At 48.1% G+C, this 72,089-nt stretch overlaps 2 pseudogenes; both read right to left on the bottom strand.

The window, feature by feature from the left end:
* Positions 1 to 3,684: 3,684 nt before the first annotated feature.
* Positions 3,685 to 4,268, bottom strand: LOC123171266 (putative cyclin-dependent kinase F-2; annotated as a pseudogene).
* A 1,977-nt stretch (positions 4,269 to 6,245) lies between these two features.
* On the bottom strand, positions 6,246 to 28,788 carry LOC123165408 (DNA repair protein REV1-like; annotated as a pseudogene).
* Between the last annotated feature and the right edge of the window lie 43,301 nt (positions 28,789 to 72,089).

Genomic DNA, 72,089 nt, shown 5'->3' on the forward strand with positions numbered 1-72,089 from the left:
GTGGATACATAAACAAATACTGTGTCCCTAGTATGCCTCTACTAGACTAGCTCGTTGATCAAAATATGGTTAAGGTTTCCTAACTATAGACATGTGTTGTCATTTGATAATGGGATCACATCATTAGGAGAATGATGTGATGGATAAGATCCATCCGTTAGCTTAGCATATGATCATTCAGTTTATTGCTACTGCTTTCTTAATGTCAAATACATATTCCTTCGACCATGAGATCATGCAACTCCCAGATACCGGAGGAATACCTTGTGTGCTATCAAACGTCACAACATAACTGGCTGATCATAAAGATGCTCTATAGGTATCTCTGAAGGTGTCTGTTGAGTTGGCATGGATCGATATTGGGATTTGTCACTTCGTGTATCGGAGAGGTATCTCTGGGCCCTCTCGGTAATTCAACATCACAAGAAGCTTGCAAGCAAAGTGACTAAGGAGTTAGTTACATGATGATGTATTACGGAACGAGTAAAGAGACTTGCCAGTAACGAGATTGAGCTAGGTATGGAGATACCGACGATCGAATCTCGGGCAAGTAACATACCGACAGACAAAGGGAACTACGTATGTTGTCATAAAGGTTCGACCGATAAAGATCTTCGTAGAATATGTAGGAACCAATATGGGCATACATGTCCCGCTATTGGTTATTAACCGAAGAAGCGTCTCGGTCATGTCTACATCATTCTCGAACCCGTAGGGTCCACGCGTGTAACGTTCGTTGACGATATAGTATTATATGAGTTATGTATGTTGGTGACCGAATGTTGTTCGGAGTCCCGGATGAGATCACGGACATGACGAGGAGGTCCGAAATGGTCCGGAGGTAAAGATTGATATATGGGATAATAGTGTTTGGTCTCTGGAAGGGTTCCGGAATTCACCGGAAGGGTTTTCAGATGTTTCCCGAAATGTTCTTGTGCGAGAACACTTTATTTGGGCCATGGGGTAAAGCCCACGGGGCTTTTGGTAAGTGCAAAAGGCAGTTTTGCAGAGGCCAAGGGCCAGACGGCGGGAACCTTGGCGTCTGGTCCTGGAGTCCGAGAAGGACTCTTGCCTTTCGGGCAAAACCGACTTTGAGGAAGCTTTTACTCCAAGTTTCGACCCCAGGGCTCAACATATAAATAGAGGGGCAGGGCTATCACCCAAGACACATCAAGATTCACCAAGCCGTGTGCCGGCAACCTCGCCCCCTCTAGTTTATCCTCTGTCATAGTTTTCGTTGTGCTTGGCGAAGCCCTGCGGAGATTGTTCTTCACCACCACCGTCACCATGCCGTCGTCCTGCCGGAACTCATCTACTACTTCGCCTCTCTTGCTGGATCGAGAAGGCGAGGATGTCATCGAGTTGAACGTGTGCTGAATGCGGAGGTGTTGTATGTTTGGTACTTGATCGGGACGGATCGTGAAGGTGTACGACTACATCAACCGCGTTGATAAACGCTTCCGCTTAGCAATGGGTATGAAGATGCTCTTCCCCTCTCATAGATATGCATCTCCATGGATAGATCTTGCGTGTGCGTAGAATTTTTTTCCCATGCAATGTTTCCCAAAATAGAGTGCTTAAATTCTTGGCTAACAAAGTAACAATGGTTTTGCGATCAATCATTCTTGCATCTGTCACTATATATTTGTTGGGAAACGTAGTGGAAAACGAAAAAAAATCATCCTACAATCAGGATTCCAGGAACACTATGAAGATGCATCAGAGGTTTGGATCTGATCATTAACAACTTCGAGTTGCAGCGGAAGAAGAGTTGGTGTAGATTGTTGATGAAGTCCCTCGAACCGTTCATGAACGATCCCTTGAAGACCGAAAGCACGACCTCTCTACGGATTGTAGGCGTACAAGCTTCACGATCCAGCAACGCTTCGCCATCTAGAGCTAATCGTCGCTAGAGAATTAGAGGGAGAAGAAGAGAACCGCACAGGTTTTTGCTATTATGAGGATTAGAGAGATCTAGGTCTAGCTCTATTAGATCTACTCTAGGTTAGAACTAGAACTAGAGAACTAGAGGAGGCTCCAAAACTTGTGTAATCCAAGGGGCAAAATCGTCTAGTATATATAGGTAGGGGAGAGTGGAGGGGGTGCCCCAAGGGGGAGGATACCCCTCCCCTTGTTCCAAATCGGCCTTTCTAGGCCTCCGAAAAGGATAAGGGGCGCCACCTTTGTTATTCGACCCTAGGGCCCAATAACTCTGCACAGTAGGCCTTTTAGTATTTTCTTTAGCCCGTTAATACTAAATATATTCTAAAAGCCTCCTAATCAATATTATAACCTTTTATCATTTATTTAACATCTTCAGAAACATTTTCCACCTATATATCAATTCCCAATATTACCCGATAAACCCCGAAATGCTTCCGGTTTCTCTCGAAACCATTTCAAATATTCCTGAAACTATTTCGTGAATATATTCTCATGACTCATACTCCACTTAACACTTAAAAGATTGTGATTCTCTTAAGCGTGTCACCATGTAGGTTCGGTAAGTCATAGACATGAACGAAACTCCCTTTCGTTCAGTGATCAATAGCGGAACCGTGGACATCCATATTGATCCCTATGAATACAAAAATGATATTCGAGTGAACCTTTGGTTATCATATGCTATTCCCTTTGCTTATACTTTACAAAAACCGTGGTGAGATATATAGGTATCCTCTTGAGTCATTCTCATGCTCATTATACCGGTCTCCACATTACCGATTTTGTTCTGCGGGCTGGGAGTCGCGGGCACCATCACCTAACGGCTCCCAGCAGGGGCAGGTGCTGGCTGTGTCGAGCATCGCTGCTCGTGTTGCCGCCTCACGGACGGCGTTGAGACGCTGCAGAGTATGAGCTGACCACCCAGGACGTCGGGGACACTGTTGAGGAGGAGCTCCCGCCTGGTCCATCCACGATCGCCGGAGCGCAATACGGAGCACGAGCTTCTCCTCGTCCGGGTCAAAGGGGCTCGACAAGTTGGCGTTGGCCAGCCCCACCCAGTTGATCTCGTCGGAGCCGGAGGTGGCCATGGCGGAGGGGACGGAGGAGAGATTGGGTGGAAGGGAAGGGGACAAAGGGGAGCGGAGAGGGCGAGAGGACTAAAGCAGAGTGGGTTTGACTAGGGTTCTTCATCCGGATGTGGTTTTTGTGGGGACGGTGGTGGGGTTAACGTGGGTCATAGCGGGCCGGTCTGACATGGCGGCGGTGTCTAGGCGCGTCTGGGCTTCTCATATCCACCCCAGATATGGGTCGGATATGGGGACTGCCGGTCAGTCCCGGCGTTGTGCCGGATTTGCGAAGCGGGGTTGGGTGATAATTTTTTTTTTAATTGATAGAAAGAGTTTGCTAAATCACAGGACACTAGTATTGGTTATCACGGTACTATATTATAAACCATGTATTCCACTGGTGTCCCAATTTTGTGTCTACATTGCGTCCGCCAGATATCCTTGAGCAATGGAAGCAAATGCTGTCAACGGGAACAGCGGTTCTGTAGAGGTCACGGGTGCCGTTGGCCTTGTTTGCTGTGCAATGCAACAGCAAGAAACGGTTGATGTTGGACGTTTTGAGTGGAAATGTCCCTGGAACAACCAGCATTTTATTTCCGGATGCTTTTGTTGAACAAGCAGCATTTTATTTCCGGATGCTCTCCCAACAAAGGCTAATTGTTTTCTATGTTGATCACCGATCGTACATTGGAGGAATGGAAATGCACTCCCAAGTGATCAGGTAGAATGGTGGTCGAGCACGCATCCTACGCGGCTGGAGCTGGGACGTCGGCGGTGCCATGGCCGCAGGCAGACGCTCGCCGGGGTCGCAGGCGAGGAGCCCCTCTAAAACCTCGAACCCGCCGCGCGACAGGCGCTCCTCCGGGAACAGCTCGCGCAGCCGGCTGCCGCTTCGGCGGGTTAGCAGCTTCTGCCCCGCGGCGGCGAGCGGCGTGGATGCCATGCACGTGCTGTCGAGCACGCGGAAGATTCTCCGGAGCTGGTCGGTCGCGCTGTCACCAGGGAACAATGGCTCGCCGGCGAGCAGCTCCGCCATGACGCAGCCGAGCGACCAGGCGTCCACGAGCTCGTCGTAGTCCGGCTTCCCAGGAGCATCTCGGGGGCCATGTACCAGAGCGTGCCGGCCTGGCCGCGCGGTGTCGTGGCGCTCACTATGGAAATAGACAGCCCGAGATCACATATCTTCACCACGCCCTCGCCGCCGACGAGGATGTTCCCGGGCTTGATGTCCCTGTGGACGATGCCGCGCTCGTACATTCTCCCGGCGCCGCCCAGTATCTGCCGCAGCGATCACGCAGAACGCGGCTGAGGCTCGGGCCGACGTGCTCCAGGACGAGGCTGCACTGCCCGGTGCGGGGGTCCCGTGCGATGCCGACGACGGAGGGGTGGCCGCGATGTAGCACGCCTCACGCAGCAGGTCGCGGTGGAGCGCGTGGGCACGGCGTCCTCTTGCCGCTGCCGTCGTCGGGTGAGCGGATGAGGCATTTCAGGACGACGTCCACGCCGGTGACGCGGTGGCGCGCCTTGACGACGACGCCAAAGCCGCCCTTCCCGAGCACGCGAGTCAGCTTCGTCTCTTGCGGGAGCCGGCGGCGTGGTCGTCGATCATGGCGCCAATGGCGGCTTCGGCAGCGGCGACTCGCGAGACGGTGGCCATGGGGTGGCCGTGAATGTACAGGGCAAGTTTTCGTGGAGCGCGTTTGCCGCTGTTCAATCGGATTCCGGCCGACTGGAGTGAAACGCGCTTCCGAATTCGATCGGGAGCACCGAGTGGAGTACGGTCACCGCCTCGCCGGGAGATATAAGCTCCATTGGGGGCCTCGTGGTAGGTATTCCCAATTTCCCCATCCAATCCTCCCCACTCCCCCATCCAATCCAAAATCGATCACCGGAGCTCGCGGAAAAGCCGCCGCCGCCATGGCCGCGCAGATGCTCCGCCGGTGGAACAGCTTCTACGGCGCCTTCGACCCCTTGGACGCCGCCATCGAGGCCGCCGACCCAGACCAATTTTCCCGCCACGTGTTCCAGCGCGCGAGGGGGGACCTGCTGGTAGGGCTCTGCAACGCCGCCGACGAGGACCAGGCGGAGCGTATCTGCGGGATTCTCGACGACCTCATGGCAGAGTCTCTCGAGACGCTCAGGGTGGTCCCATCAACTCCGGGGGTGCCCATCCCCACGAAACTCGCCGAGTCTGTGCGCGCGCTGCGGGAGCACGACTCGGAGCGCGTCCGCCTCCTCGCGCGCGGCATCGTGAGCGGGTGGGAGGCCTCCGTCCAGGAGGACGTCGCCGAGGTCACAGCAGCCATGCCCATGAAGAAGAAGGTGGAGAACGTGCCGCAGCCCAAGGCGACCGTCGGCCAGCAGCAGCAGCAGCAGCAGCGTGGCTCCGCCGACCCTGACGCGGAGACGAAGCGACCTCCCAAGATCGTCAGCGAGCCGTTGCCCAAGAAGATGGCTGAAATCATCAAAAAGGCATCCGATCCTGCCGCCGGCTTCGTCGACGGTGACCGTGCCCGGCTCTGCTCGGAGGAGAAGATGGAAGCCGCGAAGCGCAAGCTCCGCCAAGGTTACCAGGAAGCAGCGGGCGCCAAACGGAGGCGCAAGACGCAGTTGGTGCAGGCGCCCAAGATGATGCAGCCAATCAGGAGGTGCACCAGCTCCATGGTCAAGAAGACCTTCGCGGTCAGGACGCAGCTTCACGTGTGTAGCTCTGGTCAAGAAGACAGTTGATCCAGAACCAGTTCTGGTCACTTTTTAGGTCACTTTTATGTATATCTTTCTTTCTCGAAGACTCGAAATGGCATACTGTAGTTGTAAGTAGCACTACTGCAATGCAGTTGCTCGTAGCTCGAAAGCATGTTCTGTACGTGATCGAAAGAAGTTGATGAATTCAAAGCGAGATTTAGTGTTAAAAATCTGCTGAAATCTGCAAAGAACTGAAAGAAATTGATCCTCGTGTTGGGAAAGGTGTGTTTGGGTCGAATTTTATAATTCTGAACGCACCTAAGCAATCAACAAATCTCCCCTTTTGCAATTTTGAGTTTCTCATGTTCTGAATTTTATAATTTTGAGTTCAGACTTGCAGAGGCCGGGGTCTGGGTTCTTCCTCTTTTTCGAAAAAAATGTTCAGACTTGCAGTCCAAGTTGCAATTGGAATTCAACCAAAATTGACAAAATTCTCTTCTTGCTGTTTCTTGATATAAAACTACATATGTACGACATAACCGTGGTATACATTCAGAAAAAGATGAATCTTTTCTGAGGTTTGCAAGTAGGATTGTGCTCAACACCGATTGCATACAAAGCAGGACATGCGTATATCAGCTCGTGCCATCTTTCATGTAGAAGTAATATTTACAGTTCTCACAAAAAAGGTAATATTTACAGGTGTACATGATTCCCCATTTATACATGGCGTGGCGAGAAAGTTCGCATTCCAACCCCTGATTCAGTATTTCGGTTCATATCCGCAGAACAAGAGAGCAGTCATCACACTCCATGGTCGCCACTGATAAACAAGGGCACAGACCCCCACGCACCTCTGTCCATCCTTTCTATCACCAAACGGCCCGCAATACCTGAACTTCAAACTAGAGACGCGGTGTCCCACCATAATGTTGAGTGATGGAGTCCTATAAAAGGACCAAACAGTTACTGGGATGGGCTTTCACTCGATCAGTTTGACAAGTTTGTGGACAAAAATGTGCAGAATCTGAATTGCCGAGTTGATGCGTCTACTTGCATCCAACTTGCAAATTTGTGTGCATGCAGCACAAATTACTCATATTTCAAAATGTAGTGGACCTTTAAAGCTTAAATAGAAACAACTAAAAACTTTATAATCAGAACGAAGATGGAAGGTGGACAACTGTCTGGTTCCATCTAAAAACTAAGGTAGTTTATTCCTCATGTTTGTGAAAGTCAAAAGTGATAAAGCAAAGGACCAGAAGCCAGCCATAACAAATACAGTGGTAAATCCTAACAATGTCGTCCACAACCAAAATGATGATAATTGAACATGTAAATTTTACCTGCAGTAAGGAATAATGCTATTGTGCAATTCCAGAAAAAGCTCAGATGCTGACAAGAACCTACAATGGAAAAGTTCAGTGGTTAAGAATAAGAACCTGGTTTCATGAATAACCTTCCTCATCGTGAGGGAGACTAACTACTACATTTATACCGATCCATGTTCACTAAGTATGCACATCTTGGTTTGCAACAATTTCCCAACAAATTCACATCTAATAATGGTTAAATGACTGCATGATTTACCCGTTTTTTCTCGAACAGTACACTTTACCTTTTCAAAAGAAGGAAACATTTGTACAGCTCTTCAATATCAGAATCAACTTTCAGGTGTATATACTCTGTAAGAAGAACAGAGAGTCGGGAGAGTGTGTCGTTCCATTCTTCGCTACCTGAGGTAGGACACAGAGGGAGGAGGGAAGCAACATGCTCTAAAATTGAAGATAGAGGTTGACTGGAGATAGAATTTGCGTGTTGCTCTGCAATGGCATTCAATAGTAGGGAACTGCTAACTCTGAACTGTTTGGCCCATTTCTGAGAACTTCCTGGCAGAACACAAATCACTGGATTCTTTGGATCATCAGTTCCTCCATTCTTCAGAGATTTATTTTCAGTAACGTTTGAAGTGCGGCATGTAGGGTCTATTGGCCTATGTGATGGAAGCACATTGAACAAATCAGCCTTGACATCCTCCGGTAATTCCTGCAAAACTGTGAAGTCTGCCTGGCTTAGAGAATTAGGCATGAAATCAAGCCGTGTGACACTCTCTGTATCAATCAATTCATCGGCTCTTGAGCACGAAGCATGGGCAGTTTGAACCTCCTGGTCTGATGCCCCCTATGGGAGTAATGGCAACAATTAGGATACTTGAGGAATGGTTCAAAATAGGAATGACAAAGTAGCAGATTTGACTAGTGCTTCCACTCTGTTTCCAATTTTATGTTTACTGATCATCACCTTAATATTATTCCGTTTCTCCAAATGCATGGAGTCAGTGCGCTCTCCTTATTGGTGCAACCTTGCATTACAAACAGGTATGGAGTTCTGGTTAACGGCAGGTAAAACACGAGATTTTGAATTGCTTTCCTTGCCTTCATCGCCCTTTATCGTGCCCAGAAAACCATGCAATTCTCCCTTATACATGTCATTCATTTCAGATATTATCTCTGGAGGAAGGTTCTTGAGGACCTCCAAATCAAGTTCAGATAATGGTGGCAACTCAGCGGCATGAACTCTGGTAAACCTACCACTTGTAAGCTTCACCTTTGACGAGTGGGATGCAACACCTGTAAGTGATGGTCTGGAGCTTCCCAAATTTCGCATCTCACTGGTAGAGGCTCCTACAAGATCTCTGACAAGTCAAAATCTTTTAAACAAATCCACGGGACGGAAAATTTGCAAATTCAACGCTAAACATGTAAAGCAACATCAAAATAATGCATTTGCTACACGATGGAAAATGACACCTTGATATAATAAAAATTCAAAGAAAAAAAGACCAATACCTGCACCATCAGTCTTCCCAAGAAAGCAGGTTCTCTCACTGCATTGTTTCTTGAGCTTCTCAGATGATGAACCAAGCCATGATTTAAGCATATTCCCTTGTTGTGCTTCACTAAAAAATAAAAACCGTAAGGACATAAGCATTCATAAAATCAGGTAAGCAGCAGGGAAAGAAGAACATGAAGTGCAATTATCATTTTAGCAGAAAATGTATGAGCATTGCAACCTGGAGATAGTATATGAACTGAGACGTACTCGGGCAAGCTATTATAAGGGTGGTGGAAGAAGCAAATGTTATTGACTTACTGTATCAATGTGCTGGAAAGAAACCATTTAATATTACTTATCTTAAAACCAATACTACACGAGAGTACCTTCAGAAAACAATGTGACATAAACACACCTTTTTGGTGTTCTTCTAATGCACAACAACACGCACTTAGAAGCATTGTTAGAGAAAAAGGTTGTTACATAAACAATGCAGCAATATGTATGTATACCATGCCCAAAAGGGTGTTAAGAAATTGAATAGTTAGAAGATACCTCCGCGACCTAAATCTGCATGCTCAAGCTTTGACATTTTTAGTCCAACTCCCCGCACTTCCTTCACATCTAGAATATGGCCTTATAGAACTTAGTATTCAACAAAGTAACCGCAGAAAAGAGGCTACTTGAACAGACTTATATGGCAGTCTACAGCGGTGTATATAAGATATGAGAACAATTTATCGAACTTACCAACATGCAAGGCTGCAAACAATTGTCTTGCAATTCTCTGAAGTGTGACTAAATTGTCAGTTGCACCTGTCATCTTTGAAACAACAAAGAAGAAAGAAAGGTCAAATAGCAGTGATAAAAAAATCACATGATGCATTAAAAATACAAAATAAAATAACAGGCACATATGCACTAAGAACTGAAACTCATTTTACAGGATAAATAATACCGAAGAAGGCTTTCGCCCCACTTTATAGATAAAGCAAACCGCCACAAAGCACCCATACAATGAGAAGTTCACAGCGCACACACCCAAGTCTCAGGACAAGTACACAAGGTTTTGCTGAGGGCACAGCTCAACAAGCCCAAAGAAAAATAAAAAGACAGAAGAGAGGCCGAGGACTCCTATCCGGCTTGGGGGGAGGAGGCGGAGGCGGCGGCGATAGACGGACAGCCATCGAGCGGAGGTCGGCGATGAAGGCGGAGATGGCGTCCCGGTCCTGGGGGCGGCTAAGCGGCCGCCAAAGCTGCAAGTAACCAGACAGTTTGAAGAGAGCGTCAGTAGCACGTCGAAGCGGAATGCGCTGAATCACAAGTCTATTGCGGACCGTCCAGGGTCCAAGCGAGCGCCCCAATCTCCAACCACCTAATGTGGCGAGAACGCGGGGGGAGTTCTGGAGTTCGGCAAACAGGTCGCAGAAATTGGTGTGGCACCAATTGCCCCCAACCACCTGTCTAAAGCAGCTCCAAATAAATTGAGCGGACACACATGAGAAGATGTGATTCGAGTCTTCGGGGACACCACAGAGCGGGCACAAGCCGTTACCATGGCCATTGCGCTTGCGAACCTCCACCCTTAACGGGGTCCGCCCACGAATCCATTGCCACACGAAGATTCGAATCTTCAGAGGCAAGCGGATGGACCAAACCGCCGTAAGGGGAGGGGGCGGAGGAGGGGGCAATGGCCTGGTAAAGGGACTTGGTGGAGAATTGGCCGGACGGCTCAAGGCGCCACCGAACTAGGTCCGGGCCAGCGTCAACCACTGGCTCGTGGAGGGCGACGCAGTCAAGTAGCTCATGCAAGTGGCAGAATCCGGAGGCCCAAATGGCCTCCGGAAGGCGAGGTGCCCTAAGTCAATAAGGGCCCTCTCAACGGAGATCGAAGGATCAACCGCGATGGAGAATAGGTCAGGGAAGCGCATGGCAAAGGGGATGTCTCCTGCCCACCGGTCGAACCAGAACAGAGTCGCAGCCCCAGATCCAACTGAGATGGATGTCCCAATGCGAAGCACCGGGAGTAGTTGGATGACTGACTGCCAGAACTGGGAGCCGCCCGATCTCTGATAGAAGGCGAGGGGTTGCCCACGAAGGTATTTGGTCCAGATGATGTCTAACCAGAGGCCACCCTGTCCTTGCGAAATACGCCAAAGCCATCGGGATAAGAGGGCGATGTTCATGCGCTTAGAGCACATGATCCCGAGGCCCCCTTGCTCCCGAGGCTTGCAGATGTCAGGCCAGCTAACCATGTGGTATTTCTGCTTATTGTTGTCACCCGCCCAGTAGAAACGAGACTAAACTCTGGCAATCTCATGATGAAGGGTCTCGTGCAAGCTATAAAAGCTCATGAGGAACAGGAGGAGGCTGGAAAGGGAGGAATTAATGAGAATTGTCCGGGCCGCCTTCGACAGCCATCTACCATGCCAAGGCTCAATGCGCGTCTGAAGCTTGGCCACGGTCGGGCGCAAGTCGGCGACGGTGAGTCGAGAGTCACTAATGGGCGTCCCCAAGTAGGTCGTGGGGAAAGAACCCAAGCGGCAGTTAAGCCGGTTGGCAATGCTTCGGCATTCATCCGGAGAATAGCCCATCACCATCACATCGCTCTTGTCGAAGTTGATCTTGAGGCCAGACATGTGTTGGAAGCAGAGGAGGAGGAACTTCAGATTAGAGATGTCCGCCTCCGAGCCTTCCACCATAATGATGGTGTCGTCGGCGTACTGGAGGAGGGAGATCCCAATGCCGCCGGCCAGGTGGGGTGTGATCCCACGAATATGGCCGGCCGCCTTAGCCTTGTCCAGGATAGTAGCAAGCGCGTCCACCACCATGTTGAACAAGAACGGGGAAAAGGGGTCGCCTTGTCTAACCCCACATAGGGTGGGGAAGTAAGGGCCAATCTCCCCATTGATGTTCACTACAGTGCGACCGCAGGAGACCATCTGCATCACGCGGGTGATCCAGCGATCGTCGAAGCCCTTTCGGAGCAAAACTTCCCGAAGGAAGGGCCAGCTGACAGTATCGTAGGCCTTATGGAAATCAATCTTCAGGAAGACCGCCTTGAGGTGCTTAGCGCGGACCTCGTGGAGGACTTCGTGAAAGACTAGCACCCCATCCAGGATAAATCGCCCTTGAATGAAGGCGGACTAGTTGGGGTGGGTAATACGTTCCGCCAGCAGGGTCACCCTATTGGTGTACCCTTTCGCCAAGATCCGGAAGATCACATTGATCACCGTGATCGGGCAAAACTGGCAGATGTCGGCAGCCCCGGGCACTTTAGGGATGAGCGAAATGATCCCATAGTTAAGGCGGCCGAGGTCAATGGATCCTAGTAGAACTCGTCGAAGATGGCCATGATCTCAGGTTTAATCACATTCCAGAAGGTCTGGAAGAACTTCACCGGAAGACCGTCGAGGCCCGGGGCTGAGGAGGGGTTCATGCCTTTAATGACCGCCCACACCTCGCCCTCGAAGAATGGGGCCGTAAGGGCCGCATTCTCGGCAGCGGAAACCTGCTGGGGGCCAGCCCAGCAGTCAGGGGCCAGCGACAGACCGCTCCTAGGGGGGAAGAGAAGAGGTTTTTATAGAACCCGTCGACGTGAGCCCGAATGTCACAAGGGGACTGCAAGAGAGCCGCACCATCCCAGAGAAGAGGGATGATGTTGCATCTGCGGCGACCATTAGCAATGGCATGAAAGTATGCCGTGTTCGCGTCGCCTTTCAAGATCCATTTCTGGGAGCCGCGAAGACACCAATAAGCCTCCTCGTCGGTGTATATGACGGGGAGCTGATCCTCCAGGTCGTACCGGGCAAGCCACTCATCAGGGGAGAGGCCGACCGCGTCCGCCCAGAGGTCAAGGGCCTGGATCGCGGTCAGCAGGGCCTTCTTGCGCTCGCGGAGATCGCGACCAAGGTTGGCACCCCACCCCTTCATGAACTGCCGGCCACTTTTGGCACAACACTGCCACGAGTCAATTGCCGAAGGGGGCGGGGGTAGGAGTGGGAACGCGCCTCCACCCAGCGCGCGCCGACGGCCTCCACGAAGCCGGTTTGTGACAGCCAGTATGTCTCGAACCGGAAGCGAGGAGGGATCGGAGGGCGCTCGTCAGCGGGGGATAGGAGGAGGGGGACGTGGTCGGGGCCAATCCGAGTGATGGCCCAGAGGGACGCCAAGGGGCATCGGATGTCCCATTCCGGGGAAACTAGGACCAGGTCCAGGACGGACTGGGTCGGGGACGCCTGGCGGTTGGTCCAGGTGAACCTGGCACCAACCCTATCTATCTCGCAAAGGCCAAGATCAGCAATGTAGTCATTAAACATTTGCATCCGTGCAAAGTTGACATGTGAATTGCTCTTGTCCTCCGCGAAGCGGAGGAGGTTAAAATCGCCCCCGACTACCACAGGGAGGGTGGCGGCCGAAACCTTCCGGTGGAGCTCCTCGAGGAAGGCGGCAGAACGACTATGATCTGCCGGACCATAGACGATGATAACCTCCCACTTGAAGTTAAGGACCCGTTCAAAAAGCTCCATGCTCACAAAGAACTGGCCCCGGTCCATACTGCCCACCTTGAAGGTGGCATCCTTCACGCCTAAAAGGATGCCACCAGAGTGGCCAGCAATCCCACTAGAAGGGAGCCAATGCCAAGCAAAGAGGTGGGAGCTCAGCTGGTCGAGCTCCGATAAAGAGAAATCAGTGCGCATGGTTTCCTGGATGGCGACTATGTCAATGTGTTCATCTCGCATGTACTCAGCAGTTGTCGGCGTCGGCCATCATGGCCGAAGCCTCGGATGTTCCAAAAAAGGGCACGCATTAAGGCGCCATCGGGGGGCTGCTTGACCCCAGAACACGAGACGCGCTTTGAGTGCGGAGGGCGGCCATCCGGGAGCGTGTGCGGCCACGAAGCTCACCCGCCTCCAACGGGAGGCGGCTACCAGCTCTGCGAGGCTGAGCCGGAGTCGCGACCACAGCAGAGGCGGGGTGAGCAAGGCCGCACGGGCTTTCGCCAATCTACCGTCAAGAATCTCGCGTGCCCGGATGGCCTCGATCTGGACTAAGGGGGGAGCAGCCTCCCCCCTGAAGATGATCGCGGAGTCTGATGCGAGCTTCGCAAGGTGACCTAGCAGAACTGACTCGAGCGCAGAAAGTGAACAAGTAGCAGCAGAGGGGGGTGGCTGGGGTACCTGGCTCCAGATTTCGGGCAGCGGCCCAGAGCTCCGCCCGCTCGGGGATGGGCAGAGCCGAGCTACCGTCCGGCCGGGCAACGTCGAGCCGAGCGCTACGGCGGGAAGCTGTCACCGGGGAGGAGGAAGACTGGCCGCGGCGGGAGTAGGCGGCGGAGCGTTAAGGGGAAGGCTAGGAGGCCACCGGGGTGGTCACCCGGGTCCCCCCATCCGCGTCGGGGTCCGGAGCCAGGGCGAGCTGGAGCGCCAACCCGGAGCAGCCAAGGGGCAGGGGCGCTGAGGGTGGAGCGGGCGGCGACGGGACGGAGATGGGGGGCATCAGAGCCACCACCGGCAGCGGAGCAGGAGGTGGGTCCGCTGCCGGAGGTGGGATGTCATCCGCGGGGGCCCCGTAGGGGCGCACGAGTCCGGAGGGGGGGGCGAAGCCTCAGCAGGTGGCTCGGCGGGGAGGAGGGCCGGAGGAGGGACGTCCACGACAAGGCCCGGCGAGACCGAGGAGGGGGCCGGATCATCATCCAGTCCCGGCCCACCGGTGGAGAGGTCGGCGGGAGAGCGCGGAGAGGTCGCCGGGAACACCACCAGGCCGACACTAGAGGCATCACTCCCCTCCAAGGGCTCGGCCGCCGGGTCCGCGGGGACGCCCGGGGGAAGCGACGTGGCGGACAGGGGGGCGAGCATGGCCTGGCGCCCACGGATCCCAGCGGTAGGAGGTGGGGGCGACGGCGACAGAGAGCAGGAGCGCGAGTCATCCGAGCCCTCCTCCTCAGAGCGGTGGGAGCGGGGGTGGTGGCGGTCGTGGTAGTCCCCGTCAGTCCCCGGGTTGCCACCGGGAGGGCCATCGTCCGAGAAGCGAGGGCGGCCCATGTGGTTGGGGGCTCAGGGGCAATCTGGAGGTCAAAACCCTGGTCGTTGAAGAACACCCGGATGGTGGCGCAGAGCTTGGAGGAGTCCAGACACTTAACCTTGACCCGGACCTCCTCCTCTTTGCGGAGGGTGAGCTCGTCGACCACAACCACCTTGCCAAGGATCCGGGACATCTGGCGGATGACAAAACTCAGACCGAGCGATGTCTGGGAGTCTGGCCACGAGGATCCAGGCAGTGTCCAGGACAGCCACCGCCTTCGAGTCGAGGATCGGCTCGATGATGTCGACGACTAGCTGGTTGAGGACGAGGGTGATCTGACCACTACGGGTGGAGTCTCCGTAGCTGATGGCGTCGGGGAAGATCACGGTGAAGATGTTGCCAGCGGAAGGTGTGACCACCCAATCCCATTGGCGATGGTAGTGGTGGTTGAGCTCGGCCTCGATCATCTCAGGGGAGGCCACCCCATCCACCACAGTAACAATCGCCTGAAGAGAGGGGGTGGGTGGAGGGACGTCGGGGACCTCGAGGTGGAAGAATCCGAGCCCCTCGATGTCGTGGCCGTACATCATGAGCTCAAAGGTCACCGGTCGCTCCGGGCATAGAAGGGCAGGGTGGCCCGGGTCCTTGCAGATGTAGCAGCACTGAGGGTTGATGTAGTTGACTGGAGAGTGACCCGCCACCCAGCAGTTGAAGCACGGGGGACGGGGAAGACCGGACATGGGCCCCGGAGCGGCGGAGGAGCCCAGAGCAAGCGAGGCGGGTGCGGCCTGGTTGCCCCTGCCTTGCCCGCGCCGCTTCTTTTTCTTGCAAGGGCCTTGGCGGCCGCGGGACGGGCCACCACCGGGGGCGGCAGAGGAGGCCGGGGCCGCCGAAGCAGCCGCGTGGGGGCACATATTTCCGGGTCGAGGCGGCGGCCGGCGGAGCTTGGGTGCGGGGAGAAGGCGGACGGGCAGCACGGGATGGAGAGGGGCTCAGGCCGCGGCGAGGTCCGGGGGAGGGCGAGCGGCGACGAGAACGCTAGTCACCCGAGGCCGCCGGAGGGGAGCGGGACCGACCCCTACGGTCAGAGCGGCCCGGGGAGCGCCGGTCATCCCTGCCACCGTGCCGGAGTTAGCGGAGCTCGCGGCGGAGGGCATCCGGAGAGGGGCGGGGAGGGTCACGGCGGTCGTCGAGGCGCCGTTTGCGCCGCGCCTCGCCGTCATCCCACTCGCGGGTCATGGCCCGAGGTGGCGAGGGGTGAGGGGGAGGGGCGGCAGCGCCGGGTGGCCGAACGGGAGGAGGGTGCGTCGGGTCGAGCGGGAGTTCGGGGGAGGAGACGACCGAAGCAGTGGTGGCGGCGGGAGGGAGGATGGAACGCGAGGGAGGCCTCGGGTCAGCCAAATGCATGGCAAGGGCGGCGCGGGCCTAGGGCACGGGGGAGGCCCGGCCACTAGCTGATTGGCTCCATGGGTTGACTGGCTGGCCCAGGAAGCCATGGTCCAGGGGGCGGGGCGGGACAGCAACCCGTAGGGTTTCCCCTCGACGGGCGGGTGCTGCCGCCATCGCCGCCACCGGCGGGGAGCAGCCGGAAAGGGCGAGCCCAAGGAGCCAGAGGGGCTGGAGCGCGTTGAATCGCAGGGAGGATGAACCGAAAGCTCCAATGAATGGGCGGAAGGGGAGGCGTGAGCGATGGGGGCCGAGACGTCAGCGGCGCGGCGTGTCGCCGGCAGGGCCGGGGCCGGCACGGGGCAAGGGCCAGCAACCGGGCGGTGCCACGACGCACGAGACCTGCCGAGGTCAGAGCGGCCGACCACCCCCTAGGAGCGCCTGCGGCGGCGGCGCGCGTCCCCACCCCGCAAGGAGGCACCTTGCGCCACGGCGGGCAAGGCTCCGCACCGGCGTCGTTAGCCGCAGCCGCCGCGAGCCGGCGGCAGAACCCCGCACGAGGGGGGCTGAGCCACCGGCCACGCCGGGTGGTCCAGCACGACGAGGAGCCGGGGAGGGGGGACGGGCGCGCGACGCGGGGGGGGGAGGGGGCGCATCGTCGTCGGCTAGGTCGGCCCACCGGACCCGAGCCGGAGCGGCTGGGGTGGGCAGAGATGGCTCCGGCGAGGGCGGCGCCAGCGGCGGAGGAGGAGGCAGCGGGTCCGGCGAGGAACTGCAGAGGGCAGGGGCGGCGGGGGAGGCGCACGCCGCGGCAGGGGTCGCGTCGCCGAGTCCATCCACATTACAATTTCTGGTCCTCTTTAGCTCCTATAGGCGGCTTCCACACGATAAATAATTGCCAAACCCTTGCCGAAAATGGTCAAGATTACAAAACAATGAGACAGAATAGCCAAGTTCATACAGAAAAGCCGAAGGAAACTAAGATTACAACACAATGACATATTCAAATGCCATTATTTAACCCTTACCGTGGTAGAACGACTCATGGTTTCGCAGTCACCACACCCTATAAATTTTAGTGGCTCTCCAGCACCTTTCCTTCTTGTTTCCCCTTCAAGGCAGAACATATGGCTACGAACCTTTAACCAACTGGCAAGAAATGGGAGACAAAAAGTGTGTTCAGTCAGCCCAAAGAACCTTAAGGGTAATAGTACGGCCCTGTAGTTCACATCCTTGTAAGCGTAAAGAAACCTCCTTGCTGAGGTTGACTAGAAAATTATCAGCCTGCAAATAAACAAAAAAAATATTAAACAAGAAAAGGGGCAGTACTAAAATAATAAACAGGAAAGAGAAATAAATAAGAGCATACATCTTTGTTCTCATTAAATCTGACTCCCCAATTGACTTCGGCACCCACAGATTTTGTTTCCTGTATTATTTGGGTCCCAAAAAAATGTTCAAATGTATCAGATTATTCAGTTCCAAAAGAAAAGGAATACCAAAATCAACAGTGCCTGCTAGGTATCAGTGATAAGTAAACTTAAACCTTTGATCCCTATGAGAAAAGAAAAAAGCGCCCATGTCAGCAGCTAACGCAATTAAAAAGAACACAACTATTATTCTTGGAGACCAAGTTAGTCCAATCGTGTATGACGTGTCCACTATGACACAGTTGTATTTCAGCAAATTACCATGCTATGCAGCAGCTAGGGGGGAACCATCATAAACCAAAATAAAGCAAAAATAGTGCAATCTATACATGCAGGAGGCACACAATACTTTAAAACAAAATAATTATATTTCATTTTCCCATTGACTTTTGTATCCAATAGCGACAATCCATAAGAATTATACCAAAGGAACATTAGGACATTTTGTACATCTGTAAGAAGAAACTTATCTTCAGCATTTTAGTAAAATGTGCACGAAATAAGCAATATTAATCTGAATTCATGTTGAAGGCATGCATCCTTCACATAATTAATTCCTTCCAAAAGACAGGACATCTTTACGAAACAAAAACAGTTCTTCGAATTTCAGGGGGCCTGTTGTTCCTTGTATTCACAAGGCACTAGATCGGCAGCGCGCCTTGGCGCGAGGGTGCCGGTCCCAACGTTTTGGTGAAGCAAGTAGTGCTAAGTTAGTAGAAATCTTGGTTTAGCGTATGAATTCAAACATGATAACAAAATAAAGTGAAGAAGAAACATTCGTTTGTGACAGAAGAAACACATAATTGAGTTCAATACCGTTATGAGATTATAAGGCAACATCGAGTTCAGCGTATTCATAAGACCACAAAAGATAACCACTTGTCATTAAGTTTGATAAAAGTAAATAAAAGTAGGAACATAATGGATTAGTAGGCGATATGAGCATGCTGCTGGAGAGTGCATTGGAATTTTACCTTTGCTTTCAATATAGTAGCTCAAATCTTGACGCATCAAGTTTGGCAAAATGCAATAGATCAAAAGCTATGCAATATGATAAATCAGAATTAGAGCGAGTTGTTTATATAGAAAGCAACACACTCCACAGGTCTTTCATAATAATTAGACCAAGTCATTTGTGCAGAAAGAGAGAGACTGAAGTCTGAGAAATGCATTAGAGGGTAGCCGTACAGTACAGAATACATATCCCATTGCTCTGGACAGAAGTGTAGAAAAGCACAACCACACTGATTGTGTTCTGTGAGTACATCCTTAGACGATAAATTACTCTACAAATTCCAAGATGATCCAACATGATATAAAGAATGATCCTGGCCGAGATTCTCACAATAGTATGGTCAACCTGAGTCATCGAAAATGGTTTAGAGACAACTTAGATAAGTGGTTGAAATATATAAGCAATAAAGAAAGTACATGCACATGACAAGAGACCAATTCCAATTGGATTTCTTGCACAAACAAAGATACATGATACAAAGCCTTTTTACAAAGCAAGTTGATAACTTTCGGCAAACCTTGTGGATGAACCCAATAAGAAACTAAAACTTTGAAACCATATTCTGCTAGGTTTCTTTAATCCTTTTCAACATGAGAATGCAAGAAACTCATTTCCTTGTGAAACCTTAGACGTTAATGGATACCCCATCTAGCTAGCATACACAGTTCATCTATAAAATCTACTCCTATTAACTAAATCAAGCTAGCATAGACAATTTATATCCAAATAGGATTACATCTCTTGGGGTCTGGTTACCCAAATCCAACCAGAGATCCTCACATGAGTTGGGGGGTGTAGAAGAGCAAAATGAGCTTACTTGAAAGAAGAAGCCAGAGTCCAGGGTCAGGCAAGTGTTAGACATGTCGTCACGCGCACCATTGCGGCTTCTGATCCATATCCCCTGCTTCGCCGTATGATGCCACCTGAAAATAGTGTAATTTACTGAGAGGGAAAAAACACTGCCTTTCATACCCGGGTGGGAGGGAAAAAGTCAATTAGTGTAGAAAAGAGAGACTCTTCTTGAAAGAACATCCAATTTTATGGGTCAGTGGCAAAGCAACAGTACAAACAAAACAAGGAATAAACAATTAGTGCAGAAAAGATAGACATTAATATCTTGAGAGTACTTGATTGCACTACCTATATATTCACACTCACATATGTAGTCGATTTTTTTAAAATTGAAACATTATTGGCATCACTACATAAAAGTGAAGAAATGAAACTTTTTGATGCAATGAACTTATATCTGCAACTTCAGTAGACCACATATGCAATCTCGTTGGTGCGAACTTACTGACCAAGAGACAAATTGAAATAAACCGCCACTAAATTCAGATAGCATATATAGGTTCATATGGCTGTACACAGGTATGAATAGAAGTCAAATACACTATGGAAAGTATAGGTTCATTCTACGCCACCATATGTTATTTTGCATCTACTGAGACACGCCAGCGTCACCAACTTTCCTTGCAACAATGGCAGTAAAAATTGTTCAAAATTTACCTTTAGTAGTACAAAGAGCAAGCAGATCAGCGGCCAATTGCTTGCATGATGACAACCGCTGAACTGACAGTGTTCTTGACAGCAATTACATGAGTCTGCAGAAAGTGCAAATAAGAATTGTTTCACATTTTTTAGACAAAACATGAGTAATTCATTGTCATCGACAAATAAAACATTCAGTGTGTTGCAGGTTTCCATACGAGAGCAGAAGAAATTCCATTATAGTGTATAGCTTCCAATATCTATGTACGTTCCTTGACTGAATACAACAGGAAGAGCATAAATCTGTTGTTAATCAAGAGAATGAGGCTAAGACTGACCATGGACTTTCAAGTAGTAAACCACGATTCCAGATTTATGACCCTAATAGATCAAGAAAGAGGGGAGAATAGGGTTTTGCACGAGAATAATACCTTCCATAGGAGCCCAAAATAATAATTCTTGCATCACATGGTTCAACATCTTCAGCTTGAAGTCGTTCGTGATCCTGCGACAACAACCATGAAACGAAAAAAAAATCAAAACCCAAAGTAAAGGATTGCAAAAATGCCACCACAAGCAGAAATGTACACATACAAAAAATACGATGCCATCTCACCGAGGCTGGAAGGGGCAAGAAGTTACTGGAGTTTTCCGTGTGGCGGCGATGCTTGCTGCTCCTACACCCATCCAACCAAAGCAAGGGAACATTTCTGTAAGTCAAATAAAATAGTCTAAGAAAACATGCAACTATATACAACATCAGTGCGAAGTAAACTAACACAGTCCTCTCTGAAGCAAGCATGTAGCAACAATGAGCATAAAAGAGACACGGGAGATGCATAACTGAGATTAAAATCAACCTTTTCATCTTATTGGCTCTGCACTGGAAGAGGAAAACACAACATCCAATTTTGAAGCCTTAGCTAAATTACTTTTGTGGTACCAACTAATGCTAGACCAAAGTCAGTTAATAAGAATTGTTGTCTGATGAAACTACACCATATGGGGACAAGAGCCAACACCTCAGAACCAAACATTAACATTTCACATTTGTGTTTCTACCTTTCTCTATTGGCTTTAGGAGTTTATGTACCTGAACTGTGGCCCTATAATTCCTATAATTAATGCAACTATTAATTTTTTGCCTCTGCTCTAGTGTGAGGATTCAAAATCTGTGCCGAAAACATATTGTCGGATCTAGTGTGAGGATTCAAAATATGTCCCAAAAACATACTATAAGGTTGTGTTCTGTGAGAAAAGAGAAGTGCCTGACACACAAATAGATGCATTATAGACAAACATTTTCAGATTCTCAACTTCTCAATTAATCAATTTTCAACCACATGTTATATTCTTTAAAAGGTGTGAGTTGAAATGTGTAAACTGAACCAGGACATTCCTTTTTCTGTAGTACAAATTAACCTAATTCACCCAAGGCAAACAATAAACTCCATTGCTTCACAAATTAGTCCAATCTTGTAATTCTCACAATCAAATTTGCAAGCATAATAGAGCAAACCTCTTGGAATCTCGCCTGGAACTAAAGCTCACGGATGACATGTCTGTGCCAATGGCCACCTGGACTCGTTGCCAAAGTCAAGCTTCAGCAGCCACCATCGACATGTTTGCAGCGCGCTTCCACGAGCACTCACTCATGTGCAGGTTGAGCATCTAGCTTCAGCAGCTCCACTGAGACGCTCTATCCATTGAGGGCACCAATGAGGAAACTGATGACAACCCTGCAAGCTGAAAATGATCTGCTCAACTGGAACTACCAAAGGAGATGGTGTGCTTATACTGAGCACAAACATCGATATTTATAGAACCAGGTCAGAGAGTAGATAGGTGGTTGCAAGAATTGATTTGCACAGACCTATTAACTAACCTGATGCAAACAAAGTAACAAACAATGCAATTATATCACAATCTATATAAATGTGCAAGAAACTGTTTTTCCTACATAGTTTTATATGTACTGTCCAGCTCCCTCCAAAATTCAGTACCAAGCAGGTGATAAATGTCATGTGCAGAATACAGTCTATTACTCTGTTTTCGATAAGTTCTTTACACATATTAGTATGTTAGAACAATGTAATAAGCTAAAAAGATTCTTAAAATGACGTGAAGTTTCTAAACTGATCATCATCAATGGAAATTATTTGCATACTGGCATATATATTGAGCCGTACCTGCAATTTATAAAGGAAAATAGCGATTAAACTTCGGATACTTTATTATGCTGCTGACGACCTTATACATCAAGTAATCTGAAGTTATTCTGTTATCAAGCTCCTGATTAAGAATGCCGTGAAGAAGTGTGATAAAACTTGTTCCCGCAAGAATATATGTACATTTGAAATATATTAAATTGGTGATAGCTAATTCATTGACGATTTACTGGTTCAAAATAATAGTATAATCAGAATGCCCTATAAGCTACCAATTCGGCAACCTGAACCCTTGCAGCTGTCTCTCTTCGCTCAATCTTCTAAGTAGGTTAAAAAGCTCTGTTTCCATAAAATATTTGAATCACAACCACCATGGCCCAGATATAAAGATGACCCATATAAACTATGAACACAGAGCCTCCAATCATCCACAAATTGAATATGTACAGATAAGAATTGACTTGTTCTTGTTTTGGTCGCTGACAAGCAAAACCAGTCCACTGGCTGTATTCCCATTGGTGGCAACCTGAAGAAAAATATAAGATTAGCTCCAAAAAAGATACTCAACAGATACTCCATTATCAACAAAATAGGTGAATGACTGGTACACAGCAGCACAAGATTTTGACAGCAAACATCCTGCCACAAACGATGAAAACCGAACATAAGCAAACCCCACACAAAAAAGAAAGCCTGACAATAATAGTAGATATATCTATTAAGGCACAATCCTTGCTTAAAATACAGCCACTCAACTAAAACACGATCAGAGAAAGATGGGAGAAGATGAGCACCTGCAACGGGATGGCCGAGCATGACATATTACCAGCTCACAGCAGTCACCAATCCAATAGAAAATCCTAACCCTAGAACATCAACGGGGCAACAGAAGACCTAGATGAGCACCTAGAGATAACAAATCGATCAGAGAGAGAGAGAGAGAGGGGGGGGGGGTTAGAACCTGGAGTAGAACTGCGGCCAAGTGCAGCGCCTCACTATGGAGGAGGAGGAGCGACGGGGGAGCACCAGCTGTGGGCATAGAAGGAGTGACGGGGGAGCCGCATCAAGCGCCTCCGACGGGTGCTCCTCACCCTGCGTCTCTACCCCCGCTGCTCTTCGGTCGAACTGACGGCGTGCAGTGGACGACGGATATCGCGGCATGGTGCGAGGGAGACGAGGAGAGAGGTCCACGGCGGCGCGGTCTGAGGGGCGTCGGCAGCGGCGAGGTCTGCGGGGCGTTGGTGGCGGCGAAGTGGGTGGGACTGCGAGGTCTGGTGGAGGGAGAGGTCAGGGAGAGGGCAAGGGCGAGCGGGGCTGGGATGCGGGAGGACAAGGGTTGAGGGCGCGGATGCGAGGGAGAGGCGGCTAGGTCATCTACACGGAGCGGACGCAATTTATATGCGTAAGCGTGAAATGACAAAAATGCCCTTGGCGGGGCAAGCTATTTACAGGCGGTGGCACGAATGCTTCCATACTATTCATTGTAGCAGTGTCCGTTTTTTATCCAAAGGCCCAGATCTTCCAGACGCGAGATCGAATGGTTCACAATGCATCAAAAAACCGATCCGACGGCCGAGAGTCGCTCAGCTCTGAGAGAGCCCATGTTCTCCCAAGTAACATATATCTGGATACTTCCTGTCTATGAAATTGGCTACGAGATCAATTCAGGAGAAAACAATTACATGAATGTAGTTACTTCGAGGCGTTTGCAACAATGTGTTAACCGTGTGCAGTCTCAAGGTACCATTCTTTGCTATGCAATCTTAACACAAAACTGGCATCAAATTTGCATGTTTCCCTGCAAGAAAATTATGGCCTTGACAATACAGGCGCAGGTTCTCACAACAGAAAAAAAAAACTAGGATGCTTCTACCTGAACAGCTTCAACAACTGAATGATCAATTCCTCTGCAATAGTTCCATAGCATGTTACTGATCTTTTTTCCGAAGTCCTTATGGAGAGCATCCTATATAAGAATTGTCTGCACGCTAGTAAGTTAACTGAATGAAATCAGTAAAGAAACCATATGTACAGACCTCCAAATCACAGATATGGCAATGCGTGATATAATCTTTAGGTAGCAGATACCCCAGATAAACTGACAAACAGTTTCTCATTGAAAAAGATGGAACAACTGATATTCATTCGAATCCATATTAGTAAATTTAGTCAAGCATGGTATCAAACTTGTAAAAATAAAGGATCACTTGACTGTGCCCTTGTCAATTTCCTTGAAGAGAAGGGACAAACCTTTGAAATGTTGCGAAGCTGACCACAGTGTTCAACTTCTTTGCTTTTCAGTTTATCAGAAACAGTATAACCAATGCCTGGAAGTGCTTTGATAGGGAGGGTACTCAAATAATCATCAACCTGTAACAGCGTTGCTCTTGGACAAAACAGAAGTCGATTTAGCAAGTCAAAAGAAACTGTGCCATGATGAATAAAGCAAATACTTGCACTAATTAACTGTTTTGAATTATATTCAACTGTATGAAAAGACTAAAGTAAAATCAGTAAGCAGATCGAAAATATTTTCCACAAAAGATTTACATGACACACAGTCACAGACTCTCAAGGTTATTTTTCATTTAGCTCATACTCTCCAGGTGAATAGCCATTAGCACCTTACGTTGTAGTTAGATCTAATATACCCAGAAACAGATTACAGTTTTCTAAACAACAGAACATGCACTTTCTTAGTCAATAAGCTTGTGTAGTTGACTCAACCTCACAGTTGTAATCAACAGGGCAATTCCTTCATATTTATTCCTACAAAATTGTTGTTCCAAACAGGAACTCATTTAAACTAACCTGGTACATGGAATGGGACGGTTTTACAAATCTAAGGATGGACGCGATTAACATCGACGCATACCTTCTCAGATGAAATAAATAACTGTCCGTTCGGCTTTGCGGATCTGGTGGCTAATCGGGCTAGGAGCCTGTTTTCAGCAATACCTGCACTGGCAGTGCACTTTGTTGTACCAAAAATCTCATTTCTCATTCTTTCTGTAACTTCCTCTGGATTATCGTGTAAGCATTCCGTCATGTCCAAAAAAGCTTCATCACAACTCAAAGCCTAAATAACTTTGTTAGACTTCTGAATGCAAGTGCGGCAATCACAGTGCCAGGATTGTATTGACATGAATACATGCTGAGTAATCATGGGATAATACGGTACAAACCTGAACCTTAGTGCAATATTTATGCAAAATACCATAGAACTGATCCGCAACCTACAATAGTTCCATACCAACATCTCAATTATAACAACGGGAGTGTCCAGACAAAATTTGAAGGCAAACTGACCATCGTAGTAAACTATATACCTCCCCGTATGCATCGAAGTTATAAGGAACAACCGTTAGGTGAGGGCACCGAGCTTTGGCATCTCTAACGAACATGCCAGCCTTTATCCCTGGAACCCACGAAAGAGGACACATAAATAGTCAGATGTGTCAAAAGTACCAAGATTTTAAGCTCCAGCTGTGATATCCAATAAAAATAAAAGCACCATAGTTTCGTGCAGGGTAGTTTGCAGATGAGATTTCTGCAGTTCCTTTAGGATTGTCGGAATGACAAACTGCTACCGGCTTATCGTGCAGCTCTGGCCTATTTCTGATGATGACGGATACAAAAAAGCAGTCCTGGAATTGCGGAGAAAATGTGTAAAATGTGATGCAAATAGCTCTGGCATACGCAGCATATACCAAAATACAGTAATGAATCTGCAAAAAGGTTATGCCCAGGATCAAGATAAGCAACTGAGAAAATATTGATCTTCAGTCTTCTGTGAGTATTTAATTCAACAACTGACTGAAATATGTATCTTGGACTGAAGTTTTAAAGATCTGATTTGCTGCTTACCTGCTAGTCTCTGTGGATGATTTTTTTTCACAGAATCCAATGGCATAGAGAACTAAGTCATGGTTAGCGGTATTTAGCTCTTTTTCAGCACATTCCTCAAAAAAGATGGTGTGTCCTTTACAAGTAGAATTTCAATTTACCACGCTTGTTAGATTCATTATTACATTTATAAACCAAGTTACAAAACTGTGACTGATCACTGATCAGGGATTCCTAATTCATAAGCATGGCATAACTAAACCTGGATTCTAAAGGTCACAAAGTGATATGCCTAATTATACAGCTAAATATAGTGCAAAGCAAAAAAAAAAGGAACTTCACGGCCAAATTTACAAGTATAGAAGTACAATTTGTTTGTGGTTGTACAGCTAGCAAATAGGATGACATGTTAACAAGATTACCATATCAATATGAATGATTGTTTTCTTCTTCCCTGAATGATCATTGTTGCCCTTACTGCTTTTAGCTCCAGGCAAATTTGAGAAGCGCTTGCGGTAGCGATTTCGCCAAGTCCCAATGAAATGCAGTCGAGAATGCTACAGTACCAAATAAGGTTATTGTAAAAATAATAGGTGTGACAAAAAAATGCAACATCACAGTTATGAAAAGATATCTGATATTATAATGAAATAGAAGCAGCAAAGCATTTCAGTAATTACGAGCTTCAAAAATTATTAATGAAACCTCAAACCACCCCTCCATATACACTTACTGCACACAAGATTGCATTCTGTCCAATCCTTACCAACACAAGAACAGGGCTTCGACATAAATGTGATTACTTTAAAAGAGAATATTTTCAAGACTTCAGTGGCAATGTTACAATTTTAAACCACACCATGCCAAGAATAGTGTAACATCGATGACGCTAAATTGTTTGAGTAACATGCCTTGAAATAATTCTATACAAAATTAGGATCTGTCAGGGTTGAATGTGACCGGCTAGAAGATTTAGCTGTATCTTTCTCCAATGAACCAATTGACAAATGGCTGCCCACAGAGCCTGTACCGCATACATCTGAACACCTTGAAGTAGCATCAGGAGACTGAGCCACATGAAGTTCAGGATCCATGCCATTATCCATACTTTCTGAAAATGCTATTTTACAGGCATTATCATCCTCATCCACTGCAAAATCTTCATCATCTCATTCTTCAAATGTTAAAACTCCATGTTCATCTGAGGATAGTGAGTCATCTGCTACCTCCACATTCATCAATGGAACACCATGTTCATCTGAGGATAGTGAGTCCTCTGCTACTTCCACATTCATTAATGGAACTCTATGTTCATCTGAGGATAGTGAGTCTTCTGCTACCTCCACATTCAGTAATGGCCCTTCCTGTTCACAAGACTCAGTTTGGTCACGTGATCCCTCCTGAGCAGAAGAAGTTTGGAACTCAAGGTCTTTGTTTTCATCATTTTGATTGCCCTGATACTGTATTCCATTTTGTTTCCCAGAAAAGAAAGCAGAAAGCTTCATCTGCTTTCGGCTTGAAGAATTATGCTGACTTATTTGGTATGGAATCCCTAAGTGAAAGTAAGAAAACAGAATCATAATTACGTACAAGAACAAATGAAGTAATATAAGTGCATACAAACTTTAGGTGTCATAAAAAAACTTCATAGGCAATACATGTGCTCTACTGAATTAAATATAAGCACCTTCAGTGAGAATAAATAAAATTATCGTAGGTGGAAATAAGCAAAGAATTGAATCTTTCCATAATAATTAACATTGTGTTCAATTAAAAAAGTTTGCTCATTCTGCTAGCACCTGCTACTTGTATTTAATTCAGTAGAGCACATGTATTGCTAATTGAAATTTGAAATTTGAAGAAAATGATCTTACTAATTGCATCGCAACTCACAACTCAACCAAACATATTATTGTACAAAAAAAACTAGCAACATGGTTTAACTAAACAATCAAGGAAAAGCTGCAACAATGAAGCAGATCATTCAGCACTAACAGGCTTGTTACAAAAATGGAAGGGGGAAAGAAAGTACAGCTGAGGAGCCGGTTCTCTGCAAGGGAATCCACCACCCACCCCGGCTTGACAACAGGAAGACCCTTGCTGAATGCTCTGGATGAAGCAGCAACAATATCATGGACAACACACACAGAAAAACATAATCATTACACGCGTCCGTAGACTGGCACAGAAAGTGAACCTCCATTTGTATTACCTCATGTTCCGCATTTTGCTCTCCGGGAGGTGCGTGCAGATGATGTGCGTTACCGTGTGCCTCGAGAAGTAGTTGACGAACCGGCCTCCGTTGTTCAGCATAATCTCCTTCAGCTCCTGCCAATCCCCAAACACTAATAAGATTGGAAATCGACATAGCCATGAAGCTACAACAAAATCCGACGGAATCACGCGACTGCAGTATGAGCCGGCGGCGAGCGGCGGGGGCACCTGGCTAGAGGGGACGGTGAAGCCGTCGACGAAGATGGAGACGCCCGCGAACAGGGCCCCGGGCGCCGCGGCGGCGGAGGTGGAGGCGTCGGCGTCGAACTGCGCGGAGAGCTTGCTGTTCTTCGCGGACATGTAGCTCCCGAAGTCGGCGAACGGGGAGGAGGCGAAGGCGCGGCGAGGGTTCTGGGCCGGGGCGGGGGCGGAGGCGGAGGTGGAGGCGGGGTTGGAAACGAGCGACGTGCCGGGATCGTCGTCGCCCCTCGCCCGCTTCTGGCCGGACGAGGAGGGCGCCGGCCTCGGCGGCGGCGAGGAGCGGCGGCCGGAGGAGGTGCTCATGGCGGGAGGAAGGGGCGAGCGGGGCGGGGAATTTTCGGGAGCGCGCGAGTCAGAATAGCGGCGCGGTCGAAAGGGAAGGAAGCGGTCGTGCTTTGCTGGAGCCGGTGTGGGTGCTAGTCCACTCTGCCCCGCCGATAGGGGGTGAGACAGACACTTGTGTGCAAATAAAACGATCATAATGTAGTTTCCTCAGCGATACGTACATATGAAATGGTCACAAATTTTTTTACTCAAATGTTATGAAATGGTCAGTTTTTAAATCTTGAATTTCGAGTACATTGGGAGTACTCCCTCTGTAAAGAAATATAAGGGTCTTTAGATCACTATTTATATCTTGAATTTGGAGTGATCGTTTGACTTTTTTTTTTTGCAGGGAATCAGTCATTATTCATTGATAAGGCGGTCTTTTATCTTATTTCATGCACATAATTTAGAGAAGGAAAAAAATAGCATACAAAATGGATTATCTCCTAAATTTGTGGGGATTATACTAGAAAATATGTAAATAAGAGATGACAACGTGTACAACAGGTAGAATAGTCTTTTATCTTATTATGCGGGATTTCACCCGGATCCATGGCGAGGGCTACACGACGGCTTGCTTTGGCAGGGATGGTCACACCTGCTGAGAGTGGGGAGTTGAAGCCGGGGTGGCGGCCCCAGATCGACGGCTGCAACAACATGTGTGCTCGGGTTTGACCATGGACAGATGTGACATGAGGAGTGGTGATTTTTTTAGAAAATGATGAGGAGTGGTGATGGATGACGGAAAGAGTGGCATGGCGGCTGTGTTGGGTTGTGCTACACAACAGGCTTGTCTCCATGGTAAGGTACCCTAGGTGCTTCAGATCTACAAGCCCATTAATGAAAGAGGAGGAACACAGGCGAAAGCCTTTTGTCAATGGCGTTGCATGTGGGCATTTGTTTCCTCCTTGGAGGCGTTTTCTCTGAGATCCTCATCCTCTCTCTTCTTGTAGTGGTTGGACTCTCCGAATGAAAATTCAAACTCCAGACTCGTGGAGTGGGCGACAACGACGTCTACGTTGTAACCTCCTTGGAGGCATCGCCTTGGAGGGCTAGCTTTTGTCTGTTGTGCGGGGTTCTGTCACCGTCGCGGGAGGTGTATGACGGGGCAACGACTTGATACGTCCATTTTGCATCATGTTGTTATGTTGATATTTATTGCATTATAGGTTGTTATTACACTTTAAGATGCAATTTTTACGTCTTTTCTCTCTTATTTTACAAGGTTTGCATGAAGAGGGAGAATGCCGGCAGCTGGAATTCTGGACCGGAAAGGAGCAAATCCAAGATACCTATTCTGCACAACTCCAAATGTCCTGAAACTTTACGGAGAATTGTTTTGAAATATATAAAAAATATTGGGGAAGAAACAACATAAGGGGACCCACCAGGTGGCCACAAGCCTGGGGGCGCGCCCTAGCCCCCAGGGCGTGCCTCCCGAGCTTGTGGGCCCCCTGGCCAGCCCCCGGTATCCATCTTCTGCTATATGAAGAGTTTTGACCTAGAAAAATCATAAGAAAGCTTTCGGGACGAAGCGCCGCCATCTCGAGGCGGAACCTGGGCAGAAGCAATCTAGGGCTCCGGGGGAGCTATTTTGTCGGGGAAACTTCCCTCCGGGAGGGGGAAATCGAAGCCATCGTCATCACCAACGATCCTCTCATCGAGGGAAGGTGAAGCTTCATCAACATCTTCACCAGCACCATCTCCTCTCAAAACCTAGTTCATCTTTTGTATTCAATATTTGCTTCAAAACCTCATATTGGTACCTATGTGTTGCTAGTAGTGTTGATTACTCTTTGTAGTTGATGCTAGTTGGTTTATTTGGTGGAAAATCGTATGTTCAGATCCTTAATAATATTCAATACCCCTATGATCTTGAACATGAACATGCTTTGTGAATAGTTACATTTGTTTCTAAGGACATGAAAGAAGTCTTGTTATAAGTATTGATAGCATAGTGATATGGCACTATGTCAAACCAACTCATTTACAATTCCATTACAGCTCAAGCTTTGTACACTTTTCACAAGGTGCGTTCGTCCCTGGCAGTAAATTCGTCAATATACATTACAAAATAAATCATCTTTGTACATTGGAGTAATGCAAATGCACTCCCAAGTGATGAGATAGAATGGTGGTCGAGCATGCATCCTACGCGGCTGAAGCTGGAACGTCGGCGGTGCCAGCAAACCATGGGCATTGGAGCGCCATGGCCGCTGGCAAACGCTCGCCGGGGTTGCGGGCGAGGAGCCCCTCTAAAACCTCGAACCCGTGGCGCGACAGGCGCTCCTCATGTTTTGAATTTCGGCCGAGAAAAATAGATTTCGGCCGAAATTCGACCATCTCGGCCTGGGGCGAAAAATACCTTCCGGCAAAAAAATGGATTTTGGTCAAATTTAAGAGATTTTTAGGTCAAATTTTGTTCAAATTTCGGCGAAATTTCGGCAAAAATTAGCAATTAGTGTGTTCTACGGGGAAGAGGAACTTCAAAGCCTAGCGCGCCCCTCCCCTCCTTCTCCCTTGCCGGCGGCCACTCCGGCCCCGGCGACCACCAAGCCCACGCCAGTGTCCACTTCGGAGCCGGCGTCCACCCACCCTCCCTCTCGCCTGCGGCTGACCGGGCCCTGCGACCTCCGTCCCGTGCCGATTCAAATCTGGTGTCGTTCGCCATGGCGTCTCGGATGTCTCTCTCGGCGTCCTCCTCCGGCTCCCAGCCTCCCCCCCCCCCGCCGCCGCCGCCCCCTCATCCGGTGTTGCGCTTCCTATCGGTGTCAAAACCGGCGGATCTCGGGTAGGGGGTCCCGAACTGTGCGTCTAAGGTCGATGGTAACAGGAGACAGGGGACACGATGTTTACCCAGGTTCGGACCCTCTCTATGGAGGTAATACCCTACTTCCTGCTTGATTGATCTTGATGGATATGAGTATTACAAGAGTTGATCTACCACGAGATCGTAATGGCTAAACCCTAGAAGTCTAGCCTGTATGACTATGGTAATGAGTCTATCCCCCTTTCCGAACTAAGTCCTCCGGTTTATATAGACACCGGGAGGATCTAGGGTTACACCAGGTCGGTTACAAAGAAAATGAATCTACATATTTAGTCGCCAAGCTTGCCTTCCACGCCAAGGAGAGTCCCATCCGGACACGGGTGCAATCTTCGGTCTTCGTACCTTCACAGCCCATCAGTCCGGCCCATGGCTAACAGGCCGGACGCCCGAGGACCCCTTAGTCCAGGACTCCCTGAGTATCCCCTGAACCTGACTTCAATGACGAGGAGTCCGGCGCGCAGATTTGTCTTCGACATTGCAAGGCGGGTTCCCTTCTTTCCGGATACTTCACAATGGTCTTCGAATGATCGAGTTTGGCTTGGCAGCACGAGCAGCATATATTTCCATAGAGGGCGTAATAATTTATAAGTCCCACCCTCTGGCAACTTTTTACAACATGACATCATGTCAGCCCTGTCATTATTTCGAACCGTTGTTTCGCCTGCGGCCTCACGTTCTGAAACGCGGTTGTCATTGACACGTCTCATCCAAGCAAAGATCGTGTCCCCTTATTAAGGGATTTTTTATCGACACAGACGTGGGTAACCCAACCGTCCTTAGGGTACAACTCCTTGGGAATAGGCAGATTTTTAAAGCCCGGGAGGAGGCGTTCGATATTCTCGGCCTTTATAAAGGGGCACAGACCCGCCTTTCCTCTCCACGCTTGCTTCTTCCTCGGCTCTTACTACCTCGAGTTCCCACACCCAGGTTTCATCCTCCGTAAGCCCCAGTCATGTCTGGATCCAGCCGTCAAGGCCGGTGGGTGGCTTCTTCTGTCACAGAGGAGGATATCACGAAGCTTCGGGCGGCCAGATACCTGACCGCAGAAATCCTCCACCGGCTTCCCACGGTGGGGCAGGTTATCCCTACCCCCAGATCCGGCGAGAGGGTCGTGTTCGTTTCCCACTTCCTCCAAGGATTGGGGTTCGCCCTCAATCCCTCCGTCCGGGGGCTCATGTTCTATTACGGGTTAGATTTTCACGATCTCGCCCTGAACGCTGTTCTTCTCATCTCTGCGTTTATCATCACGTGCGAAGCCTTCCTCCGAACTCCTCCACACTCCGGCTTGTGGCTCAAGACCTTCGATGTGAAACCACAAATGATAGAGGGGGAGCAGGCGGAGTGCGGTGGTGCCTCAGTGAGCAAGCTTACCAGCGCTATCTGGCTAAAAGGATCTTTCAAAGAATCTTCCAACTTATGGCAGCAGGAGTGTGTTGGAAATATGCCCTAGAGGCAATAATAAATGGTTATTATTATATTTCTTTGTTCATGGTAATTGTCTATTATTCATGCTATAATTGTATTGTCCGGAAATCGTAATACATGTGTGAATACATAGACCACAACGTGTCCCTAGTAAGCCTCTAGTTGACTAGCTCGTTGATCAACAGATAGTCATGGTTTCCTGACTATGGACATTGGATGTCATTGATAACGGGATCACATCATTAGGAGAATGATGTGATGGACAAGACCCAATCCTAAGCATAGCATAAAAGATCGTGTAGTTTCGTTTGCTAGAGCTTTTCCAATGTCAAGTATCTTTTCCTTAGACCATGAGATCGTGCAACTCCCGGATACCGTAGGAGTGCTTTGGGTGTGCCAAACGTCACAACGTAACTGGGTGACTATAAAGGTGCACTACGGGTATCTCCGAAAGTGTCTGTTGGGTTGGCAAGGATCGAGACTGGGATTTGTCACTCCGTGTGACGGAGAGGTATCTCTGGGCCCACTCGGTAATGCATCATCATAATGAGCTCAATGTGACTAAGGCGTTAGTCACGGGATCATGCATTGCGGTACGAGTAAAGAGACTTGCCGGTAACGAGATTGAACAAGGTATTGGGATACCGACGATCGAATCTCGGGCAAGTAACATACCGATTGACAAAGGGAATTGCATACGGGATTGATTGAATCCTCGACACCGTGGTTCATCCGATGAGATCATCGTGGAACATGTGGGAGCCAACATGGGTATCCAGATCCCGCTGTTGGTTATTGACCGGAGAGGCGTCTCGGTCATGTCTGCATGTCTCCCGAACCCGTAGGGTCTACACACTTAAGGTTCGGTGACGCTAGGGTTGTAGAGATATGTGTATGCGGAAACCCAAAAGTTGTTCGGAGTCCCGGATGAGATCCGGGACGTCACGAGAGGTTCCGGAATGGTCCGGAGGTGAAGAATTATATATAGGAAGTCAAGTTTCGGCCATCGGGAAAGTTTCGGGGGTTATCGGTATTGTACCGGGACCACCGGAAGGGTCCCGGGGGTCCACCGGGTGGGGCCACCTATCCCGGAGGGCCCCGTGGGCTGAAAGTGGAAGGGAACCAGCCCTTAGTGGGCTGGGGCGCCCCCCTTGGGCCTCCCCCCATGCGCCTAGGGTTGGGAACCCTAGGGGGAGCTTCCCCCTTGCCTTGGGGGGCAAGGGAACCCCTTCCCTCCCTTGGCCGCCGCCCCCCCTTGGAGACCCCATCTCCCTGGGCCGGCGCCCCCCCAGGGGCCTATATAAAGGGAGGGGGAGGGAGGGCAGCAACCTACAGCCTTGGGCGCCTCCCTCCTCCCCTGCAACACCTCTCTCTCTCTCGCAGAAGCTCGGCGAAGCCCTGCCGGAGACCGCTACATCCACCACCACGCCGTCGTGCTGCTGGATCTCCATAAACCTCTCCTTCCCCCTTGCTGGATCAAGAAGGAGGAGACGTCGCTGCACCGTACGTGTGTTGAACGCGGAGGTGCCGTCCGTTCGGCACTCGGTCATCGGTGATTTGGATCACGGCGAGTACGACTCCGTCATCCACGTTCATTGGAACGCTTCCGCTCGCGATCTACAAGGGTATGTAGATGCACCCCCTTCCCCTCGTTGCTAGTACACTCCATAGATGCATCTTGGTGAGCTAGGAAAATTTTAAATTATGCTACGATTCCCAACAGTGGTATCAGAGCCAGGCCTATGCGTAGTTACTATGCACGAGTAGAACACAAAGCAGTTGTGGGCATTGAGTTTGCCAATTCTTCTTGCCGCTACTAGTCTTTTCTTGTTTCGGCGGCATTGTAGGATGAAGCGGCCCGGACCAACCTTACACGTACACTTACGTGAGACAGGTTCCACCGACTGACATGCACTAGATGCATAAGGTGGCTAGCGGGTGTCTGTCTCTCCTACCTTAGTCGGAACAGATTCGATGAAAAGGGTCCTTATGAAGGGTAAATAGAAATTGGCAAATCACGTTGTGGTCATACGTAGGTAAGAAAACGTTCTTGCTAGAAACCTACAAACCACGTAAAAACTTGCAACAACAATTAGAGGACGTCTAACTTGTTTTTGCAGCAAGTGCTATGTGATGTGATATGGCCAGAAGATGTGATGAATGATATATGTGATGTATGAGATTGATCATATTCTTGTAATAGGAATCACGACTTGCATGTCGATGAGTATGACAACCGGCAGGAGCCATAGGAGATGTCTTTATTATTTTGCATGACCTGCGTGTCATTGAATAACGCCATGTAAATTACTTTACTTTGTAACGCGTTAGCCATAGAAGTAGAAGTAATCGTTGGCATGACGACTTCATGAAGACACAATGATGGAGATCATGATGATGGAGATCATGGTGTCATGCCGGTGACGAAGATGATCATGGTGCCCCGAAGATGGAGATCAAAGGAGCATAATGATATTGGCCATATCATGTCACTATTTGATTGCATGTGATGTTTATCATGTTTTTGCATCTTATTTGCTTAGCACGACGGTAGTAAGTAAGATGATCCCTTATGATAATTTCAAGAAAGTGTTCACCCTAACTGTGCACCGTTGCGAAGGTTCGTTGTTTCGAAGCACCACGTGATGATCGGGTGTGATAGATTCTAACGTTCGAATACAACGGGTGTTGACGAGCCTAGCATGTACAGACATGGCCTCGGAACACACGCAATACACTTAGGTTGACTTGACGAGCCTAGCATGTACAGACATGGCCTCGGAACACGGAGGACCGAAAGGTCGAGCATGAGTCGTATAGAAGATACGATCAACATGGAGATGTTCACCGATCTTGACTAGTCCGTCTCACGTGATGATCGGACACGGCCTAGTTAAACTCGGATCATGTTTCACTTAGATGACTAGAGGGATGTCTATCTGAGTGGGAGTTCATTAAATAATTTGATTAGATGAACTTAATTATCATGAACTTAGTCTAAAATCTTTACACTATGTATTGTAGATCAAATGGCCAACGTTGTCCTCAATTTCAACGCGTTCCTAGAGAAAACCAAGCTGAAAGATGATGGCAGCAACTATACGGACTGGGTCCGGAACCTGAGGCTCATCCTCATAGTAGCCAAGAAAGATTATGTCTTAGAAGCACCGCTAGGTGATGCACCAATCCCACAGAACCAAGACGTTATGAACGCTTGGCAGCAGCGTGCTGATGATTACTCCCTCGTTCAGTGCGGCATGCTTTACAGCTTAGAACCGGGTCTCCAAAAGCGTTTTGAGAAACATGGAGCATATGAGATGTTCGAGGAGCTGAAACTGGTTTTTCAAGCTCATGCCCGAGTCGAGAGATATGATGTCTCCGACAAGTTCTTCAGCTGTAAAATGGAGGAGAATAGTTCTGTTAGTGAGCACATACTCAGAATGTCTGGGTTGCACAACCGCTTGTCTCAGCTGGGAGTTAATCTCCCGGATGACGCGGTCATTAACAGAATCCTCCAGTCGCTTCCACCAAGCTACAAGCGCTTTGTGATGAACTACAATATGCAGGGGATGGAAAAGACCATTCCCGAGGTATATTCAATGCTGAAATCAGCGGAAGGGGAGATCAGAAAAGAACATCAAGTGTTGATGGTGAATAAAACCACTAAGTTCAAGAAGGGCAAGGGTAAGAAGAACTTCAAGAAGGACGGCAAGGGAGTTGCCGCGCCCGGTAAACCAGTTACTGGGAAGAAGTCAAAGAATGGACCCAAGCCCGAGACTGAGTGCTTTTATTGCAAGGGAAGTGGTCACTGGAAGCGGAACTGCCCCAAATACTTAGCGGACAAGAAGAAGGCCGGCAACACCAAAGGTATATGTGATATACATGTAATTGATGTGTACCTTACCAGTACTCGTAGTAGCTCCTGGGTATTTGATACCGGTGCGGTTGCTCATATTTGTAACTCAAAACAGGAACTACGGAATAAACGGAGACTGGCGAAGGACGAGGTGACGATGCGCGTCGGGAATGGTTCCAAGGTCGATGTGATCGCCGTCGGCACGCTACCTCTGCATCTACCCACGGGATTAGTTTTAAACCTCAATAATTGTTATTTAGTGCCAGCTTTGAGCATGAACATTGTATCTGGATCTCGTTTAATTCGAGATGGCTACTCATTTAAATATGAGAATAATGGTTGTTCTATTTATTTGAGAGATATGTTTTATGGTCATGCCCCGCTGGTCAATGGTTTATTTTTGATGAATCTCAAACGTGATGTTACACATGTTCATAGTATGAATACCAAAAGATGTAAAGTTGATAACGATAGTCCCACATATCTGTGGCACTGCCGCCTTGGTCACATTGGTGTCAAGCGCATGAAGAAGCTCCATGCAGATGGACTTTTGGAGTCTCTTGATTACGAATCATTTGACACGTGCGAACCATGCCTCATGGGTAAGATGACCAAGACTCCGTTCTCCGGAACAATGGAGCGAGCAACCAACTTATTGGAAATCATACATACCGATGTGTGCGGTCCAATGAGTGTTAAGGCTCGCGGAGGATATCGTTATGTTCTCACTCTCACTGATGATTTAAGTAGATATGGGTATGTATACCTAATGAAACACAAGTCTGAAACCTTTGAAAAGTTCAAGGAATTTCAGAGTGAGGTTGAGAATCAACGTGACAGGAGAATAAAATTCTTACGATCAGATCGTGGTGGAGAATATTTAAGTCACGAATTTGGTGCACACTTAAGGAAATGTGGAATAGTTTCACAACTCACGCCGCCTGGAACACCTCAGAGAAACGGTGTGTCCGAACGTCGTAATCGCACTCTATTGGATATGGTGTGATTTATGATGTCTCTTACCGATTTACCGCTCTCATTTTGGGGCTATGCTTTAGAGACTGCCGCATTCACTTTAAATAGGGCTCCGTCGAAATCCGTTGAGACGACACCGTATGAATTATGGTTTGGGAAGAAACCTAAGCTGTCATTTCTAAAAGTTTGGGGATGCGATGCTTATGTCAAGAAACTTCAACCTGAAAAGCTCGAACCCAAGTCGGAAAAATGCGTCTTCATAGGATACCCTAAGGAAACTATTGGGTATACCTTCTACCTCAGATCCGAAGGCAAGATCTTCGTTGCCAAGAACTGGTCCTTTCTGGAGAAGGAGTTTCTCTCGAAAGAATTGAGTGGGAGGAAAGTAGAACTTGATGAGGTGATAGTCACCCCTTCCGAACCGGAAAGTAGCGCAGCGCGGGAAAATGTTCCTGTGGTGCCTACACCGATTGGGGAGGAAGTTAATGATGATGATCATGAAGCTTCAGATCAAGTTACTGAACTTCGTAGGTCCACAAGGACACGTTCCGCACCAGAGTGGTACGACAACCCTGTCCTGGAAATCATGTTGTTAGACAACGGTGAACCTTCGAACTATGAAGAAGCGATGGCGGGCCCGGATTCCGACAAATGGCTAGAAGCCATGAAATCCGAGATAGAATCCATGTATGAAAACAAAGTATGGACTTTGACTGACTTGCCCGATGAGCGGCGAGCCATAGAAAACAAATGGATCTTTAAGAAGAAGACGGACGCGGATGGTAATGTGACCATCTACAAAGCTCGACTTGTCGCTAAGGGTTATCGACAAGTTCAAGGGGTTGACTACGATGAGACTTTCTCACCCGTAGCGAAGCTGAAGTCCGTCCGAATCATGTTAGCAATTGCCGCATACTATGATTATGAGATATGGCAGATGGACGTCAAAACGGCATTCCTTAACGGCTTCCTTAAGGAAGAGTTGTATATGATGCAGTCGGAAGGTTTTGTCGATCCTAAGAATGCTAACAAAGTATGCAAGCTCCAGCGCTCAATCTATGGGCTGGTGCAAGCATCTCGGAGTTGGAACATTCGGTTTGATGAGATGATCAAAGCGTTTGGGTTTACACAGACTTATGGAGAAGCCTGTGTTTACAAGAAAGTGAGTGGGAGCTCTATAGCATTTCTCATATTATATGTGGATGACATACTATTGATGGGAAATGATATAGAATTCTTGGAAAGTATAAAGGCCTATTTGAATAAGTGTTTTTCAATGAAGGACCTTGGAGAAGCTGCTTATATATTAGGCATCAAGATCTATAGAGATAGATCAAGACGCCTCATTGGTCTTTCACAGAGTACATACCTTGACAAGATATTGAAGAAGTTCAGTATGGATCAGTCCAAGAAGGGGTTCTTGCCTGTATTGCAAGGTGTGCAATTGAGCACGGCTCAATGTCCGACCACGGCAGTAGATATAGAAAAGATGAGTGTCATCCCCTATGCCTCGACCATAGGGTCTATTATGTATGCCATGCTGTGTACCAGACCTGATGTAAACCTTGCCGTAAGTTTGGTAGGAAGGTACCAAAGTAATCCCGGCATGGAACACTGGACAGCGGTCAAGAATATCCTGAAGTACCTGAAAAGGACTAAGGATATGTTTCTCGTTTATGGAGGTGACGAAGAGCTCGTCGTAAAGGGTTACGTCGACGCTAGCTTCGACACAGATCTGGATGACTCGAAGTCACAGACCGAATACGTGTATATTTTGAATTGAGGAGCAGTAAGCTGGTGCAGTTGCAAGCAAAGCGTCGTGGCGGGATCTACATGTGAAGCGGAGTACATGGCAGCCTCGGAGGCAGCACAGGAAGCAGTCTGGATGAAGGAGTTCATTACCGACCTAGGGGTGATTCCCAATGCGTCGGGCCCGATGACTCTCTTCTGTGACAACACTGGAGCTATTGCCCTTGCGAAGGAGCCCAGGTTTCACAGGAAGACCAGGCATATCAAGCGTCGCTTCAACTCCATTCGTGAAAGTGTTCAAAATGGAGACATAGATATTTGTAAAGTACATATGGACCTGAATGTAGCAGATCCGTTGACTAAACCTCTCCCTAGGGCAAAACATGATCAACACCAGGACGCAATGGGTGTTCGATTCATCACAATGTAACTAGATTATTGACTCTAGTGCAAGTGGGAGACTGTTGGAAATATGCCCTAGAGGCAATAATAAATGGTTATTATTATATTTCTTTGTTCATGGTAATTGTCTATTATTCATGCTATAATTGTATTGTCCGGAAATCGTAATACATGTGTGAATACATAGACCACAACATGTCCCTAGTAAGCCTCTAGTTGACTAGCGTAGGAAAATTTTAAATTATGCTACGATTCCCAACAGAGTGGTTCTATATCACCGAGCCCCGCGGTTCCAAGTGGGCAGCTGCGCATGCGTTTCGATCCAGCCCGCCAATTCAGCTTGCATCATGGATTAATAAGGGGTTGGACTGGGGATCAGTTGACGAGGTGCGGACTCTGTAAAGTCGCATTCGAAGCCTCATTGAGAAGGATATCAATATTTTCAACGTTATTCAGGTAATGCTAGTCCGTCGGACCCTGCGTGCCAGCGACGGCCTCTCCGCCTATGGGAGTTTAACCCAGAAGGGCCACGGACTCTTCATCACTTCTTCAGCACTACGCACGAAGGAATGTGGAAACTATTCTTCGGGAGACGAAAACAATGGCCGGACACCACCGAAGATACCGGCCTAGACTGTAACCATCCGGACACCCCGGTAAGTACTCGTCCGCCAAACACCTCATAATCAGATATCCTGTGGTAAGACATTGAGCAAACCATCCTTTTCTAGGGTTGGATAAAGAAAGTGGAACAGATTAGGTGTCCAGCCCCTCTTCCCGAAGACTCAGCAGACCCCGTGTTAACAAGGATGCTGGCACCGGCACCGCACCAGGCGCCGGCAGGGGAGGGCAAGATGGAGAGTGAGAAGACCGGGGAGGACCTTCGTTTCGGAGGTGAATTAGATACTGAGTCCGGAGAAATCGACATTTCCTCGCCCGAAGACAAAGGTGAAAGAGAAGCCAGTATCCCTTCTCCATTCAGGAGGAAAAGGGCCGCCTCCGAAGGTTGGGAAGGGCGGTCTCCTAAGAGGGGCAAGATGCCACCGTCGAGCGGCTCGGGACTGGAAGGCGACGCCGTTGAACAGCTCCGTCATGAAGACAAGCCCTCAACCAAACCGTAAGTGAATCCGGGGTGCTTTGATAGCGTCCCACTCATTTCCTGTTACGAAGAGATACGTAACGTGCTTGTGTATTTTTATAGTTCGGCACAGGGTTTTTCTGGGCAATCCTCTTCTTCGGGAGATCTCCTCCCAGAGATGATGGAAAGCGAGACGCCTCCCCTGACCTCCTCGCTCAATAAGGCAGACAACTCTGAAGTGTCATCTCGGAGGGTTTTTCTTGATCAACAAGCCGTGCAGGGGATGAAAGAGGCAGTACCCGAAGGTGGACCTCCGATCGTTCGGGATTCGGGGGCCAATAATGAAGGCCCCGGACTGTCCGGTTTTCAGCCAACGATGATTCTGGAGACGGGTGAACGAGTTCCTTCAAAGGATGGTCGTGCTCCTACAGCGGCTTCCGGAGACCCGGCGGCGCCGGATATATTGAGGGATATGTTGCGAAAAGCATCTGTCTCGGGGGAACAGCGTACCTTGATGGGTACGGTGGTTGAGAAGATTCTGTCCGCAAAGAGCGGATTGAATGAAGCCTTCATGAGCCTGCTAAGAGGCTTCGAGGTTTGTGATGTAATGTTTTCAACTATATTTTGTTTGCAAAGATGCACCTGTGTATAGGTAGTAGCCCCTGAGACTTGGGTTGGCTTCCGATGGGAGGCAAGCGGAGGGTCAAGAAGAAATATTCAAGGACTAATCTGATTAACTTGAACACATGCTGCTTCCCACTGGCTACTTCTCAGACTACGGATATTGCCGAGCTGCAGCGGAAGCTTGATGTGGCCGGGGATGACATTGCGTTAATCAATATGCGTCTTGACGAGTCGCAAGGTATGTATTCGGGGCAGTCCATTCACATACATTTAGCATGACGCTAAAAGTTATATACCGGAATATGCATGGCTGCAGATGGTGCTGCCGCCGTTGAAATTCTTCGGGCGGAGCTGGCCCGGGCCAAAGAGCAGGCCCGGTTTAGTAATGCGGCTGCCGAAAAGGCATCAGCTGAGTTAAAAGCCGAACAAGCTGCTCGGCGCCAAGACGAGGAGAAGATATCCACGATGACACTTGAACTAAAAAATGCTGCTAGCCGCTGTGAACTTCTTGAGAAGGAGAATGAAGCCAAAACGGCTGAACTTGACAAGGCCTTACAAGAGGCGCGAGAAGCGCGGTCTGAATCCAGAGCAGCCCGTGAGGAGATCCGGCAAGCTGGGGAGATTGCGGCTGGTAAGCCCTTTTTGCTACAGACTAAGTTTGGCGATCTGAACTATGCTCAGCTTAGCCAAGTGTGGAGTTCTCCGGACGAGTTTTTAGACTTGCCAAAGAGTTCTTCCGATGCCCCGCAGTTTTACTAGGCGCGAGAGGGGTATGCAACGGAGAAGCTTTTCTTGTCACAATTTGGCGCGTCGAAGCGCCCTCTATTGCTGAATGAACAGATGTCCCAATGGGACGAGCTTCATAGGATATCCGGCGCTGCCATGAAGAACGTCATAATCCGGTTGTGGCCAACTGAGCCTATTCCGAATAGCTACTTTAGCTTGGTGCAGCGACTTGTTGATGCGGTGCCACGTATCGACGCTGTGAAGCGGTCGGTGTGCATTGAGGATGCACGGAAGGCCTTTGCCCAAGTCAAGACATTCTGGGGGAAGATGAAGGCCATCGATGTTGCGGCGAAGAGTCCACCCAAGGGCAAGGACCGTTACGAACCGGAGCATTATTTTGAAGACGTCCTAGAGGCCGCCCGCTTGATAGAGGGTCAATGCTCAAAAGACATAATGTTCGAGTGAGGTGTATGGGGATTGTAAAAGACAATTTTATAGTTAATCTATTTTTATGTTTTGCTCAAAAGCTTGTGTTCCTCCTGTGCGGCCGTTTTTATATAATCTGGAAGTTTTCCAGTCGTTGGCTTCAGCCCCCTCGTAGGAAGTACGGGGGTGTTTGGAAAAGCATTTGATCACTCTTGACCTAACGTCTTGGTCCATGAAGGAGGTGACAATGCGGCGAACCAGGCAATCAGACTATAGGGCGTTAACACTTTCACTTAGCCATAGGAGTTTTATAGGGGGGACTACGATATAGCCCCTGGTATGTGTATGGCTTATTCCAATATGATGCGTTACATATATGACCTGAAGAGAAGAAGTCCTTCGTGTGACACGGAGGGAATCACGACAGATTCCGATAAGTCTTCGAGTGGTTGACCAGCTCTCGTAGCATCATGACAGTCAGTTTTCGGCTTTCTCTACTGAGGTGCTTGACCAGATGAACCGGAAGCACAATCGCAGTAGTTCTCCCTTTACTACCCTAGCCGATAGGGTGGAACGTAAGGTAGCAAGCACAGGAGCCGGGCAACCCAACCATTGACCCAAGACATGATTCGGAGCTGATGCATATAAGGCCAAACTCGCGACGACGAAGTACGCTTATAAAGCTGTTCGGACTTTGTTGGCAACTCATTTGTTCCCGTACCGAGCCCCTGGCAGGTTGTGCCGAGGTATGGCTATGAAACATCTATAGGGGCCAAATTCATTTGTGAAAAAGAAACGAATAATTAATGCGGATTATATTTACTAGGACCTGAGTGATATGCCGATGATTACTCTATATATAAAAAGACCACAACCCTGGCTATTTGACATGCCCGGGGTCGAAGGCGGAGGAAAAAGGCGTATTACAGGCTCAAAATAAAGTGCTGTCTACAAAAAGTTATTTTGGACCTCCTGTCGCACGTCTGCGCCGCCTGTCCTCGGCGAGGGGAATCCTTGACGGAAGTAGCCCCGTAGGTGAGTGTACGGATCCGAACTCCGATGGAGTCCGTTTAGATGTTTGTCCTTTGTGTCACCTATTTTTAAGAGATAATAAAGAAAGAAAAAGGAAAGTAGATAAAAATGTTACTGGAATGCTTGCAGGCTTGTCTATATTGTGCTTCAGCCAATGCCCATGGTATCTTAAGTGCGTAGTGATGTATGCGGGGTACAAATTTTGCGGGTATATGAGGTGGGCGGCGGAAGCCGAACTGCTATTTCCGCTCCAGGATTGGTCGATACTCGGGGAGAAATTGCTTCTGACCCCCGATATTTGGTTGGTGGACCTCTCCGTCGTCCCTATTGCCTGGCGGCCTCATCCCTTTGTGTTCGGCGTTGAGCTTGCCGGCCTGCTTGAAGACCCAGCAGCTTCTGTTGGTATGATTAGCTGGTTTATCGGGGTGGCCGTGAATCTGGCACGGTCGGTCCAATATCCTGCCTAGGTTGGATGGTCCGTCTCAGTTCGCCTTGAATGGCTTTTTCCGTTGATCGGGTTTGGGATTGCTGAATCCGGCGTTGACCGCTGTGTCGCGTGATCTTTCATTATCATTGCGACTGTTGTGCTTGCTTCGTCGTGGCTTGTCGTTGCCGTCTTGGATTTCGGAAGTGCCAGAGTCGCTGGCGCTGTTGCTTCTACGAGCGAGCCAGCTACCTTCTCTTGCGCTAAAACGAGTCATTAGAGTGGTAAGGGCTGTCATGGATTTAGGTCCTTCTTGACCGAGGTTGCGTGCAAGCCATTCATCCCGGACGCTGTGTTTGAAGGCCGAAAGGGCTTCCGCGTCCGGACAGTCGATGATTTGGTTCTTTTTAACTAAGAACCTAGTCCAGAGCTTCCTGGCTGACTCTCTGGGCTGCTGGACAATGTGAATTAAGTCATCGGCGTCCGGTGGCCTAACATATGTTCCTTGGAAGTTGTCGCGAAAGGCGTCTTCCAAATCTTCCCAGCTGCCAATAGAATTTTCTGGCAGACTGTTTAAACAGTACCAAGCTGGTCCTTTGAGTTTTAGTGGTAGGTATTTGATGGCATGAAGGTCATCTCCATGAGCCATGTGGATATGGAGGAGGAAGTCCTCGATCCATACCGCGGGATCCGTTGTTCCGTCGTATGATTCGATATTCATGGGTTTGAACCCGTCTGGGAATTCATGCTCCATTACTTCGTCTGTGAAGCAAAGAGGGTGTGCGGCGCCACTATGTTGGGCCACACTGCGACGTACCTCCGATGGAGTCCATTTGCGGTTTTCGGCCCGGGCGTGGCTAGGCTTGTCATGCCCGAATTGGTAGCCGTCGTCGCGTGTCGAGGCACGTCCTCGCGATCCGTAGATCGATCTTGCGTGTCCTGCTCTACTATCCAAGTCCTGTCGAAGGTCGTATGTACAATCCTGAGCTATTTTATTCTAGCCTTTACAGTGAGGTGGGTGGTCTGGTGTTCGACTTGAGTTGCCGCTTTATCCGGACCAAGTTGTGGTCGACCTGCCGCATTGTGCGATGATGGTACGGGCTCCAGCGCCTCTTCATCGAACTGAGGTAGCAATCTACACTTCGGGTAGCTTTGGCTGGGCCACTAAGGCCGTATTCTTCGGCGGCCAGGACTTTGGTCCATCTATCATTGAGCAGATCTTGGTCCGCTTGAAGCTGCAGCTGCTTCTTTTTCAGGCTCCTTGCAGTGGCTATTAGCCGGCATTTAAAGCGCTCCTGCTCGAGAGGTTCCTCAGGCATGATGAAATCCTTGTTGCCGAGGCTCTCCTCTTCCTCGGAGAGCGGAAGATAATTACTGTCCTCCAAGTCTCCGTGTATGGCCTGTTCGTCAGGGCTAACTTGCCCATTTTCCCGTTCCCCTTGTTCGGAGGTTACCTTTACGGGGTCTTCATTATTTTCGGCATCGTCCGAAGTATTATTTTTTCCGGTGCCCGTACTGCAGTCTTTGGAACAACGTGACTTAGAGCGGCGTCGAGGGAGCTGGTGCTTGGGCTGTCTCTCAGGAGTTTTATCCTCAGCTGGATCCTCTTTGTCATCGTTGTTAGTTTTTTCAGGCGTGTCCACCATGTATACGTCATAGGAGGAGGTGGCCATCCGTCGTCCAGTGAATGGCGGGTTTTGGACTTGCTCCTTGTCGGCATCATCGTCCATACTGGGAATGTCTTCGGAGCCATAGTCAAGCATGTCGGTTAAATCCTCGATAGTGGCTATGAAGTGGGTGGTGGGTGGGAAGCAAAATTCCCCATCATCAGCCTCTAGTTCGAACCGTACATAGTTCGGCTGTGAGTCCCCCACCAAGGACAAGTTCTTTAATGAGTTCAGCACATCGCCCAAGGGCGAGTGCTGGAAGATGTCTGCGGCGCTGAACTCGAAGATCGATAAACGATCAAGCTCGGTATCCGCGGACTCGCATGGTTTGGAACTTATACCCAGTGAAGAGTCCGGAGTTCCGGTGACACGAGTATTGCGTGAGATTAAGTCCATATGTGGCTCCAACGCCGGGGAATCTTTGGCCTCCGTAGTGGGGTTGAACCTCCAATCCTTGGATGCCGCAGTGTGCTCTGGATCTAAGGCCGAAGTGGTCACAAGAGCTATCTCCTGGATGCGGTCTGACGACAGATTTAGTTCATGTTCCTCAAGGTGACCGGGAGCGGTCGCCGCGGTCTCGAATCCGGCAAAGATCAAATCTCCACGGATGTCCGCAACGTAGTTCAAACTCCCAAATCTGACCTGATGGCCAGGGGCATAGCTATCGATCTGCTCCAGGTGGCCAAACGAGTTGGCCCGCAGTGCGAAGCCGTCAAACATGAAGATCTGTCCGGGGAGGAAGGTTTCTCCTTGGACAGCGTCACTATCGATGATTGAAGGGGCCATCGAACTTTTCGTCGACGGCACAGTGGAACTCTCAGTGAAAGCACCAATGTCGGTGTCAAAACCGGCGGATCTCGGGTAGGGGGTCCCGAACTGTGCGTCTAAGGCGATGGTAACAGGAGACATGGGACACGATGTTTACCCAGGTTCGGGCCCTCTCTATGGAGGTGATACTCTACTTCCTGCTTGATTGATCTTGATGGATATGAGTATTACAAGAGTTGATCTACCATGAGATCGTAATGGCTAAACCCTAGAAGTCTAGCCTGTATGACTATGGTAATGAGTCTATCCCCCTTTCCGAACTAAGTCCTCCGCTTTATATAGACACCGGGAGGATCTAGGGTTACACCAGGTCGGTTACAAAGAAAAGGAATCTACATATTTAGTCGCCAAGCTTGCCTTCCACGCCAAGGAGAGTCCCATCCGGACACGGGTGCAGTCTTCGGTCTTCGTACCTTCACAGCCCATCAGTCCGGCCCATGGCTAACAGGCCGGACGCCCGAGGACCCATTAGTCCAGGACTCCCTCACTCCCTACTGGTGGTTCCCGACGTGGTGGGCACGGCGCGCGGTCCGATCGTGCGCGCTGAGGCCACGGCTCCCCCTTCCTCGCGCGGGGGGTGAGTTGCCCTGGAAGACGCAGGCAAGCCGCCCGCCTGCGGTGACGCGGCTGCGCTCCCCGCCGAGGCTGACATGCCTTTCCCCTCCGGGCAGGTGGCCCAACATCCTGCCGTCCTCGCGGCCGCCGCGGGGCCGGATTCCAGCGAAGCTCGTCGGCTGCTGCTACAACTGCGGCAACGAGAAGCACATATCGGCCATGTGCACCAATCCGCCGGTGTGCGTGCGCTGTGACGGGAAGGGGCACATCTCCAGAGAATGCACCCGCCCACGCCCCCGCCCAACAGCTCGTCGCCGGTGGACCCCCCGCAGCCGCCGCCTGCCCTTCGCCCGAGTCGTGCGCCGCCGATGCCAGTCATGCAGGGGACTCTGCCCCGGGCTCCCTCGTCACCGCCTCCTTCCCCCATGGTGCCACAGCCGGCCCTGCCACCACCCCCCCAGGGCCGCCAACGGCTGGCGCGGTCCAAGTTGGCGTTCCATGGAGCCATGTGGTGAGCATCAGGTCTGTGGCTAGCATGGCCGGTCCAGGCTTCTCGGCCCCCTTTGCGCCGGTGGAGTCGTCGCGGGCTTCACCCGCGTTGGTGGATGATCAGGTGGATGCCATTTTCTTGGACTCGGGCCCTGACCTGCGTGCGCTCGAGGAGGAGCTCGCTAGGGCGGTGGTGGTGACCGTTGTGGGTGAGCGCGGCGCGGCTGATCTGGCCTCGGTCGCCGGTGTCATTGCGCAGGAGATTGAGTTGGAGCCGCTCGACATGTCCATCAGAGAGTACTTCCCGGAGGATTTCCTTGTTCTCTGTCGGTCGCCGGAGATTAGGAGCAGGCTTCTCCGGCATGGGCGGGCGGGCAACAGGCACTTCGACCTTGTTTTCACGCCCTGGTCCCGTCACTCGCATGCTACGGCCATCTCCATGCCATTCCTAGTGCCGCTGGTGCTACGTGGGGTTCCGGCGAATGCGTGGACGAGGCGTACTGCGGAGGCCCTACTGCTGGGTCTGGGGATCGTCATCAAGATCAGGACGACCACGGAGGCGCGCATCGACATGGCTGGTTTCATGGTGTGGCTACGTACGGATGACCCGACACGCATTCCCTCGCAGCGGATTCTTGCGGTGGAGGAGCCGAACAGGTGTAGCCGGCAAGCGGTGCAGGCTGATGGTGGAGTTGATGCTCTCTGATACCCGATCGACATCCGGCTGGCTACGGCGCCGGTGCAGCAAGGGCCGCAGGCGGGGTTGCCGCCGCCGCCTTCCCCGTCGTCCGGAGGCCATTCAGATGGTGACTCGCGCTTCGGAGGCAGGAATGGTCCGCCGCCGCCGCACTCGCCGGCGTGCTCGGCGGGAGCCTCGTCAGCATCGGCGACGTCCCCCAACCCCGGTGCGGGCCAACGGTCCATTCAAACTGGGGTCGGTCAATGTGTGCTGGCAGGTGACGCGTCTGTGGCCTCGGCTGTCAGGATTGGGCCTAATCCGGTCGGGCTGCCTGGTACAGAAAGTGTGGAGGGCCAGTTGGTAGCTTCTTGTCCTGGTATGGTGGACAGTAGAGAGGTCAGGGCACAGGGCATGCAGCTTGCGGGCCATGTGAAGGAAATATGCCCTAGAGGCAATAATAAAGTTGTTATTTATATTTCCTCATATCATGATAAATGTTTATTATTCATGCTAGAATTGTATTAACCGGAAACTTAGTACATGTGTGAATACATAGACAAACAGAGTGTCCCTAGTATGCCTGTATTAGACTAGCTCGTTAATCAAAGATGGTTAAGTTTCCTAGCCATAGACATGTGTTTTTATTTGATGAACGGGATCACATCATTAGAGAATGATGTGATTGACTTGACCCATCCGTTAGCTTAGCACTATGATCGTTTAGTTTATTGCTATTGCTTTCTTCATGACTTATACATGTTCATATGACTATGAGATTATGCAACTCCCGAATACCGAAGGAACACTTAGTGTGCTATCAAACGTCACAACTTAACTGGGTGATTATAAAGATGCTCTACAGGTGTTTCCGATGGTGTTTGTTGAGTTGGCACAGATCGAGATTAGGATTTGTCACTCCGATTGTCGGAGAGGTATCTCTGGGCCCTCTCGGTAATGCACATCACTATAAGCCTTGCAAGCAATGTGACTAATGCGTTAGTTGCGGGATGATGCATTACGGAATGAGTAAAGAGACTTGCCAGTAACGAGATTGAACTAGGTATGATGATACCGACGATCGAATCTCGGGCAAGTAATATACCAATGACAAAGGGAACATTGTATGTTGTTATGCGGATTGACCGATAAAGATCTTCCTAGAATATGTAGGAACCAATATGAGCATCCAGGTTCTGATATTGGTTATTGATCGGAGATGAGTCTCGGTCATGTCTACACAGTTCTCGAACCCATAGGGTCCGGACGCTTAACGTTCGATGACGATCGGTATTATGAGTTTATGTGTTTTGATGTACCTAAGGTAGTTCGGAGTCCCGGATGTGATCAGGGACATGACGAGGAGTCTCGAAATGGTCGAGACATGAAGATTGATATATTGGAAGGTTATGTTTGGACACCGGAATGGTTTCGGATGAGTTCGGGCATTTACCGGAGTACCGGGGGGTTACCGGAACCCCCCGATGGGCTTAATGGGCCTACATGGGCTTTAGTGGAAGAGAGAGGAGGCGGCCAAGAGGTGGGGCGCCCCCCCAGCCCAATCCTAATTGGGGAAGGGGGCCGACCCCCCTTCCCTTCTTCCCCTCTTCCCCTTCGTTCCCCGTCCTAGTTGGACTAGGAAAGGGGGGAAACCTACTCCTAGTAGGAGTAGGAATCCCCCCTTGGGGGCGCACCATGAGGCCGGCCGGCCCCCTCCTCCCCTCCTTTATATACGGGGGAGGGGGGCACCCCATAGACACAGAAGTTGATTCTTAGCCGTGTGCGGTGCCCCCCTCCACATATTTCCACCTCGGTCATATTGCCGCAGTGCTTAGGCGAAGCCCTGCGTCGGTAACTTCATCATCACCGTCAACACGCCGTCGTGCTAACGAAACTCTCCCTCGACTTCAGCTGGATCTAGAATTTTGAGGGACGTCACCGAGCTGAACGTGTGCAGATCACGGAGGTGCCATGCGTTTGGTACTTGATCGGTTGGATCGCGAAGACGTTCGACTACATCAACCGCGTTACTTAACGCTTCCGCTTTCGGTCTACAAGGGTACGTGGACACACTCTCCCCGCTCGTTGCTATGCTTCTCCTAGATAGATCTTGCATGATCGTAGGAAATTTTTCAAAATACTACGTTCCCCAACAGTGGCATCCGAGCCAGGTCTATGCGCAGATGTTATATGCATGAGTAGAACACAAAGAGTTGTGGGCAGTCATACTGCTTACCAGCATGTCATACTTTGATTCAGCGGTATTGTTGGATGAAGCGGCCCAGACCGACATTACATGACCGCGTTCATGAGACTGGTTCTACCGCCGTGCTTCGCACACAGGTGGCTAGTGGGTGTCTGTTTCTCCAGCTTTAGTTGAATCGAGTTTGACTACACCCGGTCCTTGTTGAAGGTTAAAACAACACACTTGACAAAAAATCGTTGTGGTTTTGATGCGTAGGTAAGAACGGTTCTTGCTAGAAGCCCGTAGCGGCCACGTAAAACTTGCAACAACAAAGTAGAGGACATCTAACTTGTTTTTGCAGGGCTTGCTGTGATGTGATATGGTAAAGACGTGATGATATATAAATTGTTGTATGAGATGATCATATTTTGTAACGGTTATTGGCAACTGGCAGGAGCCATATGATTGTCGCTTTATTGTATGAAATGCAATCGCCATGTAATTGCTTTACTTCATCACTAAGCAGCAGCGATAGTCGTAGAAGCAATAGTTGGCGAGACAACAACGATGCTTCGATGGAGATCAAGGTGTCAAGCCGGTGATAATGGTGATCATGATGGTGCTTTGGAGATGGAGATCAAAGGCACAAGATGATGATGGCCATATCATATCACTTATTTGATTGCATGTGATGTTTATCCTTTTATGCATCTTAGTTTGCTTAGTACGGCGGTAGCATTATAAGATGATCTCTCACTAAATTTCAAGGTACAAGTGTTCTCCCTGAGTATTGATACGTCTCCAACGTATCTATAATTTTTTATTGTTCCATGCTATTATATTATCTGTTTTGGATGTTTAATGGGCTTTACTATGCACTTTTATATTAATTTTGGGACTAACCTATTAACCGAAGGCCCAGTGCAAATTGCTATTTTTTTTGCCTATTTCAGTGTTTCGCAGAAAAGGAATATCAAACGGAATCCAAACGGAATGAAACCTTCGGGAGAGTTATTTTTGGAACAAACGCAATCCAGGAGACTTGGAGTGAACGTCAAGGAAGCAACGAGGAAGCCACGAGGCAGGGAGGCACGCCCAGGGGGTAGGCGTACCCCCACCCTCGTGGGCCCCTTGTGGCTCCACCGACCTACTTTTTTCGCCTATATATACTCATATACCCTGAAAACATCCGAGAGCACCACGAAACCCTATTTCCACCGCTGCAACCTTCTGTACCCGTGAGATCCCATCGTGGGGCCTTTTCCGGTGCTCCGCCAGAGGGGGAATCGATCACGGAGGGCTTCTACATCAACACCATAGCCTCTCCGATGATGTGTGAGTAGTTTACCACAGACGTTCAGGTCCATAGTTATTAGCTAGATGGCTTCTTCTCTCTCTTTGGATCTCAATACAAAGTTCTCCTCGATCTTCTTGGAGATCTATTTGATGTAATTCTTTTTGCGGTGTGTTTGTCGAGATCTGATGAATTGTGGGTTTATGATCAAGATTATCTATGAACAATATTTGGTTCCTCTCTGAATTCTTATATGTATGATTTAAATATCTTTGCAAGTCTCTTCGAATTATCAGTTTGGTTTGACCTACTAGATTGATCTTTCTTGCAATGGGAGAAGTGCTTAGCTTCTGGTTCAATCTTGCGGTGTCCTTTCCAAGTGACAGCAGGGGCAGCAAGGCACGTATTGTATTGTTGCCATCGAGGATAGAAAGATGGGGTTTATATCATATTGCTTGAGTTTATCCCTCTACATCATGTCATCTTTCCTAATGCGTTACTCTGTTCTTATGAACTTAATACTCTAGATGCATGCTGGATAGCGGTCGATGTGTGGAGTAATAGTAGTAGATGCAGAATCGTTTCGGTCTACTTGTCGCGGACGTGATGCCTATATACATGATCATGCCTAGATATTCTCATAACTATGCACTTTTCTATCAATTGCTCGACAGTAATTCGTTCACCCACCGTAAATTATGATATCTTGAGAGAAGCCACTAGTGAAACCTATTGTCACGACCGGTTTTTCAATAAAATATTTATTGAGAGACCAATCCCTTTTACGGACCAGTAAAGAAGAATTCCTTCTCACTGGTAGACAATATCTTGGTCACAGAAGAAAAATACCAGGAGTACTGAATATAATACAAGGTTGAGCGGGGACTGCTCAACAATTTATTACATGCATGCCGATAAAACATAACGGCGGATAGGGTGGCATAACTACTAACTCACGATAACAACGATGGTGGAAATATCACCGCGAAGTGGGTGATATGACTCCTGAAAACTACAGCTCTTCGAGCGTCGGAGTGAGGCTCGAGGAGACTTATTGCGGGTGGCGGAAGCGTATATAATATAAGTGACCAAATCCGGGATCGCACAGGACTGACTGGGACTCCTCTAGGCGTCGGACGCGCTATCAAACTCTTCATCCAAGAGATCGCCTTCGTCAACATCTGGCCAAATCAACAAGCCAGGTGAGTACTATGAAAGTACTCGCAAGACAGTTTAGACATAAGATATAACAAATGTAAACATGAAGCATAAGAACAGGGTAACAAGTGCGTTCAGACATAGAGACAATAATTGCATGAGAAAATAACAGAGAAGTCGGGCGGTAGTCCTCCCGAAATCCCAAATTAAATACTGGGTGCCAAACGAGGGTCTGAATGACTCCTCGAGAGGAAACTGCAAGAATAGTAATATTGGTGCCAAACGAGGGTCTGAATGACTCCTCGAGAGGAAACTGCAAGAATAGTGAATACTGGTGCCAAACGAGGGTCTGAATGACTCCTCGAGAGGAAACTGCGAGAATAATAATGCCGCAGTCGGGCGTCAGGGCGACACCACATAAAGGGCTTATAACAGAAAATAAAGGCAGTGCGTGCCACAGTCGGATGTCTGAGCGACATCACATAAAGGGCTTATATTGAAAGTAAGAGGCAAAACATGCCACAGTCGGACGTCTGAGCGACATCACATAAAGGGCTTATATTCATAACTTAGTAGCTCATGAATTATAAATCATATCAAGAGAATAAGCAGACATGAGGTAAACAACAGGGTTAGTCCATCCACAGGAATAACGTTCAGCCAAGTCCACCACTCAGCTTGCTTACCGGAACGAAGAGTATACCACGAGGTTACGACATAGATATGGGTACGCTGATCATGATACTTGACTATGGATACGATGACTCGGAAGGATTTGACTCTGCAGAGTTTGTACTTTAACCACAGCCAACGGATTTCAGTAGTCACGGGGACTAGTTCCGTTTATGGTGTTTTGGAAGAAACACATCTAACCAGTACACACCCATTCAACATTTCCGAAGCCAGGAATCACCCTCGGCAACGTTCAAGAAAAACCTTGAGACGGGGAGGCTACAACCTCGCGTAGCATGGGATCAAATTTCTATACGCGCGCTCTAAGGGGTGCCCCCCTCTCGGTCCCAACCGGAAACACCCATGCCCCCTGACCGGATGACTGGCTTTAATCCAGGGCCATGGAACCATCATCCCGGCCCCTCTATTTGGTGTGTACACGGAAAGAGGTTACCAACTTACTAAACCGCATTCTGGCAGAAAACATGTGATAGCACGGAAGGGGGAAGAACGATAACGTGACTCCGTCCACGTTAACGTCGGGATTTGACGGATGACGCAAGGCTGGTATGCTACAACAGTACCACCTTGCTGCCCTTCATGTCACCACATGATTAGGCCATCTCCCACCAGAGATCATCGCAACTTTGGAACACGCGGGTAGTTGCCTCACAAGCAACGAGGTACTCACCGATACTCATACGCCATGCACAACCTCTCACGCAAACATGCAAAACACCTATCATATCAAAGGTTCAAACATGCTTGCCTGGTTCGGAGAAGTCGGAGTCTAGCTCGGCGAAGTTCGCGGCTCCGTCACCTCTTCCGAAACCTACGGCATACGAAAACGGGCACTAACGTGAAAACCAACGCGTGCATAAAAACTTCTCCAAATAAATACTATAAAAAACTAGACAAAAAGGCAAGACTGACAAAAAAATCACTCAAAAATCACTTTTATTAAAAAGTTATAAAGGTTTCTGTCCAGGGGCTCATATGTAATGAAACAGAGAAGATCCAGGGGCTAAACTGAGAAAACAGAAAACGGTTCGGAAAGAAACGCGCAAGCTCAAAGGGAAGACGTATTTGCCCGAAGGCGCCAACAGAAAACGTTTCGAGGGAGAAGAGAATAGAGGCTGACAGGGGGTCCACATGTCAGGTTTAAAAAGGCTTGCCGGCGCCCGAAAACTGCGGTGGTCGCCGGCGTCGAACCACGGCGAGATAGGGAGATCGGAGTGTACCAAGAGCTTCAACGTGTCCTTCCGCGTCGGTGGGTGGTGGACTCGACCGACGGAGAGCACCACGTCGACGGAGACACTTTCTCCGGCGGACGGCGGCTCGGGTGGTGGTGGAGAACTCCGGTGGTGTGCTGCAAACCTCGAATTGAAGCGCGGGTCAGAAAGAGGGATGCACTAGAGAGCTACTGGCAAGAGATGGGAGGCAGAGGTGCACGCACGGGAACGAATCGAGCTGGATCCCGTGGCGGGTCGCGGCGGCCGCAGCTGGGGAAGAAGGCTCCCCCGGGGCTCTTCCAGTGGCTTGGCGCGGTCTAGGTGGAGTGCAGAGATGGTGTGGGTTCGAGTTCGAGCTCGGGGCCTCTATTTATAGGCGATTCGAGGGGATGGCCATGAACGGGAAATCTCCGGCGAGCGATTACGGCGAGGCAGTGGTTGAGCAGGGGGTTTGAGTGGCCAGGCAGCATCAGTGAGGTGTACTGGTGCCGTTCCCCCGCTAATTTCGGTTAGTCTTGGCGTAATGGCGCTGGTCCATGGTGGGGTGGCCGCACGGGCACGACGGTGGCAGAGAGCGCGCTCCACGCCCAGCGGTTCACGACGAGAGTGACAGCGCGTTCTGGGGAGTGGAAGGCCACGCGGCGATCTCCCGTGGCTTGGGCGGCGCTGGGTGGCGCCGTCTGCGCCGCGCCTCTCTCTGGCGGCCGCAAAGCCGCCGCTGGCGTCGGTCACGGGGCGGCGCACCTCCTCCAGCTCGTCGCCGATGTCCGCAAGTGTCCAGGCGCTCGTGCGGTGCAGAGGACAAGGGGGAGGGGACGGGGAACATGGCGACAACGCGGCACTGGCGAGATGGACAACAAACACTGAAGAAAACGACAGTGCACTGAAACTGTTTTCTGAACTTAACTGAACAATGACAGTAACAGTGTCCAGTAGGTGTTCGACAGAATGATTTGGCAAGGAGAATTTTTTTTCTGGAGCTGGGACTTGGTGAGGTGACCACTCAATGCACCTAGGCGCTGCCTGATTTTACTCAGAATTTTTGGAGAAAGATTTGAATGAATTTCACCAAATTTGACAAATCTGGTCCAAACTTGCAGCAAGTATAGTTTGAAAAATCTGAACTGAAGACCAGTGGATCTTCCTGGATCTTGGTTGAGGGTTCAAAGGACTAGGAAGGGGAAAAGGTTTGGGGGCAAAAATCAAAACAGAAAGGGTAGTTCCTTTGTAAAACTCCAAGGGCTAGAATAGAAGACAGAAATTGTTTTGATAAGATTTAAATGGAAAAAAAAATTATATGGAGAGGTCCAACTTGCTGGATTTGAAGTAAATCATGATCCAAAGGTGAGGGAAGGGTTAGGAGAGTGGATTTGCACTAAGGCCATGGCAAGAGAGAATTGTTGAAAGTGGTAAAGGATTATTCCAAAAGCTATAGGGCCTTTTTTCAAAGAAATTTTCAAAAGGCATTTTTCCAAAAGAAAAACATTTTGGTTTGAGTCCAAATAAAAAGCAAGAACCTCCAAGATCAAAACAAGTCTTGGGTGAATCCAAATAAAACTCTTGCCATAAAAAAATATTTTGAAAGGGAGAGTTCTTTTGAAGAAAAATTTAAATCACCTCCCTCATGTCAAATAAAATCTTTGAAAAGGCCAAATAAAATTTTGGGTGTCACAACACCTACCCCCTTAGGAAAAATCTCGTCCTCGAGATTTCAGCTGATCCTCAAATAGGTATGGATACTCTGCCTGGAGAAAATCTTCCCTTTCCCATGTAGCTTCATCCTCAGTGTGGTTGCTCCACTGTACTCTGAAAATTTTTGTCGTTTTCTGACGGGTCCTCCTTTCAGACTCTTCCAATATCTTTACTGGCCTCTCTCTGTAGGTGAGGTCTGGTTGCACATCAATGTTTTCATGAGGCACATGCTTCTCCGGGTTACTTACACATTTTCTCAGTTGAGAGACGTGGAACACGTCATGGACGTCTGACAGCTCCTTGGGTAGGTCTAGCTCGTAGGCTACCGTGCCTCTTCGTGCAATTACACAAAATGGACCAATAAATCTCGGGGCTAGCTTCCCCTTAATTTTGAACCGTTGCAGACCCCTCATAGGAGACACTCGTAGGTATACGGAATCACCGGGTTCAAAGCTGACCTCACGATGTTTTTGATCGTAGTAGCTCTTTTGTCGGCTCTGCGCTGTCTTGAGTCTATCCCTGATCTGCTTAACTTTCTCCTCGGCCTCCTTGAGTAGGTCTGGGCTGAAGATACGGCTGTCACCTGTTTCTGACCAATTCAGTGGGGTACGACACCTCCGTCCGTACAATGCTTCAAAGGGTGCCATTTGCAAGCTGGCTTGGTAACTGTTGTTGTAAGCAAACTCAACATACGGCAAACTCTCTTCCCAACTGGATCCATAGGTGAGCACACAGGCTCTCAGCATATCCTCTAGGATTTGGTTTACACGTTCCATTTGTCCATCTGTCTGAGGGTGGTACGCTGTACTGAATGCTAGTTGCGTGCCCAGAGCTTGTTGTAGGTGATCCCAAAATTTGGAGACAAATTGGGTGCCTCGGTCGGATATTATAGTCTTTGGGACTCCATGCAAACAAACTATACGGGAGAGATAAAGTTTGGCCAGTCTTTGTGTGGAGTAGGTAGTCTTCACGGGAATGAAATGAGCAACCTTGGTTAGTCGGTCTGTGATGACCCATATGGCGTCATTTACGCGTTGTGATCGGGGTAGTCTGACGATGAAGTCCATTCTATTTCATCCCATTTCCACTCCGGTATCCTGTTTGGCTGGAGTAGCCCTGCTGGCTTTTGATGCTCGGCCTTGATGCGCTAACATGAATCGCAACAAGCAATGAATGCGGCTATATCCCTTTTCATACCGTGCCACCAAAATCTTTCCTGAATGTCTTTGTACATTTTAGTTCCTCCAGGATGGATTGAGTATGGAGCGGTGTGGCTTTCGGTTAGGATTTGTTGCTTGAGTTCCTCAATGTTAGGCACGCAAAGTCTGTCTCCGTACCATAATATTCCTTCACTGTCTGTGACGAACTCTGAAGCCTTACCAAGGTCCATTTTCTTCTTAATACCCTCGATGCTGGGATGTCCCTATTGAGCTTTCTTGATTTGTTCCACTAGGGTGGGTTGTATCTCCAGATTTGATACCGTGCCCTCAGAGGCTAACATCATGTTGAGCCTAGCGAACTCTTGCTGAAACTCAGGCCTCAAGTTTTGCGGACCGTCGTTGTCCGGGCTGGGGTTTCGACTAAGGGCATCAGCCACTACATTTGCTTTCCCCGGATGGTAGTGAATGCCGACATCATAGTCCTTGACCAATTCCAACCAGCGTCGTTGGCGTAAATTTAGCTCTGGTTGTGTGAAAATATATTTGAGACTCTTATGGTCCGTATATATTTCACAGCGATTTCCCAATAGAAAGTGCCTCCACTCCTTGAGTGCATGTATGACTGCTGCTAGCTCCAAGTCATGTGTTGGGTAATTTTCCTCATGTTTTCGCAGCTGCCTGGAGGCATACGCGACAACTTTGCCATCCTGCATTAGCACACATCCGAGACCTTTTCGGGACGCGTCACAATACACTTCAAAACTCTTGTGTATGTCTGGCACAGTTAAGACCGGTGCGGTTGTCAGCTTCTTCTTAAGTTCTTGGAAGCTTCTCTCGCATGCTTCCGTCCATACAAATTTCTTGTCTTTCTTGAGCAACTGTGTTATTGGTTTTGCCACAGTGGAGAATCCTTCAATAAATCTTCTGTAATATCCGGCCATTCCCAGGAAACTCCGCACATCTGTAACGTTGGCGGGTGGCTTCCAGTCAAGTATGGCTTTGACTTTTTCTGGGTCTACGGCCACGCCTTCTTGGTTCAATATATGGCCTAGGAAACCAACTTGTCTTAGCCAAAATTCACACTTGCTAAATTTGGCATACAACTGATGTTTCCTCAATTCTCCCAAAGCAATTCTGAGATGTTCAGCATGCTCTTCCGGTGTCCTTGAGTAAACCAGAATATCGTCAATGAACACCACAACAAATTTGTCCATGAATTTCATGAACACTTCGTTCATGAGGTGGACGAAATATGCGGGGGCGTTTGTTAGACCAAAAGGCATCACTGTGAATTCATATAATCCGTATCTGGAGGTGAATGCTGTTTTAGGGATATCTTCTGTCCGTACTTTCAATTGATGATATCCCGATCTCAAATCAATTTTTGAGAACACCTTGGCTTGTGCGAGCTGGTCGAACAAATCATTTATTCGTGGCATCGGATATTTGTTTTTGATGGTGACCATATTGAGGGCTCGATAGTCTATACGCAGTCTCAGTGTCCCATCCTTTTTCTTGGCGAACAACACTGGCGAACCCCATGGTGAGGAGCTGGCTCGAATAAATCCTTTGTCCAATAATTCCTTTATCTGCTTCTTCAACTCCACCAATTCTGAGGGTGCCATTCTATAAGGTTTCTTATAGATGGGAGCGGTGCCAGGTGCTAGTTTGATGCTGAATTCTATCTCTCGGTCTGGTGGCATGTCTGGCAGTTCTTCAGGAAATACGTCAGGAAACTCACATACCACTGGAACTTTCCTCAGTTATGAAATGTCCACTTTGTTCAGTTTTGGTTGCTGCGATCGTGGTCTTTCCTGAGCTGTAACCTTTATTGTCTTGCCATGATGGTGAGTGAGAATCACGGTCCGATTGAAACAGTCAATGAATCCTTTGTTGGTGGTCAACCAGTCCATCCCTAAAATGACATCCAGTCCTTTATTTTCCAACACGACGAGATTTGCTTGGAACTGTAGTCCTTCGAACTCAATGATTACTCCTTGGCAGTAGCTCTGAGCGATTTGCTTATTTCCGGGGGACTTGATGATCATAGATTTTTCCAAGGGAAGTATCGGAAAACCATGTTGCAAAACAAAAATCTTCGAAACGAACGAATGGGAAGCTCCAGAATCAAACAAAACCGTGGCAGGTACTGTGTTGACAGGGAACGTACCAAGCACGATGTCTGGGGCATTCTGCGCTTCTTCCCTGGTCACATGGTTCAGGTGACCCTTCTTGTGGTTGTTGTTGGGATTGAAATTGTTGCGCTTGGGGGCGGGATTGTTTCCACCATTGTTCGGCTTGGGGGCCGAGTTCCTCGGCTTTGGGCATTGTTTAGCATAGTGCCCTTCTTCACCACAAGCATAGCAGGTGACCCCTGGATGGTACGTGAACTCCTTGTCCCTGGCATGAAATTGCCTGACGGGCCTTAGATGAGTAGTCGTGGATTTCCTTGCTCCCGTCCTTGGAACCTCAGTCTTGCTTCGGTTGTTGCGAGCAAGAACCGTCTTGTCCCTCTTTCGCTTACGGATATCTTCCAGGCTGCGGCGCTCATTCTCCAAGGTGATGGCCTTGTCAACCAGAGTTTTAAAATCCGGGAAAGTGTGTACCACCGGCTGGCATCTCAGGGCTGGTGCCAGACCGTCCAGGAATTTTTCCATCTTCTTGCTCTCTGTCATGTGTTCGTCGTAGGCATAACGAGATAGCTGGGTAAACTGACCGTTGTATTCTGTCACTGACATGCCTCTTTGCTTGAGGTCGTCAAATTCTCTTTTCTTGATTTTTATGATGCTCCTGGGGATGTGTGCCCCACGAAAGCCTTCCTTGAACTCTTCCCAGGTGATGTTGTGTTCACTGGGATGCATGTGTAGGAAGTTTTCCCACCATGCTGCAGCTGCTCCAGTAAGGTAGTGTGGTGCATAAAGCACCTTCTCATGATCTGAACACTGAGCAATAATCAGCTTCCTTTCGATATCACGAAGCCAGTCATCGGCTTCCAGCGGCCTATCAGTGTGAGCAAAAGTTGAAGGGCGAGTCTTCTGTAACTCAGATAACTTGGAATGAGGTTGATAGGGTTCACGGTGGTTTCCCATATTGATGACGTGATTCATCATCTCTTGGTGCTGTTGCTGGCTTTGTTCGAAGAGACGGCATACTTGGGACAAGGCTGCTTCGCTGTCTTGTTGACTGGACTGTCCCTGAGTGAAGTTGTTGCTAGTCTGTGTCCCATAAACTTCTTCTGGCTGATTGGGCATGGAGCGAGTCCATGGGCGAGACATTTTTCTAGTCTGGGGTATTATTTTGCAAAACCCATGAGAAGAACTGTGTAGCACAAGGAAAATCTTGCAAAGACAACAATTTAAAAGACCTCAAGGTTTTTTAAGAAAACATAAACGATTTTGCATGGAGAAGAACTGCTTAGCATATATCTTACACGCAAAAAGCAAACACACGATACAACACTCAGGATGCGCGTACACATTCCTGACATGTTATTTAGACTAGCGTACTCCTCCGGAAAGCAGCAAACACACAAATACGAACTAGCGTACAGAGAAAAACACATCATACAAGCAGACATAACGCGCGGCTACTCGGCGCTCTCAGTCGGAGATGGTGAAGATTTCCTTTCCCTTGCCGAGGGCAAGACTCAGCGGTCCAGGAGACTCAACCTCCACCTCCTCCCTAGCTGGCTCCTGGCGTGCAACACTGCGCTGCAGTGATGGTGTGGGAGCGACAGACGGTAGTGCGGGTGTGGCAGGCGGTGCAGCTCTGACTGGAGTAGGAGCGATGACTCTGTCGAACTCCTCAGTGGTAGGCAGACGGCGAGCAGTGGCTAAAACGGCCGGTGCATAAGATGCTGAGGACGAGACGAATGTCAGAGGCGGTGCTGTGTGAAGAAGCTCCTTCCTGCAGGCAGGACCGCCCCGGACTAAGTCCATGCGGGCAGCCACAAGATCGTCCACGAGGTTGTCGAAAGACTCCTCCAGAGCCTTGAGATACTCCACAACCATCTCGATGGCTTCATCTCGTTCTCCCCGATGGCAGGCGAATGCATAGTGACTGGCATATGGCACATGGCATGGGAGGTAGCGGTAGCGACGAGTCTTCATCGTAGGAAGGATGTCCCGAAGACGAGCTATCGCCTCACGGGCAGCCATCTGCATGGCATGCCTCTCCATAGGCATGGCCCTTCCCACAAAACGGAAGTGGCGAGCTGCAGAACGTCCTCCCTTGAATTGCACCACAACTTGGTGCATAGACACGTCGTCACTGAGCTTGTGCTGGTAAAGCGTGAACTCCGGGCGAGTCGCTGGCCCAATCGCGAGCTTGGTGATGGAGACGAGGAGCTTGACAAACCCCTCGGGCATGTTCGTGAACACTCGAGTCTCACAGCTGCTGCCAGCCATCTACAAAAGTAGGCAAAAATTCTGAGTAGTCATGTCATAAATTTATGATGACCAACAGAAAATAGCTACAATTGCAAAATGCTGAAAAAGCACAAAAGACGCTAATAACCGATTAGCGATCACACCTAGTGGCTTCCTACAGTCAGCCTGGCTCTGATACCAAGCTTGTCACGACCGGTTTTTCAATAAAATATTTATTGACAGACCAATCCCTTTTACGGACCAGTAAAGAAGAATTCCTTCTCACTGGTAGACAATATCTTGGTCACAGAAGAAAAATACCAGGAGTACTGAATATAATACAAGGTTGAGCGGGGACTGCTCAACAATTTATTACATGCACGCCGATAAAACATAACGGCGGATAGGGTGGCAAAACTACTAACTCACGATAACAACGATGGTGGAAATATCACCGCGAAGTGGGTGATATGACTCCTGAAAACTACAGCTCTTCGAGCGTCGGAGTGAGGCTCGAGGAGACTTATTGCGGGTGGCGGAAGCGTATATAATATAAGTGACCAAATCCGGGATCGCACAGGACTGACTGGGACTCCTCTAGGCGTCGGACGCGCTATCAAACTCTTCATCCAAGAGATCGCCTTCGTCAACATCTGGCCAAATCAACAAGCCAGGTGAGTACTATGAAAGTACTCGCAAGACAGTTCGGACATAAGATATAACAAATGTAAACATGAAGCATAAGAACAGGGTAACAAGTGCGTTCAGACATAGAGACAATAATTGCATGAGAAAATAACAGAGAAGTCGGGCGGTAGTCCTCCCGAAATCCCAAATTAAATACTGGGTGCCAAACGAGGGTCTGAATGACTCCTCGAGAGGAAACTGCAAGAATAGTAATACTGGTGCCAAACGAGGGTCTGAATGACTCCTCGAGAGGAAACTGCAAGAATAGTGAATACTGGTGCCAAACGAGGGTCTGAATGACTCCTCGAGAGGAAACTGCGAGAATAATAATGCCGCAGTCGGGCGTCAGGGCGACACCACATAAAGGGCTTATAACAGAAAATAAAGGCAGTGCGTGCCACAGTCGGATGTCTGAGCGACATCACATAAAGGGCTTATATTGAAAGTAAGAGGCAAAACATGCCACAGTCGGACGTCTGAGCGACATCACATAAAGGGCTTATATTCATAACTTAGTAGCTCATGAATTATAAATCATATCAAGAGAATAAGCAGACATGAGGTAAACAACAGGGTTAGTCCATCCACAGGAATAACGTTCAGCCAAGTCCACCACTCAGCTTGCTTACCGGAACGAAGAGTATACCACGAGGTTACGACATAGATATGGGTACGCTGATCATGATACTTGACTATGGATACGATGACTCGGAAGGATTTGACTCTGCAGAGTTTGTACTTTAACCACAGCCAACGGATTTCAGTAGTCACGGGGACTAGTTCCGTTTATGGTGTTTTGGAAGAAACACATCTAACCAGTACACACCCATTCAACATTTCCGAAGCCAGGAATCACCCTCGGCAACGTTCAAGAAAAACCTTGAGACGGGGAGGCTACAACCTCGCGTAGCATGGGATCAAATTTCTATACGCGCGCTCTAAGGGGTGCCCCCCTCTCGGTCCCAACCGGAAACACCCATGCCCCCTGACCGGATGACTGGCTTTAATCCAGGGCCATGGAACCATCATCCCGGCCCCTCTATTTGGTGTGTACACGGAAAGAGGTTACCAACTTACTAAACCGCATTCTGGCAGAAAACATGTGATAGCACGGAAGGGGGAAGAACGATAACGTGACTCCGTCCACGTTAACGTCGGGATTTGACGGATGACGCAAGGCTGGTATGCTACAACAGTACCACCTTGCTGCCCTTCATGTCACCACATGATTAGGCCATCTCCCACCAGAGATCATCGCAACTTTGGAACACGCGGGTAGTTGCCTCACAAGCAACGAGGTACTCACCGATACTCATACGCCATGCACAACCTCTCACGCAAACATGCAAAACACCTATCATATCAAAGGTTCAAACATGCTTGCCTGGTTCGGAGAAGTCGGAGTCTAGCTCGGCGAAGTTCGCGGCTCCGTCACCTCTTCCGGAACCTACGGCGTACGAAAACGGGCACTAACGTGAAAACCAACGCGTGCATAAAAACTTCTCCAAAATTTTTCCAAATAAATACTATAAAAAACTAGACAAAAATACAAGACTGAAAAAAAATCACTCAAAAATCACTTTTTATTAAAAAGTTATAAAGGTTTCTGTCCAGGGGCTCATCTGTAATGAAACAGAGAAGTTCCAGGGGCTAAACTGAGAAAACAGAAAACGGTTCGGAAAGAAGGCGCCAACAGAAAACGTTTCGAGGGAGAAGAGAATAGAGGCTGATAGGGGGGTCCACATGTCAGGTTTAAAAAGGCTCGCCGGCGCTCGAAGACTGCGGTGGTCGCCGGCGTCGAACCACGGCGAGATAGGGAGATCGGAGTGTACCAAGAGCTTCAGCGTGTCCTTCCGCGTCGGTGGGTGGTGGACTCGACCGACGGAGAGCACCACGTCGACGGAGACACTTTCTCCGGCGGACGGCGGCTCGGGTGGTGGTGGAGAACTCCGGTGGTGTGCTGCAAACCTCGAATTGAAGCGCGGGTCAGAAAGAGGGATGCACTAGAGAGCTACTGGCAAGAGATGGGAGGCAGAGGTGCACGCACGGGAGCGAATCGAGCTGGATCCCGTGGCGGGTCGCGGCGGCCGGAGCTGGCGAAGAAGGCTCCCCCGGGGCTCTTCCAGTGGCTTGGCGCGGTCTAGGTGGAGTGCAGAGATGGTGTGGGTTCGAGTTCGAGCTCGAGGCCTCTATTTATAGGCGATTCGAGGGGATGGCCGTGAACGGGAAATCTCCGGCGAGCGATTATGGCGAGGCAGTGGTTGAGCAGGGGGTTTGAGTGGCCAGGCAGCATCAGTGAGGTGTACTGGTGCCGTTCCCCCGCTAATCTCGGTTAGTCTTGGCGTAATGGCACTGGTCCACGGTGGGGTGGCCGCACCGGCACGACGGCGGCAGAGAGCGCGCTCCGCGCCCAGCGGTTCACGACGAGAGTGGCAGTGCGTTCTGGGGAGTGGAAGGCCACGCGGCGATCTCCCGTGGCTTGGGCGGCGCTGGGTGGCGCCGTCTGCGCCGCGCCTCTCTCTGGAGGCCGCAAAGCCGCCGCTGGCATCGGTCACGGGGCGGCGCACCTCCTCCAGCTCGTCGCCGACGTCCGCAAGTGTCCAGGCGCTCGTGTGGTGCAGAGGACAAGGGGGAGGGGACGGGGGACACGGCGACAACGCGGCACTGGCGAGATGGACAACAAACACTGAAGAAAACGACAGTGCACTGAAACTGTTTTCTGAACTTAACTGAACAATGACAGTAACAGTGTCCAGTAGGTGTTCGACAGAATGATTTGGCAAGGAGAAATTTTTTTCTGGAGCTGGGACTTGGTGAGGTGACCACTCAATGCACCCAGGGGCTGCCTGATTTTACTCAGAATTTTTGGAGAAAGATTTGAATGAATTTCACCAAATTTGACAAATCTGGTCCAAACTTGCAGCAAGTATAGTTTGAAAATTTTGAACTGAAGACCAGTGGATCTTCCTGGATCTTGGTTGAGGGTTCAAAGGACTAGGAAGGGGAAAAGGTTTGGGGGCAAAAATCAAAACAGAAAGGGTAGTTCCTTTGTAAAACTCCAAGGGCTAGAATAGAAGACAGAAATTGTTTTGATAAGATTTAAATGGAAAAAAAAATTATATGGAGAGGTCCAACTTGCTGGATTTGAAGTAAATCATGATCCAAAGGTGAGGGAAGGGTTAGGAGAGTGGATTTGCACTAAGGCCATGGCAAGAGAGAATTGTTGAAAGTGGTAAAGGATTATTCCAAAAGCTATAGGGCCTTTTTTTCAAAGAAATTTTCAAAAGCCATTTTTCCAAAAGAAAAACATTTTGGTTTGAGTCCAAATAAAAAGCAAGAACCTCCAAGATCAAAACAAGTCTTGGGTGAATCCAAATAAAACTCTTGCCATAAAAAAATATTTTGAAAGGGAGAGTTCTTTTGAAGAAAAATTTAAATCACCTCCCTCATGTCAAATAAAATCTTTGAAAAGGCCAAATAAAATTTTGGGTGTTACACCTATGGCCCCCGGGTCTATCTTCCATCATATTATTTTCCTATCAATTTACTGTTTCTTCTGTCTTTTATTTTGCAATCTTTACTTTCCAATCTATATCATAAAAACACCAAAAATATTTATCTTATTATCTCTATCAGATCTCACTTTTGCAAGTGGTCGTGAAGGGATCGACAACCCCTTTATCGTGTTGGTTGCAAGGTTCTTATTTGTTTATGTAGGTACGAGGCGACTTGCGTGTAACCTCCTACTGGATTGATACCTTGGTTCTAAAAAACTGAGGGAAATACTTACGCTACTTTGCTGCATCACCCTTTCCTCTTCAAGGGAAAACCAACGCATGCTCAAGAGGTAGCAAGAAGGATTTCTGGCGCCGTTGCCGGGGAGATCTACGCACAAGTCAAGACATACCAAGTACCCATCACAAACTCTTATCCCTCGCATTACATTATTTGCCATTTGCCTCTCGTTTTCCTCTCCCTCACTTCACCTTTGCCTTTTCTTCGCCTTCTTCCCGTATGTATCTTTGTTTGTGTTTCCATGTGCCTTCTATTTGCTTGCTAAAAATCTATTGATATGGATCCACTTAAAGTGTTGTACTTGGGTCATCTTCGATCCTTATGCGCTCGTGCTGAAACCCCAACTAGCCTAGTTGATGGGAAATCTTTAGATGAGCATGCTCATTTTGTGCGTCATCGTTTGTCTGAAAAGGGGAAGCTCTTATGGTATCAAATAAATAGTTTGCTATGCTATGCTTGGAATCTTTGTGAAATTTATGATTTTACTTGTTGCTCCAAGAACCCTAAAAAACACATTCCCTACCTATGTGAGTTTAATGATAATGAAATCTTATCTTCTTATGGAAAGGGTGTTTATAGTTACTATGATATCGAACAAATTGAAGAATTTGTCGTTTTTAAGGGTGCTCATGAAGTTGCTTCTTTGATTGAAAAGTATGATATTACTCTCTACAAATCTGAAAATTCCGACATACTTAAATATTGCTATGAAAACTATGCTCGTAATGCCTATGTTAAGGAATTTATTGAGAGAATGACTGTTACTTTGGAAGATAATAATGATATGCACGAATCTACAGATAATTATGATTTCGATGATTTGATTGAAATATCCCTTGATGAACATGATGCTTGCTATTCTTATGGCCATGATGCCAATATTTATGGAGATGAATTTTCTATAGTTCCTTATGTTAAACATGAGATTATTGCTATTGCACCCATACTTGATAGTTCCTTGAATCAAAAGCATGATTGCAATGATTTTACTATAAATTCTATTGATGTCAATTGTGCTAATAATATGCAAAACCCTAAGCTTGGAGATGCTAGTTTTGCTATGTCTACTACTTGTTGCAATGATCATGATTGGGGTGATTCTCCTTATGATCTTGAAAATTTATTTAAGCCCCATGATGAATATGAGATTGATAATAGTGTTTGCAATAATATTGATAGTGGGTTTGGAAGAGTGTCAACTTTAGATCCCACATATTTGGAGAATGTTCAATATTATGGTATTTTTGATAAAAGTGGGTTTGGAGAGGTCATGACTTTAGTTAATGATAATCCCACTATTTTGGAAGAGTGTCAACTTCGCATGCATGTGGATCGTGTTGAGAATATGTTATGTGATAGATATTTTTTTGAATTTGCCTGTGATATTACATGTAATTATTATGAGAGAGGAAAATATGGTTGTAGAAATTTTTATCTTACTAAATTACCTCTCGTCATGTTGAGATTGCTATCGTCTCTTTCTTCTTCCTTGCATATGCTAATTTTTGCTTGCTATGATAATTTGTTTGCTTATAAAATTCCTATGCATAGGAAGTATGTTAGACTTAGATGTGTTTATCACATGTTTTATGATGCTCTCTTTGTGCTTTAATTCTTGTCTTTGATGTGAGCATCATTAAAATTATCAATGCCTAGCTAGGGGCGTTAAACGATAGCGCTTGTTGGGAGGCAACCCGATTTTATTTTTTTCCTTGCTTTTTGCTTCTGTTTAGTAATAAATAATTCATATAGCTTCTGTTTAGATGTGTTTTTATGTTTTAATTAGTGTTTGTGCCAAGTAGAACCAATAGGATCTTCTTGGGTGATAGTTGTTTGATCTTGCTGAAAAAGACAGAAACTTTTCGCTCACGAAAATAATTGTTAAAATTCACCAGAACGTGATAAATTGCCAATTCTTTTTGCAGTAGATCAATATACAAATTTTCCAGGTTGTCCTAGTTTTTCAGAATTTTTGGAGTTCCAGAAGTATTCGAACAAATCTGATTGCTACATACTGTTCTGTTTTTGACAGATTCTGTTTTTCGTGTGTTGATTGCTTATTTTGATGAATCTATGGCTAGTATCGGGGGGTATGAACCATAGAGAAGTTGGAATACAGTAGGTTTAACACCAATCTAAATAAATAATTAGTTCATTACAGTACCTTAAGGTGGTGGTTTGTTTTCTTATACTAACGGAGCTCATGAGATTTTCTGTTGAGTTTTGTGTTGTGAAGTTTTCAAGTTTTGGGTAAAGATTTGATGGATTTTGGAATAAGGAGTGGCAAGAGCCTAAGCTTGGGGATTCCCATGGAACCCCAAGGTAAAATTCAAGGACAACCAGAAGCCTAAGCTTGGGGATGCCCCGGAAGGCATCCCCTCTTTCTTCTTCGTTCATCGGTAACTTTACTTGAGGCTATATTTTTATTCACCACATGATATGTGTTTTGCATGGAGCGTCTTGTATGATTTGAGTCTTTGCTTTTTAGTTTACCACAATCATCCTTGCTGTACACACCTTTTGGAGAGACACACATGAATCGGAATTTATTAGAACACTCTATGTGCTTCACTTATATCTTTTGAGCTAGACAATTTTGCTCTAGTGCTTCACTTATATATTTTTTAGCACGGTGGTGGTTTTATTTTATAGAAATTATTGATCTCTCATGCTTCACTTATATTATTTTGAGAGTCTTATAGAACAGCATGGTAGTTTGCTTTGGCTATAAAATTAGTCCTAATATGACGAGCATCCAAGATGGGTATAATAAAAACTATCATATAAAGTGCATTGAATACTATGAGAAGTTTGATTCTTTATAATTGTTTTGAGATATGAAGATGGTGATATTAGAGTCATGCTAGTTGAGTAGTTGTGAATTTCAGAAATACTTGTTCTAAAGTTTGTGATTCCCGTAGCATGCACGTATGGTGAACCGTTATGTGATGAAGTCAGAGCATTATTTATTTATTGATTGTCTTCCTTATGAGTGGCGGTCGAGGACGAGCGACGGTCTTTTCCTACCAATCTATCCCCCTAGGAGCATGCGCGTAGTACTTCGTTTTGATAACTAATAGATTTTTGCAATAAGTATGTGAGTTCTTTATGACTAATGTTGAGTCCATGGATTATACGCACTCTTACCCTTTCACCATTGCTAGCCTCTCTAATACCGCGCACCTTTCACCGGTATCATACACCCACCATATACCTTCCTCAAAACAGCCACCATACCTACCTATTATGGCATTTCCATAGCCATTCCGAGATATTTTGCCATGCAACTTACCACCGTTCCGTTGTTATGACACGTTTCATCATTGTCATATTGCTTTGCATGATCATGTAGTTGACATCGTATTTGTGGCAAAGCCACCTTTATAATTCTTTCATACATGTCACTCTTGATTCATTGCATAGAGGCATTCACATAGAGTCATATTTTGTTCTAAGTATTGAGTTGTAATTTTTGAGTTATAAGTAGATAAAAGTGTGATGATCATCATTATTAGAGCATTGTCCCAAGTGAGGAAAGGATGAGGGAGACTGTGATTCCCCCATAAGTCGGGATGAGACTCCGGACGAAAAAAAGAGAAAAAAAGAGGCCATAAAAAAAGAGAAAAAAAGAGGCCATAAAAAAAGAGAAAAGGCCCAAATAAAAAATGAGAGAAAAAGAGAGAAGGGACAATGTTACTATCCTTTTACCACACTTGTGCTTCAAAGTAGCACCATGATCTTCATGATAGAGAGTCTCCTATGTTGTCACTTTCATATACTAGTGGGAATTTTAGATTATAGAACTTGGCTTGTATATTCCAATGATGGGCTTCCTCAAATTGCCCTAGGTCTTCGTGAGCAAGCAAGTTTGATGCACACCCACTTAGTTTCTTTTGTCGAGCTTTCATACACTTATAGCTCTAGTGCATCCGTTGCACGGCAATCCCTACACACTCACATTGATATCTATCGATGGGCATCTCCATAGCCCGTTGATACGCCTAGTTGATGTGAGACTATCTTCTCCTTTTTTGTCTTCTCCACAACCACCCTTCTATTCCACATATAGTGCTATGTCCATGGCTCACGCTCATGTATTGCGTGAAGATTGAAATTTTTTGAGAACATCAAAAGTATGAAACAATTGCTTGGCTTGTCATCGCGGTTGTGCATGATTTAAATATTTTGTGTGATGAAGATAGAGCATAGCCAGACTATATGATTTTGTAGGGATAACTTTCTTTGGCCATGTTATTTTGAGAAGACATGATTGCTTTGTTAGTATGCTTGAAGTATTATTATTTTTATGTCAATATTAAACTTTTATCTTGAATGTTTCAGATCTGAACATTCATGCCACAATAAAGAAAATTACATTGAGAATTATGATAGGTAGCATTCCACATCAAAAATTCTGTTTTTATCATTTACCTACTCGAGGACGAGCAGGAATTAAGCTTGGGGATGCTTGATACGTCTCCAACGTATCTATAATTTTTGATTGTTCCATGCTATTATATTATCTATTTTGGATGTTTAATGGGATTTACTATGCACTTTTATATTATTTTTGGACTAACCTATTAGCCGAAGGCCCAGTGCAAATTTCTATTTTTTGCCTATTTCAGTGTTTCGTAGAAAAGGAATATCAAACGGAATCCAAGCGGAATGAAACCTTCGGGAGAGTTATTTTTGGAACAAACACAATCCAGGAGACTTGGAGTGGACGTCAAGGAAGCAACAAGGAAGCCACGAGGCAGGGAGGCGCGCCCAGGGGGTAGGCGCGCCCCCTCCCTCGTGGGCCCATCGTGGCTCCACCGACCTATTTCTTTCACCTATATTTACTCATATACCCCGAAAACATACGAGAGCACCGCGAAACCCTATTTCCACCGCCGCAACCTTCTGTACCCGTGAGATCCCATCATGGGGCCTTTTCCGGTGATCCGCCGGAGGGGGGAATCGATCACGGAGGGCTTCTACATCAACACCATAGCCTCTCCGATGATGTGTGAGTAGTTTACCACAGACCTTCGGGTCCATAGTTATTAGCTAGATGGCTTCTTCTCTCTCTTTGGATCTCAATACAAAGTTCTCCTCGATCTTCTTGGAGATCTATTTGATGTAATTCTTTTTGCGGTGTGTTTGTCGAGATCCGATGAATTGTGGGTTTATGATCAAGATTATCTATGAACAATATTTGGTTCTTCTCTGAATTCTTATATGTATGATTGAAATATCTTTGCAAGTCTCTTCGAATTATCAGTTTGGTTTGGCCTACTAGATTGATCTTTCTTGCAATGGGAGAAGTGCTTAGCTTTGGGTTCAATCTTGCGGTGTCCTTTGCCAGTGACAGCAGGGGCAGCAAGGTACATATTGTGTTGTTGCCATC

This window comes from Triticum aestivum, chromosome 7D, assembly GCF_018294505.1.
Source record: "Triticum aestivum cultivar Chinese Spring chromosome 7D, IWGSC CS RefSeq v2.1, whole genome shotgun sequence".
NCBI lineage: Eukaryota > Viridiplantae > Streptophyta > Magnoliopsida > Poales > Poaceae > Triticum > Triticum aestivum.